Source organism: Vicugna pacos, chromosome 28 (assembly GCF_048564905.1).
Source record: "Vicugna pacos chromosome 28, VicPac4, whole genome shotgun sequence".
Lineage (NCBI taxonomy): Eukaryota > Metazoa > Chordata > Mammalia > Artiodactyla > Camelidae > Vicugna > Vicugna pacos.
The window spans coordinates 2,067,890-2,139,978 of record NC_133014.1 but is presented as its reverse complement, the minus strand read 5'-3'; the positions used below and the strand labels follow the sequence as shown (position 1 = coordinate 2,139,978).

General features: G+C 41.5%; 1 long non-coding RNA gene across 1 annotated transcript; it reads left to right on the top strand.

The window, feature by feature from the left end:
• The first annotated feature begins 50,644 nt into the window (after positions 1-50,644).
• On the top strand, positions 50,645-71,764 carry LOC102534218 (uncharacterized). Its single transcript, XR_012065110.1, has 3 exons — positions 50,645-50,742; positions 70,680-70,808; positions 71,065-71,764. It is a non-coding gene; the product is annotated as an uncharacterized lncRNA (long non-coding RNA).
• Positions 71,765-72,089: the final 325 nt, after the last annotated feature.

The following is a 72,089-nucleotide window of genomic DNA, read 5'->3' as shown; positions in this document are numbered from 1 at the left end:
ATTCTCCAGGAGCATCCATGTTGCTGCAAATGACGTTATGTTGTCGATACGCACATGAAAAAATGCTCAGTATCACTAATTATCAGAGAAATACAAATCAAAACTACAATGAGTTACCACCTCACACCAGTCAGAATGGCCATCATTCAGAAATCCACAAATGACAAATGCTGGAAAGGTTGTGGAGAAAAGGGAGCCCTCCTACACTGCTGGTGGAAATGCAGTTTGGTATAGCCACTGTAGAAAATAGTATGGAGATTCCTCAAAAGACTAGGAATAGACTTACCATATGACCCAGGAATCCTGCTCCTGGGCATATATCGAGAAGGAAGCCTACTTCAAAAAGACACCTGCACCCCAATGTTCATAGCAGCATTATTTACAATAGCCAAGACATGGAAACAGCCTAAATGTCCATCAACAGATGACTGGATAAAGAAGATGTGGCATATTTATACAATGGAATAGTATTCAGCCATAAAAATGGACAACACGTCTCCCATCATTCTTAATCCTATTCATATAGTAAAAAGTAGAAGCTGGTGCCAGCACTTGTTTAACCATACATGCATTCACCTCTAGGTGGCAATCTGGCCACGTAGAAGCCTCTGCCAACCTAGACATGTCCTCCATGTATTTAGTAGGTATCTCTTTCATTCTTGGTGATATTAATTTTTTAAACTACAATCAGTAATATAAAAGCATCAGCCATATCACAATTTATGTAATTTGAGTTAATTGTATATATGGTGAGAGGTAAAGGTCCAGTTTTATTCGCCTGCATGTGGATAGCCAGTTACCCAGCACCATTTGTGGAAAAGACAAAAACATATTTGTGTTTGTCAAAAATTTATTGATCCTAGGTGAATGGGATTATGTTTCGGCTTCTTGAGGATTGTCATTTATCTATATTTATATTTTTATGGCAATATCATCTTTTTATATTGCTTTGTATTAACATGGAATTTGAAAACACGAATGTCTATCTTTGGTTTTCTTTTTTCAAGTGTGTTTTGTCTTTTTGGGGTTCAACTTCTGTGTTTATTCCAAAATTGTCATAGAAATTATATTGACTCCCTAAATCGCTTTGGACACTCCTACCATATTTAGTTTTGTTATCAACATGCAATGTCTTCTTTTTCTTTTTTAAGGTTTTATTTCATTTCTTTTAGTGATGTCTTTTCCATTTCTCATCAGTAACTGGATCTTGGATGGTGGCCATGCTGCTGAAGCTGCGTATGACCTTGCTCATGACCACTGTTGCCAGACCAAGTTACCACTTACGTGGATGGTAGTAACCAGCCACTATTCTATGGTGCTTCACAGTTTGCAAAGGACTTCATATGTTTAATTTAATTTAATCTTTATAATAATCATTCGATGCAGGTAAGGGTAGTTTTTTTTTTTAAATGAGTAAGATCATTGAGTCTCATTGAAGTGGATTATTCCAAGGTTAACCAGCAAGAAAGTGAGAGAGTTGCTCTTTTTTCTTGGCTAGAGTTTTGTTTGTTTGTTTTTATTTGCACCTTTTAATTCATCCAGTCATCCATCAAACAGTTGTTGAACATCTATTATATTCTGGACATGATGGCTGACACAGGTGTGGCAAGAATAAGACACGGTCCTTGTCCTTGAATAGGGTGGTCTAGGGAAAGAGAGCCATAAGTGAGAAGTGTGATGGATGTATGAATCACAGTCCCAATAAGGAATTCCATCAGTCTACATCAAGATTTACAGAGGCATTTCTATTTTGATCTTGTGCAAGCACATTTTCTGTAGGTGACTCTTAACAGGCTTTCCTAACATGGCTGAAGTTGTTCTGGGAGGAACTGAGCTGGTGGCAGATGGGAAAGCGCTTTTTTGGAGTCTGTTCCTTACATGCAGAGACAAGGCAGAGCAGGGCCTGCGCAGACGCCCCCAGCTGGATGCCCACGAGGCGCGGCTCGTCCAGACTTCTGTCCGCTGCCGCGATCCTGGTCTTCTCCCTGTCTACGTGCTGAATTATAGTACCTTACCTGCCTGCTCTCCCTCCCCAGGGGATGCTTTAAGTGCTTTGAGGGGCCTTGTCCCAGGCGCTTGCAGAATTCCTGGCTTGCCCCGTGCAACCTGGGTCCACTTGAGGAGTGCATTTTACCCTCTCTACTCAGCCCTCACCTCTCTTCCTCCGTTTTTGATGACAAGACCACACATTTCTGTAGTATTTTAGAGAGCACAGGTGTTCTCTCATTTAGCTGTGCATCATCTAACGTTGAGGACTCTGATCTCCAGGGGGTCCTGGCAGCCCTCCTGCATCTCCTCAGGCATTCCTCAGACTCGCTCTTCCATCTCACACCCAGCTGCTGCCGACCTCACTTGTCTTCTCCCTGAGAGACAGGAGCTGCTGGACGAGAACTCATGCAATCGGCCGGCTCACCGGGAGCGCCACCTTTGCTCCTGCGAGAGGCCACTGCCTCTCCCTGTGCCCTCCAGCCCAGGTGGAGATGCCCCTACCCCATCTCTCCCTGAATCACAAGACTTTTTTTGGGGGGGGGGTCTTTTCAGGACTGTTCCTATCAGTCTGTCAACATGTGACAATATACTTTTCAAACGTATCAGGAAAACCTTTCCTCTCTTAGGTCCCTTCATGGCTTGCTTCCTTCATTCAGACAAATGGCATTGCATAGGAGGGCCTCCCTGCAGGGCCGTTTAAATATCCACTCTCATCATCTCTTTGTCCTAGCTGCTCTATTTATTCATATAGTTTCCCAATTGTGTGTGTGTGTGTGTGTATTTTATCATCTGTTTCTCCTACGACACCACCCCAGGGGAGCAGTTTTGTCTGTTCTGATCACCTTTCTCCATAGTTCCCAGAATACCTGAAATAGTACAGAACCCCCCCACCACAACCCCGTATTTCCTTCCTTAACTCCATGTCCCCCTCCAGCTCCTGGAGCATTTCTCTGCTCCTCCCCATAGCACAGTTCAGGAGCAGTCTGTTCCTCCTCTCCCCTCATGCTGTCCTGAATCCCCGCTATTCTGGATCTGATACCCACGACTCCCCTGGAAGGACGTCCCACAAGACCACCAGTGCCACCACATTGCCAACTGTAGCGCTGCTTCTAAGCCTCCTCGCTCAGCTTGTGCACCGATTCCCCACGGTTGACTGTTCTTCCCTTTGTAACCTGTTTATCTCACTTGGCCCTTGATCCCCATCCCCCAAGCCCACTCACTATAATTCACGCTGGTTCTCCTTTGTCGAATTCACTCTTGGGACCTCCAGTGTTGGTGCGCACCACGTTCAGGGCTCCCTTTTAGATTATTTAGCTGTAATTTACCCGTTCATCCTCTCCAGTAGTCGTCTTTAAATTCACCTTCATACTGGTGACTCCTACGTGTTTGTCTTCAGCCGTGGCATTTTCCCTGAATTCCAGAGTTAACAGCTCTGGCTGCCTACTTGAGGTCTCCTTTGGATGAAAGTTGTCACAAACCTCACGTGTACAAACTTGCCTTCCCACCCCCTCCCCCACTGCAAACTGCTTTCCCTCCGTGTTCCGTCTCAGGGCATGGTACCAGCATGTAACTGGGTGTTCAGGCCCGAAAACTTAAAATCATTCTTTCTCCATCTCCATCCTGTATCCTGTCAACTCTGCTTTTAAATTATAGCCAGACTCTGACACTTCCCAGCACTGCCGAGACAATGCCCCTAATGGAAACCACCATCATCTTTTGCTTTGGCAAAAGTGATAACCTTTCCAACAGTATTTGCACTCCCAACATGGCAGAGTGATTCTTTTCACGTGGAAATGTCACAACACTTCTCTGCCCACAACCCCCCATGGTTCCCATCTTACTTACTTACTTAATGTGTTTATTACTGAAGTATAGTTGATTTACAATATAGTATTAGTTTCAGGTGTATAGCATAGTGAATTTTTTTTCAGATTATATTCTATTGGTTGTTACAAGACGTTGGGTATAATTCTCTGTGCGAACAATGCATCTTTATTGCTTATCTATTTGTGTATGGTAGTTTGTATCCGTTAATCCCATACTCCTAATTTATCCCTTCCCTACTCTCTCTCCCCTTTGTAACCGTAAGTTTGTTTTCTATGCCTCTGAGTATGTTTTATATATAGATTCATTTGTGTTATTTTTGATTCCATATATAAGTGCTATCATATAGTATTTGACTCTCTGTCTGTCTTAATCTCACTAAACATAATAGTACCTAGGTCCATTCTTGTTGCTGCAAATGGCATTGTTTTCCTCTTTTTTATAGGTGAGTAGTATTCCATTGTATATATACACCACAACTTCTTTATCCAGTCATCTGTCGGTGGACATTTAGGTTGTTTCCTTGTCTTGGCTGTTGTAAATAGTGCTGCTATGAACATTGGGGTGCATGTATCTTTTTGAATTAGAGTTTTTGTTTTTCCAGAGATACACCCAAGAGTGGAATTGCTGGATCATATGGTAATTCTGTTTTTAGTTTTTTAAGGAACCTCCATCGTGTTTTCCATAGTGACTGAACCAAGTTAGAGTCCCACAACAGTGAATGAGGGTTCCCTGTCCTCCACATCATTTCCAGCTTTTATTATTTGTAGACTTTTTGAGGATAGCCATTCTGACAGGTGTGAGGCAAAATCTCATTGTGGTTTTGATTTACATTTCTCTAATACGTAGCAATGCTGAGAGCATCTTTTTATGTACCTGTGAGCATGGAGTCTTCTTTGGAAAATGTCTATTTAGGTCTTCTGCTCACTTCTTAATTGGGTTGTTTGTTTTTTGATACCGAGTTGTAGAAGCTGTTTGTATACTTTGAATGTTAACAGCTTGTCGGTCACATCGTTTGCAAATGTTTTCGCCCATTGTCTTTTTGTTCTCTTGATGATTTCCTTTGCTGTGCAAAAGCTTTTAAGTTTGATTGCGTCCCTTGTGCTTATTTTTGCTTTTATTTCTTTGTCTTGGGAGACCAATCTAAGAAAACATTGTACAATTTATGTCAGAGAATGTTTTGCCTCTGTTTTCTTCTAGAAGCTTTATGATGTCCTGTCTTGTGTTTAAGTCTTTAGGCCATTTTAAGTTTATTTCTGTGTATGGTGTGAGGGAATGTTCTAACTTCATTGATTTACATGCTGCTGTCCAGCTTTCCCAACACCACTTGCTAAAGAGGCTGTCTTTTCTCCATTGTATATTCTAGCCTTTTTTGGTCATAGATTAATTGACCATAGGTGAGAGGGTTTATCTCTGGGCTCTCTATTCTGTTCCATTGATCCGTATGCCTGTTTTTGTGCCAATACCGTGCTGTTTTGATGACTGTAGCTCTGTAGTAGTGTCTGAAGTCTAGGAGGGTTATGCCTCCAGCTTTATTCTTTTTCCTCAGGTTTGTTTTGGCTATCCTGCGTCTTTTGTGGTTCCATATAAATTTTAGGATTATCTGTTCTAGTATGGTGAAAAATGTCCTGGGTGTTTTGATGGGGATTGCACTGAATCTGTAGATTGCTACCATCATACTGGAGTCAACTCCATAGTCTTTCCCATGGCCTACAAGGCCCTCTGAATCCAGTCTCGCTAAGTCCCTGCCCTCCTTTCTTCCACTCACCCCCACCCCAGCCCCTTGCTCTTCCTGGAGCTCACCAGGCCTTTTTGTAGTGTGGGGCTCTGCTGGGATATCCCATAGGCTCACTCCCAAGTTTATCCTGATCTTTGTTCAGTGTCCTCTCCTCGGAGAGGCTGATTCTGACCCGCCCCTTCATTAGAAGCCCCTTCATTACTTTTCATTACTTTTGATACCCTCCACCCTGTCCTTCTGTAGACCTGGCTCTTCCCACTACCTAATACGAAGCTTTATAACTATTCATGTGCTTGTTATTTACCTCTGCCTTGAGTATAAGCTCCATGGGTGCAGGAACTTGGTGATGGTCGTGTCTGGAATGAGTGAATTTAATCCTTACAAAAATGGGAATGATGAAGTAACAATTATAAATAATATTTTATATCCTGGGCACCCTTTCCCAGCAACTTTGTAGATATTATATTCCTGATTAATTTAATCCCTGGCAATAATCCTGTGAGATTGGCAACAATCACAGTGACTAGTAAAAGGAGAACTGGGGAACTGGGATTCAGACTCTAAGTGAGTCTAGCCTCATAGTAATGCTTTCCACTTAATTCATACGATTTAGTGTTACACATTATTAAATGATAGTTATGTACCCTGGATAAGTTATTCTTAATTATTATTACATAACTTATTATTATGTTACTTCTTATTACATAACTTACCGTATTAATTACTATATAACATTGTCACATAACTCCCGTCTGATAGATGAAAATTCTGGGGACAAGGTGATTAGTGAAGTGCCCAGGACTACAGTGTTGCACACGAGCTTCGGACCTGGCTTTCTGATTGGGCTCCAGGGGGCTCCTTCTGCACAAGCACAAGACTTCTGTATCAGATATGCTGTGTGTCTCACTTTATCTGGGTAACTTTTATGTTTTCCACCTGTGATGTTTGACCACTTGTAACCTGGCATTTGTGAGGTCAACTCTAAGCTTTTCAAAAGCTGGTCCTAATACTGGTGTCATGATTTTATTTCTTGCACAAAGTAACCTTTTGCTGACCTTTAGCACACTTGTGTTAAGCTGAGTGAAAACAGACAAGCTGAAGTTCACTATTTCGCTTGTACTTAACTTTCTGTAGCGCACTGTACAACCTGACTCTTCTGAGAAATAGTTTAATGCTTAGGTACAGTTTGCTGGCTTGTTGATTCATTCCCAGGTCAGAGAAAAGCTCTCAGCTGAAATATTTATGGATTGCAAGAAAAGTGAGGTAATTTCCTGAAAGCCTATAGAAATATGGAGGTTTTGGTGTCTGGTGCACTGGATGGTAATCTCCATTCTAATTAAAGAATTATGTTTATGATTAGCAAGAACAGACTTTAATAGTCTGTCAATTACAGAAATAAATTGGAGACTAAAATTGCAAACTCATATTTCACTGTGTTTTGCAAAAGCGGATCTGTGGATTTATAGATCAATGTTACGTCCATACATTTTGAGCTGTGAAACCCTTGCATAAACATGGGAGATAATGCATCAAAACATCCCAGAAACAAGATTAAAATAGTTTCTATGAATGACATCCTTCCATGGTCCTTGTTTTTGCTAAAAACTCCTTGAGTTTTATTCTCTTATGGGTGGTATACTATTTGTCTGTCCCAATGGCTGTTATTTATCAAGTTTTTGGTTAGTCTTAAAAGTTTATCCTTGTATTGTGCAGAGACAGGAAAAATACACTAACTGGAGGTCATAGACTCCTATGTATAAGAGAGAGAAAGGGGGGGTCCTATATGTATGTAATACAAGACAGCATAGTGCCCTCAAGAGTCTGAAATTCCCTTCTCTTGAAATAAAGAGATTTTTATACATAGATTCAGATCTTGAGGTTGCCTCTAAAATTACTTCTTTTATTATGTTGTTATTTTTATCAATAAACATTATTTTATAAATCATATAATTATATATTAAGTATATAATTCATAATAATTATAATTTATAAATAATTAATTATTTTATATCAATAATTACTGTTTTGTAAAAAATTTAAGATATAACAATTCACTAAAATTAATAATAAAAATTTATAAGCAATGAATTATATTAATAAACATATTTATTATTTTATTATTAAATATTTCATAATTAATTTATAATAATATATAATATATAGTAACATATATTATAATTCATAAGTATAATGTATAAATAATACATATATTTATATTTATATATTGTTATATTTATTATTTTAAAATTCCATCCCTTCCTGTCTTTTCATCATCCTTCAGTAACATATAATCTTTTCATTTGCCTTCCTTAAAATGTTGTGATAATTCATACACAGTTGCTTTGTCTTCAGGCCTTTCAGGTGTCCCGTGCTGTCTGAGGGTGGCGTGGACCTTGGGGAATCTACCACTTCCTCCCCATGGTCTCCGTCATTGTGCAGAGAGGAGGAGGACTTTGAACGTTCTAGAATAGGCATGCAGTCTCAACCAAAAGATTGTGTATAATACATACGTATATTTATGCTCAATTTGGGTCTCGTCTGCTCTGCCTAGCTGCTAAAGATTTCCAAGTAACAGGAATAAGTACATCTCATTTTGAATAAGGTTAATATCTCGAAACAGTTTGTAGAGAAGATGGTGCTGGTGTAACGGCAGAATGTCTCCTAAGGGGCCTGCTCATCCCACCCTCCCCTTGGCCTCTCAATCCTTTGTGCTTGAGCATCAACCAGGCGGCAGGGAGACGCTGCTGAGTGCTGGCCTCCAAGCCTGGCGGTAACGCTTCCTGAGCTCTCATCTCCTTTAGCAGCTGTTTCAGTGTCTGTACTCCACGCATAGGCGTGAGAGAGTCAGAATAACAGCCTCATACTCAGCATGTGTATTAAGATGAATTTTAACAAGTTTGTCTTTCATGCATGAAGCGATCTTCGGTGCCAAGTGGGAAGTTCAGATCGTTTCCGGGCTGGGAGCATAGCCATAAGTGCTACGCGTGTTACTTTCTAAGTAGTGGAAAAGAGAAAAAGATGCATTTCTGGTGAGGTTGTTGTTGGTGACTGTATCTGTCAGCCTTAATCTCTGTCTCATAAGACAGACACTGAGTTAGACTGTGTGAAATATGTTCAGTCTTTCTAGGTCTGATTTTGTGCTTGCATGTCAGTTCTCTTACGACAAAGTCCAAACTGAATGCTTGATTTTTGTAAGCTGCTTTCCTCGGTACGATTCTACGTATGTGACCTCATGTATTCTCCAAGCCATTTTAGGCTGTTCACATTTCTGTATCTTTTTAAAATTTCAATTTAAAAAAGTCACAGCTATTAAAATTGTTCAGAAACTTACTTATTTTCAAGGATTTACAACATAAGAGTAAAGAAATTTTCTTCATGTCTTGATTCATGGGAAACTTTTTTCTTCCTCACTTACTAAGAAATATAGAAGGGAGGGTGTAGCTCAGTGGTAGAGTATGTGTGTAGCATGCACAAGGTCTTGGGTTCAATCCCCAGTGCTTCCATTAAAAAAAAGTTACAAACAAACAAACAAACAAACCTAATTGCCTCCCCCCAAAAAAATTAAAAAAAAAAGAAAAGAAAAGAAATACAGCTTTCCATCATGAAACCTTAAGTGCTATTCCTGAGGGCAGCTTCAGTGTGTTTTTCACACATTTTGAAATAAAACTTTGGTAGAGAATAGATGGGACACATCACCTGTCATGAGATCCCTTGTACCGTGTTCTGAAGTGGCTTTTGCACGTAGTTGTGTGGGTGCATCAGTCCTGACCTGCCTCAGTCCTTCTGTAGCTGGGATGGGATCCCAGGGTTGTATCTGCACCTGTAAATTATTTGTGTGATATCTAGTTGTACTGTTAATACACCAGCCTCTGGGGGTGTGTGTGTGTGTGTGTGTGTGTGTGGCTCTCCTGTGGTGCCCTGGCGGGAGATGTGTGGCCTGTCGTGTGGTCTTCGTGCAGAGGAACGGGTGTGGTGAAGGGGAGTCGTCCCTCACAGTCTGTAGGCTTGCTTGTACAAGGTGATGATAAAAAGAAGGCCACCATTTTGTGGGTCTCACTATAGTTTTGAAGCTCCTTGCAGAGAGGGCCGCCTTCCTGCCTGCCCCTGGGGCCGTGCCCCTCCTCATCTTGGCTCACGGCCACTCCTGTTTCCCAGTTGTAGGAGAACAAGGAAATGTGGGGAGGCAGTCATTGAAGAGGAATGTGGTCTGCTGAGTTCTAAGCCAACAACGTGATTTTATCAAGGTTTTTAACGAGTTCTGAGGGATATGGAGGTTAATACCGTCATTCTGTCTGTAACAGCCCAGAAAGATAGGTTTAAATTAGCATGTTTCCATCTCTCAAATGAAAGTTAGAAAGGTCCCTGTTGACTGCGTGTTGATTTCCTGCTGTGGACATAGCCAGCCTTCCGTCTCTCGTCTCACCATTGCCTGCTGCTCCTCCATTCAAGGAAACGAGCTTATTTTGTGTCAGTTTGTTTTTCGTGATGGGTTTTTCATCTGATTTCCATTTTAACACAGTTCAACCTGCATACCACACTGTATTGACTTTACCTGTAGCCATGTCATTAAAACATATTTGGTGAAAGGAGATCCGAGGTTATTCTCGGGGTGGTGCCTGGGCAGGGTCCTCAGTTTCCCTAGCCAGACTGTTCATGCAGTGACTCTTCTAACGTTGCAGGAGGCAGGACAGCACAGAGGTTAGGAATCTGGTTGTCGAGTCAGGTGGACCCAGATCTGAGTCCTGTTCAACCGCTTATCGGCTGGGTAACCAAGAGTAAATGGTTTACTCTCACGATGCCTTTTTGTCCTCTGTAAGGGAGCCGTCATAGCAGCCCTTCTTCATCCTCACAGCACAACGGTAGTATTTAGCTCATGGATTTCTTCATCTGCTCGTGCCCTGACTGTCTGCTGTGCCAGATGCTGCGCTCTTGTGTTGGGTAGAAGTTGATAAACAAAACTGTTGTGGACCTTCCCTTCAGGGCCATTGAGAAAATGCACAGTACATGGGACACAGGTGCCTAGTGGCTGTTAGCTGCCCCGAGGGAGGAGGTAGTTCTACCGAGAATAGACGGCCACTCCCTTCCCATTGAAAGGCAAGGAAAGAATTCCCTTATTCTTTTCCCCTTCAGATTCCTTTACGGATGCCTCCTCTGCGCGGGGACTAGGGATGCAGTATGAACAAGGTAGGCACGGTCCCCTTGTTAAGGAACATACATCCTTAACGGGGAAGACAGCGGGTCAGAAGACAGTTAAATAAGGCAGTTACGCGTGTGATTCGTGTTACAAAGGAGCGAGAGAGAGAGGCAAGGCGGGTATAAGCCGAGGAGAGGACTGCAAGGTACCACCTGGAGAACAGAACGAGGGGCTTTGCAGAGGTCCCAGGGAGGAACATTCTGGCCAAGGGGAAAACGAGCAAAGGCCTAGGACAGAAAAGGGCTTTCTGCATTGGAGGACCTGAGGGGTGCCGTAAAGCTGGACTGTGACAAGCAAAGTGAGAAAGGTGTGAGAAGTCACTGTAGAGGTCGGAGGAAGCAGATGGTACAGGGCCTGAAGGACCATGAGAAGGCTGAGTGTCACGTGGCCTGGATGATGGACGGGGAAGAAGGAATACGGGCAGTTTGTAGGCGATGTTAAAGATGGAGCCCAAGTGTCTGGTGTTCGCTACTTTAACTGGCGGTGCTGCTTATGGAGAGAAGGAACCACGGGGGGCGGCAGAATCTGGAGGAATTACAGGATGATTTACATTTTGGGCATGTTAAATTCCAAGGAGAAGGCAGACCTATTCAAATGTGATCATCATTTGTGGCTCTTTGTAAGAAAAAGGCTTATTTACATTTTGTTTTATGTTTCTGTTTGTTTCTGTGATAGTTAAGAAAGGCATTTAAGACTTCTGTAGAAGTTTCTAGCCGCTATTCTTGCTAAGTTGTAGTTGGCAGGAAGCTAAAAACTCAAGTCACTAAAGCCTGAGACCAGCAGAGTCTGACTTTGGATCCGGTGGGTGGCGCTGGTGGAACTCTTAGGGAGCACGGGAAGTTCTCCTTAGAGCTCACGGGTACAGGAAATTGCTCCACACTGATGGACTTCCCGAGTTAGTGTGTTAAAGGTGAAAAGGTCAAGTCCCCTTCTTCTAGAAGGATCGTTTCTGCTAAACGGGACATAGAAAGGCCCTGATGAAGGGTTTGCATGTTCTGAGGTGGCACTTACGCCTTCCCCCTGCTGTTCGGATAGCTGCCTCTTGTGACCGTGGGAAATGAAGTGAGAGGGCTGATGCTTTCATCATCGTTGAGCTTCAAGTGTGTCTGTCTGGCGCCCCTTCAGCTGGCCTTCCCCGGGCACACGGCTAATGCTGTCCTTTTGTCCGCTTTGATTATGTGCTTCTGCTTGGCAGTCATCGGCACAGGGCAACAGATCACTTCTGTAGCTATGTCACTTGATGGCATAAAAAAGACATTGCTATGATCTTGTGTAAAACCACATACACAATGTGAAAACTTAAGGATACTAGAGAAATAGCCTCTAGCTCCTTCTACCAAAAAAGGGTGGTGGCTAGAGATAGACTTATACAGTAGAAGTGGGAAAGGTGCATTTAATTTCTCTCTTTGAACTTGTACAAGAGAGAGAGTTTCTTCTCACCTTTTGACTTTTCCCACAGAACCATAAAATGTGAGTTCTGCGACCCTGAAGAACGTTCGGTTCATTTGATGGTGAGGAACTGAGGGCTGGACCGTCACACTGTAGACCGCATGGGATCATGCGACTGCGCGTAAAAATAAAACTGTGACTCCGAGTATGGGAGGGCATAGCTCAGTGGTGGAGTGTGTGGCTTCAATCCCCAGTACCTCCAATATAAATAAATAAGTAAATAAACCTAATTACCCCCCCAAAAACCCCAAAACAAAAGCAAACAAATAAAAATAAGACTCAAAAGAATACATCTTTCCAGAAGCTCCTGTAGCGTCATTGCACGGGGCTCTCCCATGTTCAGCAGGCTCTCACGTTCCTCCTCGTTACTCCTGAGTGAGATTCTGCAAGTCTTTCTTTTTGCCTTCAGTGCCTTTCGTTTCATTGCAAAGCTATGTCTTCTGGCCAGGAGTTCTAACTAATCACTTGTGGAATCTGGCGTGCTACAGGAGAACTTGATGTCATGGTTCTTGTCTTTTTCCAAGACTTGTGACCATTTTTACTGATGCCCAGCTCTGCTTGGGTCCTTGAGGTGGGCCATGTCTGCCCCTTACATCACACCTAGGCACCACCAATGAGAGCTCTTCCCGTCGGTGCACACGGACCATGGCCTCAGCTCTGAAGGGCTCACCCCAGCCCGTTCCTTGCAGCTGTGATCAGCCTTATCGCTGATTTTCTTCTTCTTCTTGCCCTTTCTGCTGAATTTGCTGGTTAGCACCATTGTCTCATTTGTGGTTTCGGTGCCATAATGAACATTCTTACACGTGCTTTTCATACAAGTGAGCAAGATTTTCTCAGTGAATCTGTCTAGGAATGGAACTGCCAGGTTAAGGGGCATGAACATTTTCAACTTCCATGTCAGATTGTTTTCTAAAGTTATTTCTTTGACAATTTACTCTCCCATCAGCAGTCCAAAAGCATTCCCATTTTTCCTCATTCTTGTCCACCCTAGGTACTGCCAGTCTTTTTTTTTTTTTTTTGCCAATCTAGAGAGTCCAAAATGGATATTATTTTGATTTTAGTTTTTATTTCTCTAATTATTAATACCTATATTACTTTAATTACTGCTACTCTAATTCCTAATAACCTCTTCGCATGTGATAATTCGCCATTTATATTTCTCCTACTGTGAAATGCCATTTATGCATATTATAAATGCCTTTTGCCTATTATTTTATTTTTTCTCAATGATTTCTATAATTTTTTAATGCAATCATTTGTCTAGTATATGCATTTCAAATATCTTCTCATAGTTTTCTGGTTTGTCAGTTTACTTCATGGGGGCTTTTATTGAACAGAGGTTCTTAATTTTAATGAAGTTTAATTTATCAATCTTTTCTTTGTGTTGAGTCTTGGTTGAGAAATCCTTTTTCTTATAAGCTCATACTGATGTCCATTCATATTCTAGAAGTCTGTAAGTTTGCCTTTCACATTTAAATCTTTAAACCTTAGAGTTGATTTTTTGTGTATGATATGATAAAAGAATTAATTTCATTTATTTATTAACAAAATTATGTATTTATTTATCTGTGATTCCAGTCATTCTTGTTATGTGTGTACATATTTTATCACTTACATAGTAGTTAAGGTGCACTGTTTTGTATTCTACATTTTCTGTTGCTTTCAAAGTTCTTTTCTGATTGACCTAAGTATTTGTACTTATGTTTAGTGCTGTGTAAGTGGCAGAAGCCATCTAACTGATCAAAAAGGGGAGATTACTGATGGAAAGAAGTGGCCCGTTTTAGTCAGCCTAATTTTCATGGTTCTGTCAAGACAGATAGCAGCATTGTAGAGTTTTCAACAACTTTCCTGCAGACATTTTCACAAGAATAAATTTATTGAGGACCGCATGTCTAACTGACTATTACTTGTTACCAAATTTCTAACACAGCATTCTCAGAACACTACATTTTTATCCAACATCTTTTCCATAGTAGGTCATTCAGCAAGAGTCTGAATTGTTTGCAGAACTGGATGCCAGAGGGTTCTTTACAGAATGCCTTCCCTGCATGAGTTTTCTGACGTGAGTTGCCGCTGAAGGCTTTACACCTTGATGTGAGGATTGGTGTCTCCTTAGGTGAGATCTTTGATGTTGACCAAGGCATGGGTGGTCATTGAAGTTGTGCCTTCATTCAGGACACCAAGGTTGATCTGTGCAGTGTGAATCCACACTTGTCTTACAAGTGTTGCTTGGTGAGTGAGGATTTCAGGTGGTTACTTCATGGACATACTTTTCTAGCAGGAATTATCTGGTATCCTCCAAGAATCTTCTGCCTCCTGGTAAAGATTGTCTTGCCTTCTTTCCTAGCTTAACGATGACCGCTGTTTGCAGCTGTCTTATGCACACCAAGGCTGGGGTTCTCTGGAAGGCCCTCCACAGTGATTTCAGAGTCAGTCCTGCTCTGCAGTGCAAGTCGCTCATGTTTTTGACTTCTCAGTGAAGGTCTTTCTACACTGATGGCGGGCATAGTTTCTCTACCACACGAGTTCTTTGGCGTGAGTAACGGCTGGCACTGTGACTGAAGCCTCTCCCGACGTCGTTCCTGTGTTCGTGCCGCCTCCCCCTCTGTGTGGACTCCCTGGTGTCTGCACAGGCGTGTGCTCTGGGTGAGGGCGCTCGCGTGTGCACTGCACTCCTAGGGCTTCTCTCTAGTGTGAAGGGTCTGGTGTTGCCTAAGCACAGAACGTGCATTAAAGGCTTTTCTACAGAAAGGACATTCTTATGTTTTCTCACCAGCACGAATCTGCTCACGTACCTAAAGGGCTGCGTGATGACCGAAGGCTCTTCCGCAGAGAACACAGTCGTAGAGTGTCTCCCTTTGTGAAGCTTCAGGTGGGGGTAAAGGTTAAAGGTGTTCTTACAGGCTCTTCCCCATTCATTCCGTTCATAGTGTCTCTCTCCAGTGACAGCTGTCATTTTTTTGCGTATATATATTCCTATTGAGATAAAATCTGTTTACAGTGTTGTGACAATTGTATTTTTTTCCAGTTGAACAACTGCAATTTATTAAAGAAAACTTTCTGGTCTTTTTTACTTCCATGTAATTTGTCAGTAAATCCTGCTATCTTCTACCTTGAAGATAAATTATGTTCAAATCATTGGGTCTTTGGCAGGTTCTCAATAAATACAGGCAGCCTGTGCTTGGCATGGTTGTGATATACACAACGTCAGTGTGATTGAGTTAAAGAGCCTAAGTACCCCAACATAATGGTTCAAATTTCACTTACTGTGATTTATTCACTGTAATTACATAAAGTCCACACTTTGCTACTGGCTCTTTAATCTGTGAATTCTGACCAAATACCAGGTGCACCTTGTGATCCGTGACCAAGCACATGGCTTCTTTCAGAATCTGTGCTGATTGGTCACTTCACGTCTGTCCTTCATTTTATGCACAGACAGCAGGGGTGGCACTGTGTTTCCTCTCTGTTCCCGCCCCCACCCCTGTGATCAAGACATGTGACATTTTACACAAATAGATAAATGGGAATTGGTGCTAAAGAAACAAAAAGTGATGATGCTGGAAATGAAATTTCAACTGAACATAAATGGAGTTGTAGAAGCAATTTCTGAGTGTGGGAACATGGACACTGTGGCTGCCTGAGAAAATGTAGACATGCACCCAGAGGACAGAGTGAGGTGAGCTTCCAGACATAAATGAGGAAAGCAGTAGTGACAAAAGGAGGAAGACATCCCAGAGGAAGTGACAGTGGCAAAGAACTAATGATAAAGAACTCTTGGAGATACTTCGTGACATTGACAATGCTGGAAAATTATCCAAATGTAAGAGGATCACAGTTTGCCAAGGCATTTGAAGAGATGCTCTTTGCTCACGGAGGGTTATACTGAGAAGGATAAGGCATGTGCTGTTCAAACTACTCTATTTTATTGAGGTAGAGTTGATTTCCAGTGTTGTGTTAGTTGCTGGTGTGCAGCATAGTGATTCAGTTATACATATATATATATTTCTTTTCATGTTCTTTTTCCTTATAGATGGTTACAAGGTATTGAATATAGTTCCCTGTGCTGTACAGTAGGACCTTGTTGTTTATCTCTTTTATATACAGTACTGTGTATCTGCTAATCCCACACTCCCAATTTATCCCTCCCCCTCTGTCCCCTTTGGTAACCATAACAGAGAAAGACAAATATCATGTTGCTTGTATGTGGAATCTAAAAAAATGACATAAATGAACTTATTTACAGAACTGAAAGAGACTCACAGACATAGAAAACAAACTGAGGTTCAGACTACTCTTGATAAGTGTTTTGTGAAGAAACAAAACACTTTAATTCTCAGTGTTTCTAATGTACTAAATGATAGCATACTAAAGAGAGACTAGTTTCACTTATTTTCATTTCTCTCTCCTCTTATAACTGATAATAAGAAGAGTTTTTAATGTTTGAACAAGAATTTTTAAAAGTCAAGGAACAATTCATAACTGATATTCCCAAAGGCTGCTTTGCATGGTCGTTTTTATAGTTCTGTGCTCATGAGCAAACTGAGCACTGCCTGTATTTTTAAATGAATAGATATAGACTCAGTGTGAGGCCACAAATATGGGTTGCTTTCCTTTAATTGTCTCAGTTCATTTGCCCTGATTACTATATATTTACTGTAGGAAAACATAATGTTGTATAAATATACTATAGGTAACATTTTATTTGTCTGTCTTTGTCTGGCTTGCTTCACTTAGTATGATAATCTCTAGGTCTATCCATGTTGCTGCAAATGGCATTATTTCATTCTTTTTATGGCTGAATAATACTGCTTTTTTTTTTATGGGCTAGATTCCTTTATTCAATGTGAAAAGTACAATGTTATAAATGAAGGCCGAGGACCAATAAAAATCTACAAATCCAAGTAGAACTCTTATAGCTTAATAATTTTTAAAAAATTATTTGCAAGGCTAACTCAGGAACCTGAACAGATACTGTTTCATGGGGTTTATGTCACTGGAATGACAAACCACATTTACAGGGGTTTCCCTTTGAACTCCCAAATTGTCATAAGAAACCTACTCTTTCCCCTTGAGCTCAGGCACATCCAGTACCAGTGCTCTTCACTAGTGATTTCCGTTTCTTCCTCTTCCAGTTGTTTCTTGGTCTCTGAGTCCAGCCCTCTCTGCATGACTTTCATGTGTGGTAGGTCCTCGGACAACTTAGTTCTATGCTTGGCGGCCACACTGAGTCCCCACTGGCGCTGCCACCAGGCCCATTGCGTGTGTGTCTTCAGTTTATACACACGCCGCATCTTCTTTATCCAGTCAACTGTCCATTGACATTTCAGACAAATGTCATAGGATATCACTTACATGTGGAATCTAAAAAAAGATACAAATTTTATTTGCAAACCTGAGATAGACTCATGGACAGAGAAAACAAACTTGTGGTTACCAAAGGGGAAAAGGGGGAAGGGATAAATAAGGAGTTTGGGATAAACAGATACAAACTACTATATGTAAGATAGATAAACAACAAGACCCTACTGTACAGCACAAGGAACTATATTCAGTTCCTTGTAATAAACTATAATGAAAAAGAATATGAAAATACGTGTGTGTATATATATGTATGTATGTGTGCAACTGAATCGCTTTGCTGTACACCTGGAACTAACCTTACAAATCAACTACACTTCAGTAAAATAAAATAAAATAAAACGTTTTATTTGGCCATATGCCCAAAGAGTTAGACGCATTGGTGGAATCAGTGAGATAAACGTGTGAGCACGTGTCACAGTTTCTGGAACGTAGCAGGCTCTCGATAAATGCAAAGTAAATCCAGGATTGTATATGGTCTGAGTCCCCATCACGTCCCCTGAATGGTTGCCGTGGCCCCCATGAGGTCCCCTGCTTCTTCCTTGCCTCCTCACAGCTGCATTTGATACCTGAGTCAGTGGCTCCCCACTTCCCCAGGTGGGGCCTTCCCCTGGGTTCTCTCTGACCTCCTCTCCCACCATCCTTCCCCTGGCTTCTCCCCTCCAGCTGCCATGACATCCTTTGTGTTTCTCAATCAGACAGGAACACTTCTGCCCGAGCGACTTCTCTGGCCTGCTTTCTGCCTGGAGTGTCCCTTCTGCAGATACTCACGGGGCTAATTCCCTTCCCTGCTTCAGGCCTTTGCTCAGAAAGCATTCCCTCCATGAGGCCTGGCAATTCCAGCCACAATTCCAGCCTCCCCGACCACGGCAGTACTACTGATCTTCCTTGTCCTGTTCCCTTTTTAATATGTAAAACTTCTCACCTTTCACATAATTTACACATTGATCGGGTTTTTATTTATTTAGAGTAAGCCTAGTGAGGTCAGGGACCTTTGGCTTATTCAGCAACGCATCTCAAAGGCTTAGGACACTTCCTAGCACATACGTCCTCAGGAAATATTTGTGATACGTGAATGTGGGGAAGAAACTGTTGCTGCTGTTGTGTGAAAATTCTTTCCTACCTTGTACTATTCCAGCGGACTTGGCAGCATTTGTTATGGAAACCAGGCCTTATTGACTCAGCACAAAATCGTGTGGATTGCAGCATGGTGGTTCAGGCTTTCCCCACGTAAATAATTGACCTCTGTGCTAAAGAGCTGGAAAGTCACAGGAGAAGTACAGGAGCATTTAAGAAAAGGAATTCAATCCAATATGTACTTATGGGGCGTTTACTACGTGCAGTGGCCTAAATTGAACAGGGGTATGATTCCCTCCGGCTTTAACTAAAATGTCTATTTTCATTGAACACCTGGTTTCCGGGGACTCTAATCTGATCAGCTTGACGGATAGCGTCGGATACAGCTCAGACGGTGAACTTCTTGAGTTGAAGCTAGCTGTAGAAAATTATCAGGATGTTGCTGAGGGAGAGGACCAGTTACAGAAAGTCTAACCTGGAGAAATATTTTGAAAGACAAGCCTAATAAGAGTCTAAGTGACACAACATTGTAAAATGATTATAAATCAATAAAAGAAGTTTAAAAAAAAGTTTAAGGGAGGTAACTGGTGTGATGGGAGGAGCTTTTTAATGACCAGTTATGAAGAGCATTTTTTGACTTTTCAAGAGTACAGTATGCTTGAATAGCTTAGATTGTATGTGGGAAGGTTTGTAATCCAAGTTTTATTATGTTTATGTGAAAATAGGAGAAAAATGGACTAGATTGCTTTTTTCTCCAGTGTTCCAATTGAGTTTTTTTAATTGAAGTATAGTTGGTTTACAATGTTGTGTTAATTTCTGATGTACAGCATAGTGATTCAGTTATACACATACATATATATTCTTTTCATATTCTTTTTCATTATGGGCTATTACAAGGTATTGAATATAGTTCCCAGTACTATACAGTAGGACCTTGCTCTTTATCTATTTTATATATAGTGGTTAGCATCCGCAAATCCTGAAAAAGTTGGAATTCGGGATTTCCAATTGAATTTTATAATGATGCTACGGATACTCAATGATTCACTAAAATTTGTCATGGATGTAATAGATAGGATTGGTGATTTCCTCCAGTATTGCTCTATTTCCTGGCGCACATAACCATGAAATCACTTAATGGGATTGTACAATAGTCGCTTCAGTTGGAAATTAAATAGGGTCTTGCCTTGGCAATTCTAAGAAGCAACTCCATTTGTCAGCATGGCAGTGCATGTTTACAAATAATCATAAAGTGGATTACGATAAATGATCAATTATTGCATGTGTTGTACTTGCCGGGCACAGTGTTAGACACTGCACACTCTTGTAATTACTTAAATGAATGCATAGTGACAACTGAGGAAACTGAAGGAAGGAAAAATAGTGCTCTAGGAACACAAAACAAAGAAACTGCCACACCCTGGGGGGTAGGGAAGGCTCCCCCCTGGAAAGGATGCTTGAATTGAGATTTGAAAGATGATAATGTCTCAGCTAGAGGTTGGAGAATTGGTTCAATGCCATGTGCAAAAGTCCTGTAGAAGCAAAGGAATGGAGGAAGGTTGGTTGGAGGAAATGTTGGGCTGGCAAAGACCATGCAATGCAGGGTTTTGTAGGCTAGAGGATTTTTTGGGTCTTATTCCTTAGAGCAATGAGAAGCCAGTAGAAGGTTGTAAGCCAGGAAACGATAGAGTCAGGCTGATGGTGTGATCTCAAGGTGAAGCACTGTTGGAAAGGAGTTTGCAGTGGAAAACTACTCATTGTATTTTGAAGATGTCTAAATGAGAGATGATGGTAGCTAGGGTAATGAAAAATGGATGGATTTAAAAGGTACTGATGGAGTAGATGTCATAGGATTCGGTGACTCTAAGCTGGACATCACTCTTTTAACTTAAGTATCGCCATTTATCTAATTGTTCATGAAATTTCTTCTAAAATATTTCCTTTTTATAATTTATTATTTTCAGAATTTTATAAAGAAAGATGAGTAATTTTATTTCCTCAAGTGTGTTTTTATACAATAGGGATTGGTGTGGGTTCAGGGTTTTCCAGAAACAGCAAGATATTAGTATCTTTATCATCATGCTGGTCATTCATGGTTAATTAATTAACAGACTTTGAAAATTAAAAAATGAAAGAACAGAACATAAGCACATTCCATCTTTGTATGTGAGTTGCATCAAAATTTGTTGCCCTAGGTACTAGATAGAAGACATAGGAGCTCAAAAAAAACAAAGTATACCAAAAGCTGCTGAATATTGAAAGGTGATTTTCTGTCTTTGGGCTATGGTGCACTGATGGCATATGCAACCAAAACACAAAGGCAAGAAGTGAGAGTTAGGAGCCTCGACCTCAGGGCCTGGGAGGCAAAGACTAATTCAGAGGAAGCTGTAGGACCCCAAAAGTCATACTTCAATGTGTCCTTATTGTTCTGTTACCCGAGCACTGCTCACTCACTCTCTGGGTCCCATCAGTATTAGGCAGTGTTTAGTCTTTCTTTTTGGAATAGAAGATAGATTTCATGGTGTGTGTGTGTGTGTGTGTGTATTCAGATATCCTTATGCACATGTGTATATGTTGACAATAACCAGAGTTACTGCACATGGGTTATAATAACTAAAAAATAAAGCTACTTATCAAAACTTTTTCAATGTGTAGTCAGTAGGCTCTGAAGCCACAGTGGTTCTGGTGAAAAATTGTGCTTTGAGATGAATGATGGGTTAATTAAAGGGAACTGGCAGGTGGTTGTGAATTGGTGTTTAGTCCATGAATGCTCATCGTGTTTTACTTTGTCAGAAAGGAACCCTTGGCTTACTGGAATGTTAAAAAAGAAATAGCTCCCAGATAAACTGGAAAAAGCCTTAAAGTATGTCAGGCGAGGTTCTCTCCATCAGAGTTGGATCATGACTGAAAGTTGTCGTCATAGCCTCTCTTGTGGGTGGTGTGGCTGGGCTGCCTGAACTTCATGTTGCTCCATTGCCGGGCCAAGCCCTCCATCACCCAGTGCTGAGGCACCAGATTGGAGGGAACCTGCATAAGCGAGGTGGTTTTCTTAATTTTATAGAGCAGTTCAGTACATTATTTGTTCCCTTCCCTTAGACAGCTGGCTTGTACCACGTGCTACTGAGCATCTCTGCGTGTGCTCTCATTTCTGGCTCTGTCCAAAGTACACAGACTTCTTTTAAATTCAGCTGTTATCGATGGCCTCCAAACTCTTTTAAAAACTTCTCACCTCTTTTTCTGGGATCCCCATCCTTTCTGGGACCTGCTGTGGATGCCCCCTCACATGTGAGCACTTGTTAGAGATGCAGAATCCGCCCAAGACCGTGCATCTCAGCAAGACCCACAGGGGATAGGATGCACGTTAAAGACTGGGAAATACTCCACTAGGTAACAGATGTAGTAAAGGCCAGCTGAGCCTCTGCAAGCTGTGTTGGCTGAGGACTTTGACATGCAGATAAATTAGGTGTAATGATTGGTTCCTGGAAATAAGTATAATCAGCCCTCTCTGAGTCACAAGTTCCTTAGAGCCTCATTGCCTCATCTATATCCATGTGGATAATCTTTCTATTACCGGGGTATTGTGAGGATTAGGCACATTAATACCAGGACAAGTGTACACTGTATTTTTGGTAAATCTGGTGCCCCTTCTCTTCTTTGGGGGCTTCCTGTGTAGCACCGTTATCCTCACCTGCCCTATACCTTGCTGAGTTCTCTTATTCTCATTCCTAAAATGTCTTTAATTAGTACCTTAAAGTTATCATTGACTTACTGAAATTTAGATAGCCTCCAGCATCCAGAGGAGCCTGTCTTACCCAAGCGTGCAGTGTACATGCTAGAGTGAGTTCCATAGGGTAGGTGAGACCAGATGGTGAGAGACTGGGAAGTCTGGTAGGGTGCCGAGCACATCAGCACAGTTCAGTTCTTTGTTATTTCACCACCTATCTGGAAAACAGGATATATCTTTGACCTTGCAGATTATATAAACAACAGAGGAGCTTCATTATTTATTATAGCCATGCTGTACATGTACTCGTTACGTGAAAATAATGCTATTTTTTTTTTTTAGCAATTGACTTTTAAAATGTAGCAACTGAGTGCTCACTGGAAATTAATGAGGACCTGAGGGGATAGTTGGGAGGTAATTATTAAGACCCTGGACTTGGCCGTGACTGGTGCTACAAGCCAGCTACTGTGTATTGCTACTACCACATAGGAAATCAAGCAAATGCATAGCATGATCAGCATTTTCAATGTAAACTAGAGCTGCACCTTTCTGGGTGATACAGCATAGTCTTCAGCTTGACCCAAGAGGCTTGTTTTCTGCTTTTGAATGTTTGTCACCTCTCATCACCTCCACTCATCAATACTCCCAGGGGGAGGGTCTTCTAGGATACCCTCATATTCCCTTTTCACTCTGATTTGAATCAAAAGGGTCAATGAGTATTTTTTTTTACTACTCTGTTAAGTGTCCTGTGTCTTTGAGGTTGAAATGTCAAAATATAAATGATTAGACTTTTTATTAGGCATTTGCCAACAAAAATCAGTGACAGCGAGTTGCTTTGTTGAAGGATCATGCCATCTCCATTTATCGTTGGTTTAGTGCCTGTGCACATCAGCCGCAGTGGAAGTCACCTGCCCGCACTTGCTTGGTCACGTGGTCCGCGGCAGAACCGGCTGGCTTGCTCCTGAAGCAGGGTGGAGAGGGGACTGAGGGCCGCTCTGATGGCTGCCCCGTGCCCCTCACTGCCCAGGTACACACCACAGCCCGAGTCCCCTGGGCACTCCAGCCCCTCTCACTCACAGCAAGTCCCCGCCGGGCGAGGGGCAGCAGACTGGGTGACTTGAAGGGGCGTCTGCGGGGCAGCCATCACGGAGCTCACACCGGTGGTTCATCAGAAGCAGCCCACCTTGAAGGCGGCCAGACTGCCACAGCCTGTGCTCTGACACAGGCCCAAAACACAGGAGGGCCGCCTTGCAGTGCAGCTCGCACTGGCACGGGGCCTGCGAGGTGAAGGGCGAGGTCAGCAGTGAGGGATGGAGGCGGCTCGGACACAGAGTGCTGTCCGCGCAGAGCGGGGGCGGCTGCTACTGGCAAGTCCCCACCCGAAGCTTCAGAAGCAGCCCAGAACTCATCACAAGCTGAGAGCCTGCACGGGCCCCTCTTGCTCCAGTGCTGCTCCCTCCAGGGTGAGAGCGCCGGCGTTGGAGGAGAGGGAGCACACATTATAGGGAACAGAGCCAGCTTGGACCCGACCCTCAGGACTTCTGCTCCAGCAACTAGGGACCGGACCCCAACCTTATAGGGTGGTGACAGCGATGAGCGGAGGGGCAGCCCCGCCTCACACCTGGTCCTGGAACTAGCCCTGCCATCTACAGCCTCACCTCCTACCAGGGTGACAGCTGCCAGCACACCCTGTGGAAGGACATGACTTATGTGCATGTCAAATCCAGCACTCCCACCAAAGCAGCTGGGTGCACGCAGTCTGTAGAGGGATGCTTTCACATAAGGGCCCCTGCTTGAGACCACAATTAGTAACTTGTTTCACCTAACTTCGTAGAGACAGAGAAAGTTAAGGAAAATGAGAAGATAGAGGAACTGGTCTCAGCTGAAAGAGCAAGAGAATAACCTGAGAAATGAAGTCAAAATAAACAACTTACCAGATAAAGAACTCAAAACATTACTAATAATGCTAACTGGATCAGGGAAAAGAATAGATGAACACAGTGAGAATTTTAACATGAAACTAGAAAATTAAAAAAAAGAACCAGTTAGAACAGAAGAATACAATAAATAAAGTGAAAAACACACTAGAAGGAATTAATAGACTAGATGATACACAAGAATCCGTAAGTGATCTGGAAGATAGAATAATGGAAATTATTCAATCAGAACATTAAAAAGAAGAACAAATTTAAAAATTAGAACAGTTTAAGAAATCTCTAATGTAACATCAAGCAAATATATACCTGGGCATATAGCTGGAGGGAACTCTAATTTGGAAAGACGCATGCACCCCTGTGTTCATAGCAGCACTATATACAATAGCCAAGACATGGAAACAACCCAAGTGTCCATGACTGGATAAAGAAGTCATGGTATATTTATACAAAGGAACACTACTCAGCCATAAAAAGGAATGAAATAATGTCATTTGCAGCAACATGGATGGACCTGGAGATTACCATATTAATTGAAGTAAATCAGGAAAAGAAAGACAAAGATCATATGATACCGCTTATATGTGGAATCTAAAAAGAAATACAGAAATGAATTTATGTACAAAACAGAAACAGACTCACAGACATAGAATACAAACTTATGGTTACCAGGGGAAGGAAGGGGTGGTCAGGGATAAACTGGGAGATTTGCAGATACTAACTACTATATGTAAGATAGATAAACAACAAGTTTCTACTGTATGGCACAGGGAACTATGTTCAATATCTTGTAGTAACCTATAATGAAAAAATATGAAATGGAATATTTGTATGAATATGTGTGACTGAAACATTATGCTGTATACCAGAAATTGACACAACATTGTAAACTGACTAATTTTATAAAATGGTCCAAAAAAATGAAAAAACAGCATGGTATTGGCACAAAAACAAACATATGGATAAATGGAACAGAATAGAGAGCCCAGAAATGAACCCAGGCATCTTTGGTCCATTAATCTGTGATAAATGAGACAAGAATATACAATGGAGAAAAGACAGTCTCTTCAGTAAGTGGTGCTGGGAATATGAGACAGCTGCCTATAGAAGAATGAGATTAAAACATTTCCTCACACTATACACAAAAATAAACTCGAAGTGGATTAGAGACCTAAATGTCAGACCTGAAACTGAAATCCTAGTTGTGAACGTCAGCAGAACACTCAGTACCATCTATGGTAGTACACCTGAAACTTACATAGTAATATTGTGCATCGACTATACTTCAATCAAAAACGTGGACAGTGCGATATGTCAATTACATATTTCAAAACTGAAAAAAAAATGGAAAAAATCTGATTAGCTCTTCACAGGGATTCTTGACTATCTAGCTGACTGATGACATAGTGAACTGACTATTTTAACCATTTTTGTTCTTGTCATGCTCCCTTATTCTTTGTTGGTTTATCTGAAAAATTTGTATTTAGGATGAGATACTGAAATTATTCATCGAGTGTAGAATAAAATAGCAGTTGAAGTCTAGCAAATCAATCTGAACTGTTTTTTTTTTAAGTTCTCTTATTTTTCCCTACTCAGATTACTTGACGATTTCCTACTATGTCAGTTTTTGTTTGTTTGTTTTGTTTTGTTTTGTTTTTAATATCTCTGTTTGCCTTGGTTCTCCCTGACTTTCAGGTCCTTCCTTTACTTTTCTGCCTGGTGAAATGCTGCTTGTTCTTCAAAGCCTGTCTCAAACAGTCCCTCTTCTGGGTTGTTTTTTCCTAATGCCTTGATGTTTTCCTCTCTGTTTTTCTTAAGTGATTTCTTCACACTTCTGTTATACTGCCCTTTGGGCTTAATTCTGTGTAATACCCACACCAGCCCTCCCTGAGTATGTCAGTATGTATGCTCCTGGATGCACACGCCTGCTTCTGAATTCCCTGAGGGACAGGGTACATCTCCTTTATTTTCTTATCTCTTAGTACCAAGCACTAGAAAGTGAATCATAAAATTTAATAGATTATTAAATTTGAAAGGGAACTGTTAGTCTTAGGGCAATTATAGTTTTTATAATATAGACTTAATTTTCTGTAACAACAAAGAGTCAAAACTATAGATCTCAGTTTATGTTTAAAATCTCTAAGCCTGGGTACAGATGTATTTCATGCAGATATATCTGGACTTGACATTCATTGTTAGAAAATGGGAGATGGACTTTTTTTACCCCCCTCAAATTGGTGTCTCCTGCATTTATTATAAAGTTGGGAGAACAGAATTGTTGGCAGCGAATAGTCAGTCACTGTAAATTACGTATGTGTTCCTGGAAATGATCCCAGAAGTATCTTAAGCTATAGAATCTTTTAATCAAATGCAAGGCTTACTTTCTCAGAAGACTGTTTCATCCTCCTTGGGTGTTTATTCAGGCTGATTTCTGCCTGAAAGAGAATGTTTCATAATTCCAGCATAGATTTTCTTGCAGAAAATGTAAACATTAAATCTGGTGATATGTTTAATTAGTTACTCATAATTCATAATTATGGATATTTAGTGTGTACTCCTTACATGAATAACTTATCATTTTTGTTTCTATATTTTATAATTGAAAAGTTGGGCTTTGGCTGTTTGGAACTAGGCACTTCCAGAGAGACCCACCTTGTTATTATTAAAGGTTTAAGGAGAAATGAGAAGTTATTGGAGAGGCAGTTTTTAGTCTCTTTGAATCTCTGCATAAAAACAGCTACAACCATGGCAAAACCCAAAACCCACAGACAACCTAGTACCTAAAACAAACTAGGTGACAAGTTACCCCACGTCTGGTGTCAGCAGGTGTATAGGAGGAAGTGAAGGGATGGCAGTGTGATTCCTGTTGTGTCTGAAATGGGTACCAGGCTCTCCCTAGAAAGCATGGTGGGCTCACATGAAAGCAGCAGCCACCGGCAGGGGGAGCAAAGGCACGGTGATGAGGATGGACGTTTCTGGAGCCATGTGAGCCTATGGATTTTTGAAACTAACCAAATAAGGCTCTTTTTTTCGACAAAGCCTCTCTTTGAGGAGAACTGCTGGGAGCCAAGTGGACTGAGCCGGGCTGATGCCGCAAAGGACGGAGCAGGACCAGGTAAAAGTTGGGGAGGAAAGCAGCCTGCAGGTGCCAGTCAGAAACGCCTTGATTTGAGCAGAGCAAGTTGCTCTAGAGCCATGAAACTGCAAAAGCTGTGCTGACACCCTCCCTTCCTGAGGGCACAGGAAAGCTCACCTCAGTTTCCATCTGTTTATCTGGTGTGTCTTTATTGCCTGTGGACAGAATTCTGCTCCTTATTTGTCTCTCTGTCTCTCTTTTTATTATATATATACAAAATAGTGATATATATATATATATATAATTACATATGATATATAATTTATATATAATCATGTATAACTTATAATCATGTACAATTTATATATACAAGTGGAGTAATCTAATTTACATTTATTTACATAATTATGTAGTTTTCCTTTATGTACAATTTATGTATTTGTATGCCATTTTCTGTGTCAAAGAGAGAATAAGAAGCAGAATCATAGGCATTACAGGCCCACCAGACTCACAACTGTTCAACCAGGGATTCAGAGCAACTGTGATTAAAATGGTAAAGGTTCCAATGCATAAACCTGCAAGGACAGATGGGCAATGTAAGCAGAGAGATGAAGACTTTAAGAAAGGACGAGAAAAGAATGCTGGAGATCAAAAACACTGTAACAGGAATTATGAATACCTTTGATGGGCTCATTAGTAAATGGGGCTTGGCTGAGCAAACAATTTCTGAGCTTGAGAGTATCTCAAAAGAAACCTGCAAAACCGAAAAGCCAAGAGAAAAATGACTGAAAAAGAAACCAAAACAGAATAGAATATCCAAGAACTATAGGACACATAGAGCCATGAAGACAGGAATATAAGAAATATTTGAAACAGTAAAGACTGAGAATTTCTGCAAATGAATGTCAGACACTTAGCCACAAGTCCAGGAAGTTCAGAGAACACTGAGCAGAATTAATGCAAGAAGGAAGGAAGGAAAGAAAGGAAGGAAGGAATAGAAAGAAAGAAAGAAAAAGAAAGAGAAAGAAAGAAAGAAAATTCTACACCTGGGCATATCATTTTCAAGGTACAGAAAATGAAAGAAAAAGTCGTAAGAGAAGCTTGAGGGACAAAAACCTTACCTACGAAGGAGCGAAGATAAAAATTACATCCAACTTCTGAAGACACTATTGCAAGCAAGCTAAGAGGCTGGAGTGAAATGTTTAGCGTTAAGATAGGGAAAAAAAAAACCTACCAACCTAGAATTTTGTACCCTGCAAAATTATCCTTCTGAAGTGAAGGAGAAATAAAGACTTTCTCAGACAAGCAAGAATTCAGGGAATTTTTTTGCTAGTTGAGTTGTCTTCAAGAAATGTTAAAATAAGTTCTTCAGCAAGAAGGAAAATACATAGGTCAAAAATTCTAATCTTTATTAAGGAAGGAAGAGCATTAGAGAGGGAATAAGTGAAAATTAAATAACTTTGTTGAAAGTAATAATAGCAATGCAGTATTCAAGTATATATATTTATATAAATATTCATCTAATAATTTTCTAAACAGAAAGCACAAGGCCCAGATGAATTCACTGGTGAATTCTACCAAACATTTAAGGAAGACACCACACCAATTCTTTATAATCTTTTTCAGATGATAGAAGCAGAAAGAATACTTCCTAACTCATTTGTAAGACCAACATTACCATTATATGAAAACATTGCAAGAAGAAAAAAAGCTACAATCTCTCTTTAAACATAGATATAAAAATCCTCAAGAAAATATTAGTAACTAGAATCTAACTATGTATAAGAAGAATTATATGCTATGACCACATAGGATTTATTCCAGATATACAGGCTGGTTCAGCGTTTGAAAATCAATCAATGTATCCATCACATAAATAGACAGAAAAAGAAAAATCCTATTAATAGATGCAGAAATTGTGTTTGACAAAATCCAACACTCATTCATGATTTAAAAACTTAGTAAACTAAGAATAGATGGGAACTTTCTCAACTTGATAAAGATTATCTATAGAAAACCTACAACTAACATACTAACATACTTAATGGTAAGAAGCTTGAAACTTTCCTGCAAAGATCAGGAGCAAGCCAAGAATATCCCCTCTCACCACTGCTTTTCAACATTAACTGGAAGTCCTAGCTAATGCAATGAGACAAGAAAAGGAATCAAAAGGTATACAGAGGGGAAGGGAGAAACTGTCTTTGTTCCCAGTTGACATGATCATTTACATAGAAAATCTGAAAGAATCAACCAAAAAACTCCTAAAACTAATAAGCAATTATTGCAAGATTTTAAGATACAAATTTAATAAATAGAAGTTAGTTGTTTCCCTCCATATCAGCAATAAAGAAGTGGAATTTGAAATGAAAAACACAATACCATTTATTTTAACATGGGAAAGTGAAATACTTAGGTATAAATCTAATAAAATATTACAAGAGCTCTATGAGAAAAAGTGTAAAATTTTGTTGAAAGATATCAGAGAAAAATTAAACAGAGAGTTATGCCATGTCCACAGGTAGGAAGACTCAATACTGTCAAAATGTCAGTTCTTCCTGACTTGATCTGTAAACTCAGTGCAGTCCTATCAAAATCCCAGCTAGTTGTTTTGTGGATATTGACAAACATATTCTAAAGTTTACTTGGAGAGGGAAAATACCCAGAATAGCTAACACTATTGATGGAGAAGAACGAAGTTGGAAGACTGACTATTTGACTTAAAGATTTGCTATAAATCTACAGTAATCAAGACAGCGTAGTATTGATGAAAGATTAGACCAACAGACTGATGAAACAGAACAGGGAGCTGAGATATAGACCCACAAATGATCTTTGATAAAGGAGCAAATGAAACACAATGGAGCCAAGAGAGTCTTTTCAACAAGTAGTGTTGGAACAACTGGGTATCCACATTGCAAACTAATGAATCTAGGCCAGAAACTACACCCTTGACAAAAATTAACTCAAAATGGATCAGAGATGTAACTGTGAAATGTGAAACTGCAAAATCCCAGAAGATATCAGAGCAGAAAATGTAGATGATCTTCAGTAGGTGGATGAGTTTTTCATTACAGCAGCAAAGAATGGATGGATAAGCCGGACTTCATTAAAATTAAAGCTTCTGCTCTAGAAAGACACTGTCTAAGGAATGAGAAGATAAGTTTTAGACTGAGAGAAAATACAGGCAAACGGCTGTCTGATAAAGGACTGTTCCTAAAATATAGAAAGAACTCTTAAAACTCAAATGTAAGAAAGCAACTTAGTTAAAAAACTCACCAGAGACCTTAATAGACACCACAGGCTATAGGTTTTCCCTGCTGTCTGAAAGCAGACCATCCTTGTGCAACCTTTTGTAAGGCAAGATGCCTTAAAGAGAAGAAGCAATTACCTTTGGAAGCATCTTGCTAACAGATGCACAAATTAAATTGAGAGAAAGCACAGATGCTCACAGAGACAGTTCAGAGCTATGGCTACTTGATGCTGGGATGTTGAGTACAGTGTCTGGGGAAGGAGATTGGTGGGGCCCCTGTTGTTTCTCAGGGGGTGGGCTGGATCTGTAATGGCTTGTTGCAGAACAAAAGCTGAATGCTTTTTCCTCTTTTTGCTTTTTTTATAAAAGTAAAAATCCTCTTCTGATTTTTTTTTGTATTCATGATTATTATTTAATATCTTTTTTTTAATTGAAGTATAGTCAGTCACAATGTGTGCATTTCTGGTGTACAGTGTAGTGTCCCAGTCATGTGTATATATATGTATATTTGTTTTCATATCCTTTTTCATTAAAGGTTATTACAAAATATTGAATATAGTTCCCTGTGCTATACAGAAGAAATCTGTTTTTTATCTATTTTTATATATAGTGGTTAACATTTGCAAATCTCAAACTCCCAATTTATCCCTTCCCACTCCCTTTTCCTGGTAACCATAAGATTGTTTACTATGTCTGCAAGTCTGTTTCTGTTTTGTAGAGAAGTTCATTAGTGTCCTGTTTTCTCTTCTGATTTCTTGTGATTAGCAAACAGGTACTAATGTAGCTCTTCTCTAAAAGCAAAGTGGCATAAAGCAGACTTTTGGAAAGCAGGGGATGCCTGTATACAGATCACAGATAAGCATACAAAAATTTGCTCCATATCATATGTCATTAGGGAAGTACAAATTAAAACAGTAAGATATCATTGCACCTATTAGAGTGGCCAAAATCCAGAAAACTGACAACACCAAATGCTGGCAAAGTTGTGAAGCAACAGGAATTCTTACTCATCATTGATGGGAATGCAAAATAGTTCAGCCACTTTGGAAGACAGTTTAGAGACTTATGAAACTCAGCATACTCTTACCATACGATTCAAACATCATGCTTCTTGGTATTTACCTAAAGAAGTTGAAAATTTAAATGTCCACACAAAAAGTTGTAGTTGGATATTATAGCAGCTTTATTAATAATTGTCAGAACTTGGAAGCAATCAGCATGTCCTTCAGTAGGGGAATCGATAAGAAAACTGTGGTATATATAGATAGTGGAATATTATTCAGTAGTCAAAAGAAGTGAACTATCGACCCATGGAAAGACATAGAAGAGACTGCAATGCTTATTGCTGAGTGAAAGAAGCCAATCTGAAAAGTCTGCATACTGTAGGATTCCACTATATGACATTCTGGAAAAGGCAAAACTAGGAAGGCAGCAGAAAATCAGTGGTTGCCAGAGATTAGGGAGGATGGATGAGTAGGGGGAGCATGAAGGATTTTTAGGGCAGAGAAACTATTCTGTATGATATCCTAATGATGGATGCATGATGTTATACATTTGTTACAACCCACAGAATGTAAAGTACCAAGAGTGAAAACTTTGGGTGGTTACATTTGTCAGTGTAGTTTCATCTCGAATAACAAATATACAGGCTGCTGGGAGATTTCATAGTGGGAGAGGTTTAGGATGTGTGAGGGCAGAGAGTATATGGGAAAATCTCTGTGCTGCCTATTCAAATTTGCTGTGAACCTAACTATGCCATAAAAATAGTGTATTTAAATAAGAAGGCTAACAGAAGATCGTAGGCATAGGAGAATGTACTTAAAAAAACGGCCCCGGGAAGGAAACCGAAGCTGAAGAGTGCTTGCCTAAAGCTACACAGTGAAAATGCACAGTGCACACCAGGCAAACCAACTTCTTGGTTGGCTGACACAGATACTGTGTAAAGTTATTGGATTTCAAAGGTAAAGAAAAAAAAATCTTTTGAATACAGGTGAAAAGACCCAGTTGCTTTTAAAGGAAAGAAAGTTGGATTGTCATGAGACTTACTTATTTTTAATTAAAAATTGCTTTTTAATCGAAGGAGAGTTATTTTACAGTGTTGCGTCAATTTCTGGTGCACACAGCATCATGTTTCAGTCATCCATGTAGACTTATTTTTAGCACCACTGCTTTATGGCAAGTGATTGAGTAATATATTAAGAAACTTAAGAAAAGAAAATATGGGTCAAAATTCTAGGCAAAGTGACTTTTCATATAAAGGCCATGAACAAACTAGTATGAACATGGAAAAATCTAGAGCTTTTGTCCCCATGAGCCCTTCTTTGGGAATTTATTGGAGACATCCAAAGTCCAGGGAAGACTGGACAAGGAACGGTGGTGAGTACGCACTACACATTTGTCTGAGATGCTGGCACTCAGGATGGTTCTGAAGGAGAATGTATCACATGTGATGGCTTTATGCTCCGACAACTACCCGAAAATGGGAGAAGAATGGTATTAAGCTTTCTGATTGCCTTGTGGGTATTACCTGAAATTGAAAGGTCTAACTTCAAGTTAATGCTGGGAGAGAAGGACAAAAGAAGACATTTTTTGCTGTTCTTAGTGCTGCTTATAGAACACATGGTAATCAAGACCAGTGGGACTTAAAGGTATTATTTAAAGATATTAGTATAAGGGTAGACAAAATATCCTAAGCAAAAGATACCTATATCTGTATCTTTAGTGTGGATATGATGTAAAGATAAGAGAGTGCGGTGTTTCACAAATAAAATAGACCACATGGTGGAGGGTAGATACATGTAGATTCCACAAGTGATACACACACCCACTGTTTTAAATATATGAAAAAATCCACTGTAAATAAAAGTGAAATTATGTATTCATACTCATTTTAAACAAAAATACATATTTTAACAATATAAGAGAATTGAGCCCCAAGCATATTAATCATAAATAATTGTAAATGGACTTGACTTACCTATCAAAATAAGAAGAACTTGAGATTTTAAGATTGACTAACAAAGCCAAATTTGACACCATTTATACTAGAGCTGAGAGGTTTGGAAAAATAAAAATAAAAGGATGGATAAGGTTATACAGAAAAGTGCAAATCAAAAAGAGAGCAGGTGTCTCAGCCTTATTGCTGGACACAGTGTAATTCAGACCACAAAACTTGAAAAGAGATAAAAGAGGATGCTCAGTAATGGTAAAGGGTGCACCTCACAAAGAAGTTAAAATAGCTGTATGCACCCAATAACAGAAACAGCTTTCACAAACTATTGGAGATACAAAGAGAAAAGAGAAACAGATGCCTAGTACAGAGGTCAGTGAGCTTGACCACGTATAGATATGTCAAAATCTGAACACCAGAAATAGTATACATTTTTAAATGCAACATTAAAGAGTATTGACCATGTTTTAGACCATAAAGTTAAGCTCAGTAAATCCCAAAGAATAGCAATAATTCAAACATGACTATAAAAGAATAAAACTAAAAATTAATTTTTCAAAAAAGGCCCCAAACCCATAAAAATCCCTTCTACCTGAAAATTAAAAAGCACACTATTAAATAAATGTCAAGTCAAAGGGGTGAATTTCTTGAACATAGTGAAAATGAATACATGGTGTTTTAGACTATGTGGATACAACGAAAAAAGTTATTGGGGGAAATTTTTAGTATTAAACGCATGTATTAAGGAAAATGAATGAATTGAACAAGCAGGTAAGAAACTATAACAATAACAAAGTAAACAAAAGAAAGCAGCAGGGTGGAATTAATAAAGATACAAAGGAGACTGATGAGTTAATTTAAAAAGTGTTTCTTTGAAACACATCAATAGACAAACTAATTAATCAAGAAAAAGGGAGAAAGAATAGCAGCACTATTTACAATAGCCAAAACATGGAAACAAGCTAAATGTCCATCAACAGGTGACTGGATAAAGAAGATGTGGTATATTTATACAATGGAATACTACTCAGCCATAAAAACTGACAACATAATGCCATTTGTAGCAACATGGATGCTCCTGGAGAATGTCATTCTAAGTGAAGTAAGCCAGAAGGAGAAAGAAAAATACCATATGAGATTGCTCATATGTGGCATCTAAAAAACAAAAACAAAAACAAACAAACAAACAAAAAGCATAAATACAGGACAGAAATAGACTCATACACAGAGAATACAGACTTGTGGTTGCCAGGGGGGTGGAGGGTAGGAAGGGATAGACTGGGATTTCAAAATTGTAGAATAGATGAACAAGATTACACTGTATAGCACAGGAACATATACACAAAATGTTATGATAACTCACAGAGAAAAAAATGTGACAATGAGTGTGTATATGTTCATGAATGACTGAAAAATTGTGCTGAACACTGGAATTTGACACAACATTGTAAAATGATTATAAATCAATAAAAAAAGTTAAAAAGAGAAAAAGGGAGAAAAAATATTCAAATATTAGAAGTTACATAAGAAGGAAAATGGTCAAAACAGTAAATTAAAGTCTTGAAAGACCATTAGTTCACTTACATGCAAGTACATTTAGAAATCTTCATGAAATGAATCATTTTGTAGAAAAAGTAAATGCACTGCAGAAAGTCTAAACAGACTAATTATCATAAAATAAATAAAGTAAGAAAAGAATTTCCTGACAAGAAATGCACCAGGGTCAGATAAACCCCTACTTAACTATGCAGCTTGAATTATTCCAAAGATACAAAAAGAAGGAAAACTTCCAAATTTATTTCACTAAGTAAGTATAACATGTATTCCAAAATCTTAAAAAGCTATTTTGGAAAATTATAAAATAATTTTCCTTATGAATATTGATACAGAAGTCCAAAATAAAGTATGCTTTAACAGAAAACATTGTTGCATTAAAACATACATTGTGACCAAGCGGGATTTATCCCAGGAATCCGGGATTGGCTCAATACCCAAAAAACCATTACAGTAAGTCTTCCTATCAGTAGAGCTAAGGAGGAAAAGCCTTTGGACATCTCTTAAGATAGCAGAAAATCTATGTTTTGAAAAATAATAAAATAGGAATTGGTGGATAGCTCCTTAACACTTATTTTACAAACACACACACACTCACACACTTCAGTTCAGCACCTCAGTTACAGGGAGATACTAGTGGTCAGAATCAGGTGTAAGTGAAAGATGGATGTTCAGTATCTCTGTGCTGTGCCTGTGTGCATTGGAGGTATCAGCCTGTGTTATTAGACATAGAGACTTAAGTGTGGATACGAAGAGGTAAAGCAATCTCTAGTTGCAGATGATTTGACTGTATATCTAAGAATCGTAAATGAGTCAATGGAAAAGCTGCTGCCAAAGATGGGCTTAGGAGAGACAGCTATAAAATAGCTGGTTATAAGATCAATGTGTCCACAGCCTTCTTAGCTACACTGAAACATGCACACACATGGAATGATTCTTGTGCACACACATACACACACATCCAAACTCAAGTTTACATTAAGTTCAAAAGGATACCAGTCTTAGGCCATTTATCAATAGTCATGAAGAGTCCCTGAAAAAAATCATAAAAAATAGGATTCTCATTTAATGATCTTATTGCTATAAGCATGATTTTCTGGTGTTATTCTTTGTGGACTCAGGAGAGTTACAGTAAGAGGATCTTTAAGATTTGTTTCAGTCCAACACTTCAATGATTCTGTTTCTAAGACTGGTCCAAACCTACCATGCCTATAAAACAACACTGCTGATTTTTATCAGGCCTCCAAAAAGGTAGTTGAGCCTTGTAGATAGAATAATATCAAGAATTCTCTCTGTTTCTTATAATTTCTATGGCATCATTTTAATTAGAAGTCTTTCTTCCCATAATGGAACATGATAGAGCAATATTTTATCTTCAGTGACTTCTCATTTCAGGATATCATTCACCATGATAAATAATGCATTAGCATATTAATGATGCATAATCGTTGTGATATTCTAGATGAAGCGCTCTTCTTCTTCAAGTGAGAATTTTTTAATAATAAAAATGTCAGTATGAGATAAATGCGGGATGATGTAAGAGTCACTTTGAAAATACAACTTACGAATAGATAAACAAGATTACACTGTATAGCACAGGGAAATATACACAAAATGTTACGATAATTCACAGAGGAAAAAATGAGACAATGAGTGTGTGTATGTCCATGAATGACTGAAAAATTGTGCTGAACACTGGAATTTGACACAACATTGTAAAATGATTATAAATCAATAAAAAATGTTAAAAAAAGAAAATACAATTTATGAAACCTTTTAAATATCAGGTACTTTTTCAGTGTTTTTCCTAAAAATTAATTGAAGTAATAAAGCATAATTATAAGCAAATAAATATTAACATTATTGCTGTTCTGTTGTTCTATTTACTTTATTCACTGTGACTTTCACAGAACTTTGGACCAAAGGGAGGTAAAAGGAAGCCAGTGTGTTTGGAAAAGAACATAAATTATTAATAGCCATATTTGTTTCTCAAAATCCTCGTGTTTTAGTTGTGTAAGTCTTTTTTCCCCAAAACCTTAAGAGGAAAATGTAGTACATGTCAGGTGTGGCAGAAAGGAAATAGCCTAATGATGTATGAATATCCAGTCTATAAAGAATAATTGATTGCATATGTAAAGTTCTGATAGAACAGAAGAGTTATGGGAAAATGTCTTAACAATTTTTGGCATATTATTATATTGGCCAGAATGGAACTGTTTGTTAAATTATAACTTATAAGTTGTATGGAAATAATTCTTGGTGTTTTCAACACACATTGATGCTGCTACCCAGTTAGGACAGGGTGGTGATTCAAAAAGACAAAGATGATATAATTGAAATCCCCAAAGTAGGAAGCATTTTATGGAATAGTTTAATAACACAGCATCAATAAATTGTCTTATGAGCTAAAGACTCATTCTATGTTAAAGATTTTAAAGAATTCTCATTGTAGTTAAAGATGAGCTTCTGATCAGTATTTCTTGAAATGAAATGAAAACTTAAGAAAACACTGAACTCTTAGACTGAAAAACATTTGAATCTAATATCTGGGAGAGATATCCACTAATTCTAAGGTGGATGGAACCAGTTGGAGAAAAACTTACATGGAGTTGACCTCTGACGCACATCAGTTTCCCTCAAACACTGTGGAAAGATTGGCAGACACTTTAATCCACCCAACCTCTCTGCCTCTGTTGCATGCATGGGCTGTGCTAATAAGCCTTGTACCCTCTGCCATCCTGTGACATCTAAGACTCCCACCAAATGGTGTGGGGTGCTGGTAGGGAGGGAGGGAGCTGGGGAGGACCCACTGCATTCTGGATGCAGGTGAAGTAGTAAAGGCTTATGCACAGACAGGAACAGCATTGCAGAAGGAGAAGCTGCCAAGTTAGAAGATCAGAGCTGAATTAAATGAATACCTGTAAAAAACTGAAAACTGAACACCACTTTCCTTTCTAGATCTGAGACTGTGATTTTTTTTTATTGAAGATAGTCAGTTACAGTGTGTCAGTCTCTGGTGTACAGCTTAATGTCCCAGTCATGCATATATGTACATATATTCATTTTCATATTCTTCTTCATTCAAGGTTATTACAGGATATTGAATATAGTTCCATGTGCTATCCAGAAGAAATTTGGGGTTTTTTAATATCTTTTTCTAAATTAATAAACTTAATTTTTTTAGAGCAGTTTCAGGTTCACAGCAGAATTGAGCAGAAAATACAGAGTTCACACAACCCTCTCCACCCACACATACATACTCCCCTACCCTCAACATCCCTCATCCGTGTGGCGTATTTGGTACAAGCGATGAACCAACATGGACACACTATTATCAACCAAAGTCCATAGTTTACACTAAGGCTCACTCTTGATGTTGTACATTTGACAATGTACATGCATGATGACATGTAGCCACTATAGTATCACATAGAATAGTTTAATCGCCCTAAAAATCCCTTGTGCTCCATCTGTTCATTCCTTCCTCCCTCCCTCTCCCTAAACTCCTGGAAACCACAATTTTTTTATTGTTTCTGTAGCTGTGCCTTTTCTAGAATGTCATTTGGTTGGACTCGTACAGTTTGTAGCCTTTGCAGACTCACTTTTTTCATTTAGTAATAGATTTTTTAAGTTTCTTCCATGTCTTTCATGGCTTGATAGCTCATTTCTTTTTTTTTTTACTGCACATATATTTTTTAAATTTACATATATGTGCTGTTCATTATTTCTAAGGATGTTTAGAGCTTTAGCTTTTTAAATTTATATAGTTATCAAAGGAATAAAGCCAACGACAAAATAAGAATTAATTAAAAAAGATACACACACCTTGCTATTAGCAGCAACATTATTTATGATTGCCAAGATATGGATGCATCGTAAGTGCACATCAATAGTTGAATTGATAATGAAGATGCAGCATATATATCTATATCTATATCTGTATGATGAATGTAATGTAAGAAATACGTATATATATGTATGTATGTATGTATGTATGTAATGGAATACAACTCACCCATAGAAAAGAAGGATATTTATTTTGTCATTTGCAGCCCTTCATTCACCTTTTTTTTTTTTCACTTCAAAAACCAGAATTTTATAACTGGCATGAACATTTCCATTACATCAAAAACATCAAAATACCTAGAAATAAACTTAAAGAAGGAAGTTCCCTATACTCCAAACACCAAAATGGCACAAAGAAATGAAAATATTTCTTGTGCTCCTGGATTGGAGGAATCAACACTATCAAAATGGCCACACTACCCAAAACAATCCATAGATCCAATGCAACCCCCATCAGAATACTCACAACATTCCTCACAGAACTAGAACAAACAATTCCAGAATTTATAAGGAACCACAAAAGACCCTGAACAATCAAGGCAATTTTTTGTAGGTCTTTTTTTTATTCCTCTTTCTTCTTTTTGTTCTCTTTTCTTATGGTTTGATGATGAGAGAAGGTCTAACATCTGTTGTAAAGCTGGTTTTGTGGTGCTGAATTCTTGTAGCTTTTGTTTATCTGTGAACCTTTTGATTTCTCCATCAAGTCTGAACCAGAGCCTTGCTGGATAGAGTGTTCTTGGTTGTAAGTTTTCTCCTTTCATCACGATAAATATATCATGCCACTTCTTTCTGTCCTGTAGAGTTTCTGCTGAAAAATCAGCTGGTAAAGTTATGGGAGTTCCCTTGTATGTTATTTGTTGCTTTTCTCTTGCTGATTTTAATATTTTCTCCTTATCCTTAATTGTTGTCAATTTGATGACTATGTGCCTTGCTGTGTTCCTCTTTGTGTTGACCCTGTGTGGTCCTCTCTGTGCTTCCTGGACTTGGGTGACTGTTTCCTTTCCCAGGTTGGGGAAGTTTTCAGTGATTATCTCTCCAAAAATTTTCTCAGGTCCTTTCTCTCTCTCTTCTCTTTCTGGGACCCCTGTAATGCAAATATTAGAGCACTTCATGTTGTCCCAGAGTTCTCTTAAACTATCCTCATTTCTTTTCATTCTTTTTTCTTTTTTCTGTTCTGAAGTAGTGATTTCCACTAATCTGTCTTCTAGCTCACTGATCCGTTCTTCTGCTTCCTTTAGTCTATTCTTGGTTCCTTCTAGTATATTGTTCATTTCAGTGATTTTATTCTTCAACTCTGTTTGGGTATTCTTTATCTTTTCCAACTCTGCTAAAAACTTTGCTCTGTGCATCTGTACTCCTCTTGAGTTCTCTGAACATCTTGGCCATCATTACTTTAAACTCTTTCTCAGATAAATTGCCTATCTCCTCATCACTTATTTCTCCTCCTGGGGTTTTATCTTGTGCCTTGGCCTGGGAGATGTTCCTCTGCCACCCCATCATCTATTTTCCTATGTGTTTGTGGGCTCCTTCCACAGGCTTTGGGATTGTTGTTTTCTTATTTTTAGTATCTGCCCCTGGTGGGTGATGCTGGACTAGAGGCTTATGCAGGTTTCCTGGCAGGAGGAGCTGGTGCCTGCCCACTGCTGAGTGAAGCCTCGTCCTGGGCCTTTGGTGGGTAGGGCTATGTCTAGAGGCCTTTGTGGCTCAGGAAGTCTGCTGATGGGTGGGCCTGTGTTCCCACCCTGTATGTTGCTTGGCCTGAGGCTTCCCTCCAGGCTGTTGAGTGGGGCCAGCTCTTGGTGCTAATGATCCGATCAAGATGTCAGCCTCCAGGAAAGCTCATGTAGATGAACACTCCCATAATGTCCATCACCAGCTTTTATGTCCTCTGGGTGAGCCACAGCCATTCCCCACATCCCCAGGAGACCCTCCAAATCCAGCAGGCAGGCCTGGCCCAGGTTCTTACAAAATCATTGCCACTGCCCTTGGACCTGGCACATGTGAGTTTTCGTGTACACTTCCTAAGTGAATGGAGTTTCCATTTTCCTGAGTCTCGTGGGGCTCCTGGAGCCAAGCCCCACTGGCCTTCGAAACCAGATGTTCTGGGCTCTCCTCCTCTTCCCAATAGAAGACCCAGACTGGGGCGCTTGTCGTGGGGCTTAGAGCTCTCCCTCCTGTGGGAGGGCCTCTGGGACTTTACAAATCTTCAGCTTGTGGGTCACCTTCCCAGGGGGCATGGAGCCTGATTATATGGTGAGCACACCCCTCCTACCTTCCTGCTGTGGTTCCCTCTTTATGTTTCCAGTTGCAGAAGATCTTTTTTGCTAGGTTCCAGTGGTTTTTTTTTTTTTTTTTTTGATGGTTGTTTAGCATTCCATCGTGGATTCATTGTAGTCACGAGGAGAGGCGAGCTCGTGGTCCTACCACTCTACCATCTTGACTGGAAATCTTTTTTATCTCTTTTTATATATAGTGGTTAACATTTGCAAATCTCAAACTCCCAAATTATCTTTTCTGCCCCCTTTCCCCCGGTAACCGTAAGATTGTTTACCTGTGTGCAAATCTATTTCTGTTTTATAGATGAGTTCAATAGTGTCTTCTTTTTCCTTTCTTTCTTTCTTTTTTTTTTGGATTACACATATGAGTGATATCATATGATACTTTTCTTATTTAACCATCACTGGAATGAACACACTGCAGCAAATAGTTATCTAATACAGGGGTTGTCATGCTTTTTCTGTATAGAGCCGAATAGCAAATACTTTCAGCTTTGTGGGTAATACATTTTTTTGTTAGAGCTAGTTACTCTTGAAACATTGTAGCATGAAAACAGCTATAGCTAGTATGTAAACGAATGAGCATGGCTGTGTTCCAAAAAAAGTGTATTTATGGACACTGAAATTTGAATTTCTTGATTTTTATGTTTATAAAATATTCTTCTTATGATTTTTTCAACCATTAAAATATGTTAAAGACACTCTTAGTTCATGCTGTACAGAAACAGGCAGTGGGCCAGATTTGGCCTGTGGACTATCATGTGGCCTATCCATAATATAATATATGGAAAATATGTTCCTGATGAAATTGCTAGAATGCATACTATAGGAGCAATAGTCAAAGATATAATAGGAGAAAAAAATTCTGCCTGTAGGTTAAATGTACTTACCCTATCCTCAGTTGGGAAAGAAGATACTCTGGCTGGATCTATTAGTGAAGATTTATGAAAGTAGAGGCATGGGCTTTGAGTGGGAAGTCTTGACAGATGGTAGTTAATCAGTTAATGAATGTGTTTGACATATGAATGAAGGGGAGAATAAATGAGTTCAGTATAAAAATAGGTGAATAGAGTGTGATGTGGAAGGATTCATGTCATAAGGAGGATGAGGACAAAGGACAGAGAAGAAGCAGCCTCTGGGAATTCCCAATTGTTCTGCTGAGCTCAGGCAGGGCTTCAAATGCCAAGCAATCAGCAGGACTATATTTGAAAGGCAAAGAGAGCTACTGAAGGCTTTAGGACTATGGATTGCATTATTTCCTGTTCTGTTACTATCAAAGGTAAGCAAAGCCAGACACTAGTTAAAATGGTCAGGACAGATTTTAATCAGTACTATATTATTGCAGTGGGGAAGAGAGCCCAGCATAAACTGAACTCAGTATCAATTGTCAGCATCCGAGAAGTGAAACATTACAAAGGGGTCCTCAGTGTAAATGCTGATGAGGCCAGCTGGGTCTGCTGGCTGGCAAGTATTGAAGGGAGTTGGAGACAGGGGCTCCATCCTTCCTGGTGATAACATTTCAAAGGCATGGCTTTCAGGTACTTAGGAAAGACACTCTTGAGTTGTAGGAGATACTAGTCTATCTGAAAGGGATAGAGGAAGGAGTCACAGTTGTCAGGCCTTTTTAGTAAATGCTAAGGCAAATGAAATTCTCTTGGCAGCCTTCAGCTTGCTCATACAGGCCCTTTCTGGTTGGGGATTGGTTAGAGTCATTCTAAGGATGTGGCCTTCAGCTATTAGAAAACATGTTAGTGTTTAAGTCTTTTAATGTGAATTGGGTAGGGGTCAGGGTTGGGCAAAATCATTTTTGTTGGAGTCTGTGGGGTTTTTTTAGACCAAGGTTGAGGCCTCATGGAGAAGAGGATTTGGAGGAGCCTGGTGAGAATTTGATCAGGGAGTGAATCTTTGTCCTCCCATGCTGGTTTGTGTATTTGGACATGCATAAACTTCCCTGGGGGTACAGTCAGTCCAGCCTGATTGAGTTTACTGAGAGATAGCTTGCTTTTGGGTGTGCACTGTTCTCTGCCTTCCTGAAACGCCCTTGCATAGTTTTTGCTCCTGAGGGAAGCCTGCTCACCCTCTAGGCAGCTGTCAAATATCTCTTCCTTTGCAAGGCCCTCCTGCATTTATTTGCATCCTCCTCCTCCCTGGAAAAATAACCCCCTTCCCCCCATTCAAGCATAATGAATTGCTTTTTCTACTGCATCTCTTGTTGCTAAATCGCATGACCCTTTAAATTTACTTTCTGAAACTATTTTGAAATAATAAGCAGGAAAGCACCTGCAGGCAGAGGCGGCATCTCATCTGTCTTGTATCTCAAGTGCATAATAACACTTTCGAGGGAAGTAGATGATTAATAAATGTTGGTTGATTTTTGACTGATTTTCCTCCTTTGGAATGATGACCTAATTAATATTGATGTGTCAGTTTTGATAGTGCACTAATTAATTTGGCTTTAAAAAAAATTCCTACTGTATCTTCCAATGAATGCACAGGCATTGTCTTCCTCCTTCAAGAAATTAATTTAATGTCTTTAATGTTACCAGAGTAAGTATTCGTATTTGTGACTGTAATAATGCTTAATCCTATACAGATTGAAGGTGGAATTGGTCCCATGCATTTTCAGTGATAGTTAATTTACTACTTTACGTTAAGAATAAAGGCAATATGAAAAGGCTACCTACTATAGAATACCAACTCTGACATTCTGGAAAAGGCAAAACTATGGAGACAGTAAAAAGATCAGTGGTTACCAGGTGTTACAGGGAAGGTGGGATGAAGAGGTGGAGCACAGAGATTTTTAGGGCAGTGAAACTATTCTGTGTAATATTATAATGGTGGATACACATCATTGTACATTTGGTGAAACCCATAGAATGGACAGCACCAAGAGTGAACTCTAACGTAAGCTATGGGCTTTGGGTGGTAATAATAATGTTTCAGTGTAGGTTCACTGATTGTAACAAATGTACCACTCTGGTGTGGAAGGCTCTGTGTATGTGTGCACATGTGCGTGCGTGTGGGTGTGAATGTGTGTGTATGTGTGTGTGGTAGGGGGTATATGGGAACTCTCTGTACTTTCCGCTTCATTTTGCTTTGAACCTAAAACTGTTCTAAAAAGCAAACTCTATTTAAAACACATACAAACAAAAAAGGATCTCAAAATTTTGTCAGTAGGGAAATTAATAATCAAATTGTACTACATTCAAACAAGGTTATACTGCACACAGTGAAAATATAAACATACATATCAACAAGAATAAATTCCAAGAACATAGTGTTGGGCAGAAATTAAAAATTACAAACATATGTATTATGATACCATTTATATCATATTACAATATGAAAAACAATTCTGTAATTAGTATTAGAATCTAGACGTGTAATATTGTTGTGAAAAAGTGCCCTTGAATGATAAATTCTACATTCAGCAGAATGGTTACTACAGCTTTGGGGAAGCAAACAGAATAAAATCAGGGCTGGGCACCCACCTGGTTGAATTCACTTATGTATGTAATTATTTTTTAGTTAAGTGTTGAAACATGGGTGTTTATTATAATACTTTCATACTATTTTGTACTTCTGAAGTTCTCCATTAGAAAAGAGTTAATGGAAAATGATACTTTATTTGTAGCCAGAACATTTAAAAAACTAATCACTAAACACTCAAGTAATTAATCTGGGAAATTCTGATGTTATGAATAATAATTTTTTGTCTTGTTAGATTTATATTTTCAAGGTCATGCCTTAAAAGCCTGCAGCAGAAATTGCTTTACTGGGAATTACTGTCATTCAGGGTTTAGTGTGGGGATAAGACAGTCACCTTGGCAGTCAGGAAGACGGGAACAGAGAGGAGCTAAGGTTAGTACCACTAGAGAACTACACTGCAACTCTGAGGGCTCACTGGGGGCGGTTTGGACTTGGTGACTGAAGTTTACCACCAGTCTTTCAGTTCATAGGCCTCGAATTGCATAAAACATACGCCCTACATTGAGTGTCAGGATTTATCCCATCTCTCATTCTCATGGAGATGCTGACATTCCGTGCGTAGCTTTCCTCTCTGATTTTTCCATAGTCTCTCCGTATTTTTTCAGTACCTTGTTCCAAGGAGCTGCTGCCAATCAAGTGCACCTGAAATGAAGCTGACTTGCTTTCCTGGGTGAGTCAGGATAAGCTGAGTCATGCTTTTGTAAGAACAAAAAAATATGAGCCCCCTCCCTCAAACCCCAGTGATTTAATTTGTGTGCATGCCGCCTGCCCAATACTGATTACTTGTTTGTCAAAGAGAATCAGTTTAACAGCATCAGAAACACCAGAATGGTATTTATACCCATTGGGGCTTACAGGGCATGTGGCCAGGGTCCATTATTGGCATAATACCTGTCTCTCAGTATCTCCAGCTTCAGAATGTGTGAGGTAATTGTACTTGCCTTACGCTATCATTATAATGACTATAGGAGATAGCGAAAACGTTCTTTGAACAGCATCCTCTGTAAGTGTACAGTAAATGTAACCAGTGGTTTTCATTGTTTATTATTATTAATTAGGATGCCATTCAGTTGATTTCCATCACTGAAGAAAATTACATGTGGTAGATTCTAAAAATGAGTTTGGATAGATTTCCAGGAGAGTTTCTTTCTCTCAAAGTTAATTATAAGTCAACATAACCTATAAACAGTGTTGTGGGTTTTATATTTTCAGAAGGGACAGAGTTTGAGTCACTTTGGAGATTTACTGGTTTTCAGTTAGAAAGGATTCTCTCTCTTTCAAATTTAATGTGTTGTGTGAATTTTTGAATAGTTGTTAATTATTCACGTAACAAGTATTAATTGAGCATCTAGTAAGTTTTAGGCTCTAGGGATTAAATGGTGAATAATACACACTCCCTACTGTTGTTGAACTTTCATGCCTGGAGTGGAGACAGAAAATCAGTCTTCATTTACATGTCATAAGTGGTATCTGGGTACAGGATGCTAATGGAACCCACAGGAAGGTCACCTTACTCAGTCTCAGGGTTTTGGGTTCAGTGATGCCTAAGTCAAGCCCTGAGGAATAAGTGCAGTTATCTACAGGAAGAGCATAGGGATTAGCAGACCATGGCTATACAAAAAACATGGTTATTAGGTTGCCCCGATCTTACAAGTTAAGTATGTTTGAGTTACCTTTGGGTGTGCTCTTTGTACAAACACATTTAGTAATAGAGTCATTTCTCATAAATACAGAGCTTACCTATTATGTGAGATGTATTTTTAGGGTTCAGGTCAGTTTTCTAAGGGTAATTGAACACATTTGGAATGATTTTTGAATGGAATCAACTTTTGACACATGGTTTTTAAAATATTGACATCTTATATCCATCGAATACATTACTTTTCATTATTACTTACTCAAGGAGTTGACTGCTTGCATTGAATGTCTCCCATTTTTACTTTTGATGAATAAAGTGAAATAGGTAGTATTAATAAGCAATAAATTAAATAGACAAAAATCAATAAGGTTGTAAATTTACTAGTACAGTGTGAAATAATGGCTCTCCTTACATATCTAAACATAAGAAATGGTGAGCCCTGTGTTCTAAACATTTGTTTCAATTCATGTTTAAATTTTTTTATTGTTCATTTTTGGTTTAGAGATGCTCTCAAGTAATTTTCCACCAGTGCTAATGAGTGTACTGTTAGCAACTTCCAGATCTATCAGAGTTAAGTAACAGGCTTTTAGGAATAACTTTAATACTTTTTTCTTACTTGCTTAATATTTGATGAATAAAAAGTGAGTTGAATTAAAATATAAATATTACTGACCTTAGGTGGACGAAACTGATGACCCATTAATGTTTAAAGTATGGGTTGATGGTCAGGAAATCTTACTTTATTAACACAGTATATGTTGATATTGCTTTGGTGTGGGAGGTACCTGGATTGGCAGCATAGTATTTGTATTGTGTATTGTGAGGTCAATTGATGAAATAGAATGTAATAGAACTTAAACTATTGAGCCTCCTTTAAATTTCAAAGAACTTTAACATCATAGTAGCTGTATATTTATTTGGTGTCTACTGAGAAAATGAAACATGACTAAAAATACTATTGTGAATTCAGAAACACTATTATATATTTAAATAAAATGTTTTATTTGATTAGTCAAATAAATTTAAACATAATATATGCAATTGCTTATGCATACACAGACATATATATGGATAGACAGACATTTTCAGTGTGTAAATCATTCAGTATAAGACAGTGCTTCTGGAATGTATGGTGGTTTCACTTATTCTTTCTTATAATCTATAATCCCAGGCTCACAGGTTGGCAACTTCTGAATTATAAGTTGAAGATTTCAAGAAGAGTTGATTAACCTGGGGCACAAAGTCTTTGTGAGAAGAGTTAGTGAAATAGTATTAGAGTATAGTTTTTTTTTTTTTGGACAAAGAAATGACTTAAGTAAAATTTTCTTTTAGAAATTATATTTACAATGTTTGAAACAAAAATGGAGGGGGAAAGCCAGAAGAATGGAGGGAGGATTACTTCCTATAAGTACTACTTCATATAAGTATAATGTGATGAAAAATGTGACGTGTCTTAGTGCGAGAGGGATGGGATCTAGAAAATTTGGAGACTAAACCATAGGAGCAGACCTTGGTGATATATTTCACATTGCCAGCAAAATTCACATAAAGTTGAGATTAAATTGCTTAAATCAGAGAAACATAAAATATGTTTTAGATAAGGTAAAGAGACATTGAGGTATGTGTTATCTGCATTTTAATTATTGGCAATGCAATAATTTATATATAATTAATATCATGTAGGGTTTGATGGTACTATAACTTCTGGAATAGTTTATGCATTGTAATGTAACGTTTTAATATTCTTTACTGCCTCAGATTTCCATGAAAGTTGTCTAAAATAAATGTTTACTTGAGATCTTTTAGTAAATGTGACAACTTTCCGTGAAAAGGAAAAAAAATCAGTGCCATGAAATTCATGGTTTTGTTACGTTTAAAGTCACTTCTTTAAATTCATTCATTTAATAAAAGCTTTATTGAGTGCCTACTATGTGCTAAGCAATGTCCCAAATTGTGGTGATAGAGCAGTGGTTGAGACAGAGTTCATCTAGTGGAGGAAGACAGAAAAGAATTTAGTTAACAGTTAGTGATCATACTGTGGAGGATAAGGTGGTGGTACATGGCAGGATGAGTCCATTAGATTGGTTTGGTCATAGAAGGCCTCTCTGACTATTGAATAGACAGAAGGAAGCAGCCATTGGATGTATGGAGGAAGGAACATTGTAGATAGAAGAGATGGTGCAACGACTCTAAACTGAGAATGAGATTGGATTGTTCCCAGGTAAGAAAGAGTCTGGTTGGAATCTAGCAGGTGAAGTGGGCAAGTGACATGAGATGAGGACAGAGAGATCGACAAGGGCCAAGTCATTAAGGGCTTTGCAGGCCAGGATAAAAGATTTGGGTCTTATTTTAAGTTCAGTAGAGAGCTATTGGGCAGTTGTAAGCAAGTGTGTTACACAATTTATGTTTCTAGTTTTTGTACTGGGAGAGAGGGATGGAGAAGATGAGAAATGACAGAGCTTCAACTGGGTGGTAGTCAAGGCAGTAGAAGGACTCGGGTTCAGAATCGTTATTGCATTGGGTTTGAGAGGTAAGGGAAAAAGGAATCAAAGATTTATGGATTTGAGTGTGTTGTTGAGATGAAGAAGATGGTTGAAAGGCATAGAGAAAGGAAGACATTAATATTAAGTGTACTCTTTTGACTGTGCTGGGTTTATGACGTCAAGTGGCGATGTCAAATAAGCAGCTTAGTCTCAAGCACTAAGGAGAGGTCAAGTCTGATGATGGAGATTTGAGAATCACTGGGTTATATTATGGCATTAAAAACTGGTTTCATTCAGAGTTAAGTTTGAAGCCGTGTAGCCTCCACCTGAAATATCAACAGTAAGTTCAGTTTTGAAGTTTATTTTTTTTTAATACGTAATGACTTTTTAAATTTAAAATTAAAAGAATTTTTTTTATAACTTTTAACATTTTTTATTGATTATAATCATTTTACAATGTTGTGTCAAATTCCAGTGTTCAGCACAATTTTTCAGTCATTCATGGACATATACACACTCATTGTCACATTTTTTCCTGTGTGATTTATCCTAACATTTTGTGTGTATTTCCCTGTGCTATATACAGTGTAATCTTGTTTATCTATTCTACAATTTTGAAATCCCAGTCTATCCCTTCCCATCCTCTACCCCCCTGGTAACCACAAGTCTGTATTCTCTGTCCATGAGTCTATTTCTGTCCTGTATTTATGCTTTGTTTTTGTTTGTTTTTGGTTTTAATTAAAAGAATTTTAATTAAAGTATAGTCAGATTACAATGCTGTGTTAGTTTCTGGTGTACAGCACAGTGATTCGGTTTTTATATATATTCCTTTTCACATTCTAATTTTTAAGTTTCTTAGTTTAAAAAAAGTATTCTGGAACTCCTATTGAGAATTTCACTGTGAGAGAGTATTCATAATACCTTGGAAGCCCTCAAGTATTAACTTTGTAGTTGGCTTCCTTTAAAAGGCCAGAAAAGAAACCATTTTTCTTTACAGGTTTTAACACAAGAACAGAGCTACTTCTGACACATTTGAGTCCTCCCGCTCCTTCAGAAGAAAGGCGGCCCTTCCCTTAACCGATCAGATGAGTCTTTGCGGTGACCTGACAGCGGACACGCGTTCTCATTGGCGGACTCTGCCGCCGTCTGGCCGCCGGCGCGGTGCTCGTCTCAGATGTGGAAAGACCGAGAAGGCGCGTCCCGACCTGGGGAGCGTGCGGGTTCTGACAGGACTGTCGCCCGCGCTGGAGGTGTTGCCGCAGTCGTGGATATGTGGATACGCGTTTCCCTCAGGCTAACGGTAAGGGCGGTGCCGGGGGCAGAGGCGAGGAGCGGTGTTCTGGGCTCTACAGATGTGGTGAGCGGAAGCGCCGTGGGGCTGCTGTGGCTCCGGCTTCCATCCTCCTCCCCCGTCTTCGGTCCTCCTCCCCCGTCTTCGGTCCTCCTCCCCCGTCTTCGGGTCCCCTCCCCCGTCTTCGGTCCTTCTCCCCCGTCTTCGGGTCCCCTCCCCCGTCTTTGGTCCTCCTCCCCCGTCTTTGGTCCTCCTCCCCCGTCTTCGGGTCCCCTCACCCGTCTTCAGGTCCCTTCCCCGTCTTCGGTCCTCCTCCCCCGGATTCGGGTCCCTCCCCCGTCTTCGGTCCTCCTCCCCCGTCTTCGGGTCCCCTCCCCCGTCTTTGGTCCTCCTCCCGCATCTTCGGCGACCCCCACCCCGGTCTTGGGACCTCCTCTCCAGTCTTAGGGTCTCAGAGGGCTCGCGGCCTTCCTGACCCGGGCCTGGCCGGCTTCGTTCCGCTGGCGCCCCGGGCCTGCGTTGGCCCCGGAGGAGGTGCCGCCGGCGCGCTCGGGGTGAGCGGGGCCAGCTTTCTGTTCGGAGGACGGAGGACGGTTTGGTAAGAGCGCTGCGAGTTCGTTTTGTGTCATGTGTGCGACTGACAGACTGGTCAGTACGGGTATGAGTGCCTCGGAGACGCTTCTCGTGGGCGAAATGGGCAACATTTAAACAAGTGTTCCCTTAGAGTTCTTAGAGTTCTGATTTTGGTTGCCTGGATCTACATAGGTTTTGCTCTCAGCTCGCGGAGTTCGTCGTAAATTCTGACGTTCTTTTTTTTTTTTACTTTTGTATTTCCTCCTCTTTATTCTGCTGGTGGAATTGAGTTATCGTTGACCAGATAGTTTTTGCCCGCATGTGGCTTTCAGCAGGTGACCTGCTGGAGGGAAGAAGCTGAAGAGGGGAACAAAGTTACTATATTTCAGGAGAGAAGAGGAAACATAGGATTTGAGTCTTAAAAGGTCAACAATAAGGACAAGGCATGCAAAATAAGATTATTAGGTTGGGGGCGGGGGCTTTGAACATGCAGCTTCTCTCAGAATTCTGCAGTAGAAAATTCTCAGGGCTGGAATGGCACTTTTGGGGTGATGGACTTCTGAGCCAGAGGAGATTTTCTGATGCACCCTAGATACTTTCCTCACCTCTAAGAATTCCAAGTCATAAAGCAGTAGGGGCTGAATCTAAGGACAGTATTCGTGAATGGTGAGTTACAACGTCTGCTAAGAAAAAGTTTTACCATTTGACATGTTCTGCCAAGTTTTATCGTGGCTTGTGAATGTTTAGTGGGGCTTTTAGGTGAATATGTTCTCATAGCACACGTGGTGCCATTATACAGTGAGCCAACCTAGTGGGTTTTAATTATGCTAAGGGTGGTGGGCCTTGGTGCTGCTGACAAATTCATAATGTGTTTTAAATTGCTGGGATGGAGAGCACAAACCAAAGGTTTCACTTGGAATCGTGTGGAAAGTAATTTCCTTTGCTAAGATGCCACCTCTCAGTTTTGTTTCTCAAGTTGAAGAGTACAGTTGACTGGTGGCATTCACATACACGTGGTAGAAACAGAGGAAGTGTTGCTCTTGACTTTGGGTGACCCAGATTCTAGGTGAGGGTTTTCACTTCCTCTGTTGGGATTTGAACAAGTCACCTGACAAGAAGCACTTCATTTGCCTTGGCTGTAAAGTAGGGGAGAGCCATCCCATACGGGAGGCCTCCTGAGGATTACTGAGAGGTCGTAATAAGATGGTATACGGGCAGTGAATATTTGAGCGATCTCTTCCCTGCAGTAGGAGCTCTCTGCCCAGTTGGCAGTCTGGTTACTTTAGCTAATGTTTTTCCCCTCTGGTTACTGTCATACTCATTTAATTTTCTGCAGTCCCTTAGTCTGTTAAGCATGGTTACCTGGGGTTCAGCTGTACTTCCTTTTGTTTCCCAGTTGACATGTAGGTATATGTTCATTTTGGTATTTGATCTGTTCTAAAAATGGGATAGGCTTGAAGGATACTCTTGTTGCTGACATATTGAGTGTGGCCTGATCCACTGTAAACTTTTAAGTGATCCTGTGTGTTCACTGACTGCCATGAGTTGCTCGAAATTCACAAAACAAAATGAGATCTTCAGTGCTGAGGTGGGCAAAGCACTTCTCTCCTAATTTTCCTGATAATGCTCCTACAGTTTGTTATTAGATAGTAGTTACAGTGATGGTAGAGAGTGACTTGATGCTAGCAGGGATACATGTGACTTCCACATTTTTGATAAATACTCATGCAGTTGCTAGAGAGACCCAGTTTTTGGAGAGATTCCTTCCATGCTGAAGACATAATGGCACCAGTGAAATCTGTTGAGTTTCCTGCCAATCTGTCCGAGGTGTAACCAGGTCTTTGTTTTATAATAATTGCAGTAAATTTAGTGGAAAAGTAGAGCTTCTGGCACCGAGTAGTTACTCACTAACTTTGTAATAACCAGCCAGTTGCATCTGTTCTTAAAACACCAGTAAATTGAAATAAATATTTAATTAGCAGGTTTAAAAAATTATAATATAATATTGTTTTATAGTTATAAAATTAAAATTTTTTAAATATATAATTAAAATTCTGCTTGGAGACTGAAGAAATACCTATTCTCCACCTTAGCCTCACTCAAGATCTTCCTCATTGAATCACTTCTCATCTCTGTAAGATACACGGTTGCAAAAGCTAGAATACGTAGTTTCTTGTGTTTTCGTGAAAGCTGTAAATACTGTTTGTAGCATACTGCCTGTTGAAGAAGACAAAAAAGTTGTGAGGCACAGAGTGCAGAAACTCCATTTAATAAAGATGGTAGAAGGGGTTTTAATTCACTGAAAGACTTGGTAATCCAGTTAATTCCAGAGCTCTCCAAGTCAACGTGTTTTAAAATGTTAAATAGTCCTCTTTACTAAAAACAGAACTTCCAGTACAACTAGAAATTTTATTTAGGTTTTTTCTGTCTTGGTATTAATAAATTTCTTAGTAATGAAGTTCATAAAACGTAAGCTAGTCTAATGACTTTTGTATCTTTCCAATGACAAAAGACAAAAGCAATCTAATTATTACCTTAGAGAAAGAGTTTCTCAAGAGATAAGATGCTCCTGATAAAACCAGTAACCTCACCTGTTAAGGCCTATCCATCTAAAGAATGTCTTAAGCTAGAGTGGGATTTTCTAGTTTTTGGTAATGTTGTTATTCCATCCTTTGAAGCTACTTTCTGAAAAACAAATTGTGACTCATACCATTGTAGCCCAGGCTTAATTTAATGGAAATATAAATGTATTATTGCTTTATGTTTTTACTTGATTCATGAAATTTTTAGAGATAATTGGTAAAGCTTCTGCTCAAAAGCTTTTCCCTTATTTTACCAACTGATAAGTTTATCTGCTGTCAAGCTAGTAAATACAGAATTAAGAATCAGAAACTTTCATATATTTGACTTTCCTTTATCACCAATTTAATAGCTTAACATAACTTTTTGATGTGACAGAGAATGTGTCAGTGTGACTCGCAGTTATGGTAAGAAATACATAAAGCATATCCTTTAACAGAAATTTGGATCCAGGTGCATTTATTACACTAACAGATTCTAAGTCTTGCTTAGAATCATGAACATTAGTTGTGTTGGTTAACTGGTGTCCTTTGGTTGTGCAGCTTGTTTCCTGCTACAAGGTGGTCAGCTCAAGTCTCCCTCAGAATGTACTTGCATCGTACATTGGTTGCTGCAGGGTTAGGAAGTTAACAGGAAGACTGTTAGACTAAGAACTTTCACTCTAGATTCATCAGGGGCACAGACACTGAAGGCAGAAAGGCCTGCAGTTAAAATCCCAGCTCTGTTATTTATGTGTTTGTTAGTTTGCAGTAACTTTTTCTGTTATAAGCAGCACTGGAGTGAACATCTACGTGCAGCTCTTTCTGAGCAGTGTTCAATTATTTCCTTAGAATAAACTACTACAAATGGAACTTCTAAGCTAAAGGCATATAATTTTTAGGGCTTTTGATATTTACTGCCGTATTACCCTCTAGAATAGTTTACAATCCCTTGAGCTATGTTTTTGAGAGTCATTTTCCCATTCTCTCATCCACACCAGGCATTTTTATTTAAAATAAGAATCCTGCTATTCTGAAAGGCAAAGTTCTTTGTTTTGGAAAAATTGTAGTTCTTTGATTACTGATCAGGATGACCATTTCTCATGTTTACTGTGTTTGTGTGAATTCCTTGTTTATGTCCGTGGCCCTCTTTTCTATTAGAATATTTGTCTTTTTTGACATATAGCTGTCATTTAAACACACATACACAAACATACACTATCATGTATATATTACAATTTTTTTTTTATAGCTCAAGTGATAGAGTGCATGCTTAGCATGCACAAGGCTCTGGGTTCAATCCCCAGTACCTCCTCTAAATGTAAATAAATGAATAAGCCTAGTTACCTCCCTCCTCAAAAAATAAGTAAAATAAGAAATAAATTAAAAAAAATAAATAAAATTCCCAGTTTTCTTGTTAACATCTGCTTTGGTTATAGTGTTTTTGTTATGTTGAAGCTTAAAAAATGTATTTAGTAAGCTATCTATTTTTGTTCTTTGTATTTCTGCCTTTAGGAATGTCTTTAGAAAATCCTACCACATAATTGTAAAAATATCTATTGATGTTTTCTTCTAGTACTTTCATAGTTTTCTTGTGTTCTTAATCTTTATGGAGTTAATTTTGATATAAAACATAGGGGTTTTGAATTATATATATATTTTGAATAGGTGATACATTTACCTGTGGCAAAATTCAAAAGATACAGTTAGAGTCTTCCTCCTAACCCTGACTAATACGAATATAGCTATATTAAAGTTCCAAAGAGTTTACTTCATTAATAATTAAACATTTTCTTGTATGTAGTAGTACCAAAATAGCCCTGTGATTGTCCTTTTAAATTTTATTTTTAAATAATAAAAGCTATTGTTTATATTACCTGAAAGCCTTATGCATTAGTGATATTAAATACATATGTATCTACTTCTTACGTTTTCCTGCCCATCATGTAAATTATGATAGTTTTTGCAACCATATCAAGTATAAAGATTTTCTCGTTTGTCAACTGAAAAAAAATGCACAATCTGAAATTGAGAATTATGTTTTATTCAGCTGACCTGCTGAGGACTTAAGCCTGGGAGACAGCTTCTCAGATAGCTCTGAGGGAAGAGGTAGGGGAGGAGCCAGGATATGTAGGAGTTTTGGCAACAAAAATCAGGTAGTTGGAACAACAGAAGATTACTGTTAATTAAAAACCAGACATCTCAAGTTATGGGATTTAGTGCTTTACAAACCTAGGTATGGGAAGATGCAAGAGTCTGGGCTCATTGAAGTCATTCCTTTGATGTGCACGTTAGCTGTCTAGGGCCAGTATCTTGTTTTCTCCATCCTCAGGGTGCACCATCAGAGTTAGTGGGTGGCTGCAGTGGCTGAGGGCTTGATGACTACAACAACCTTTGTCTATTGATGTGTCAGGTGACATTCTTTGTCACAAGTTTTAAGAACTGTCTTGGCGGTGATTCAGATACACTTGAGTGTACTCTACTTTATATGGTTATCGTATGGCTTGGGAATATCGATTTACGAGCCCAAATCTAAGCATCTTTTACCTGAGTAGATATTCCTCGTTATCAGGTAATCCAGTAATTCCCATCACTATAGCCATGCTTTTCTCTTTTGTGCAAGTCTTCTATGAGGGTAAGAGATCTGTGCTTAGGGAAAATCTTGACTTAGAAGAAAATGAGTAGTGTGGGGGGGGACGCAGATTACTGTACTCTAGTTCTGTCTCTGTGCCTGTCATGGCCCTCACTCTTCAATAGAATTCTTCCTGAATATAATACAGTTCTTTAATAAGCAGTAAGTACATGACTACATCCGTGAGTCACAGTTTTAAAAAATGCCGTCTTCTCAGTTTTGGCAGTGTTTATTCCTTATCTTTGAAAGTAGTGTGATGTTGAGGAAGGCGTCCCAAACTAGAAGGCAGGAGACCTGGGCTTGCCTCCAAGCTTTTCTCAATTTAGGCAAATCTTGCACCTCCTATATTTTTTTAGTTCTGAAGTGACAATAATATTTTCTTTTCCCTGTTCATTATAGTTGTGTTGAGCATCATATAAAGTGTGTAAAGTACAGTGAAAATATCTAATATGCTACACAAATGTAAGTTGCTGTTAAGAAAAGAGAAAAATCTCCGCTCTGATTATTCTTAACCTCTGTGCATAACTCAGTGTCCAGAAGAATGTATATGTGCTCTGCCACTTGGGCTTCCTGTTTCAAAGGCTACTTATTAATAGACGTTTCTATGCACCCTTAAGTTTACCTGGCTGTTATCTTATGCCATCTTCCACTTCTAGATGTGGGGAACTTGGGATCAAGTTTCAAAATAAAAGCGTTGAAGAGTTTCTCTTGGTGTTTACTTATAATTGTATTATTCTGCCTAAGTGCAGAAGTGCTGACACCAAAAAGGGGAATAATGTCATTAAAGAGCCATGTACTTTATGAAAATGTATTTTAACAACAAATTAAAAACTATAGACCATCAAAGGAAAACCAAATTTTATTACTTGGATTATTGCACACCAAAACATATAATTTAAGACCTAGAAGTATCCTGAATACATAGTGTATTCCTATCAATCAATATGAGAATGACAACCAAAGAGAAAAAAGAGAGATACCCAAGAATAGGCTTTTCACAAAAGAGGAAATACAAATGGGCCGTTATAGAAGTAAAACATTGTCAACCCTCATTATTAATTGAGGAAATGAAAACTAAAAGCACAGTGAAATTATTATTTCACAGATTGGGAGTATTATAATTGGTAAGAGTGTGGAACAATAAGAATTTCCACTCTTTTCTTTCCTCTAATGCTTTGGCTTTTCTGTGTGGGTTTTTCTTTCCATGACTTAAATTGTTTTTGTTGCATTAAAAACTGCAGAAACACATGTTACGGATGTGATCAAAGCAAGCAAGGTGGTCACCATGGATACTGTTTAGAAAATGAACTTGGAGACACTTTAGAAGTGATTTTACCCCTTCTGCTTGGTTTCTCTTGAGGAATTTGGGGCATTCGGGTTCAGTAACTTAACAAAAGTTGGTCCTTTTATTGATGAAGTCAAGACTGAAATTTGGCTATCATTTCTTTTGTATCCATTCTGCCTTAAATATGATAACTCATTACAATAGAAATAATAGTTTTATCACCTAACCCTTACGAGATGCACTTAAATCCCAACACTTTCAGTAACCTCTAGCTAAGAAAATAGCAATACTGTGAGTCACATTCAGTCTCTTTCCTTTACTGTATGTTCCCCATCATAAGATACCATTTTGTCTACTGTACTTGAATCCAGCCAGTATTTTCTTTTCTACCTTAAAGCTTTAGAATAGTAACATCACTACCACTTTTTAATATTCACATAGTGTATCAGAGATGCTGCTAGATATCACACACGCTTTCTTTCACTTACTCTTTTCATCCTTAGGAGGATCTAAAGTTCAGAGAGTTTAGGTGATTTACCCAAGATCACACAACAGCTGAGTAAACAGGGCCAGGATTCTACCCAGTTCTTTCTAAAGATGTGATTAAACCATCCTTAGCATGAACTAAGCATTTGACTGTAGCGAATTTTTAGGTGTTCTTAAACTGAAAGGCATCAGAAAATGCTGGTCCAGATTTTCATAGTACTCTAGTGAGAATGTTTTAAAGAACAGAAGTAGAACTTCTACAATAATTCTGAAATCACTATCATGAATATATTTAGTATGATTTTAGCTTTTATGAATATTTGTTGGTTTATTTCCTTATTGAGCTTTGCCACTTATCTTATTTGTTAAACTCATTTGAACTTTGTTCTTGTTTTCCATATTTACTAATATACTGTCGAATTTCATGGCTCCTGAAATACTCAGTACTTTAACCCTGGAGTCTGTTCTATTTCTTATATTTATCCAAATCTTGATAAGTATTCCTCCAAGTGCTAAATATGGCTTAATACCATATGTATTATTATTATTACTACTACTATAAATACTCTAGCTCTATCTAAATTAGCTCAAAAGGTGAACAGCTGGCATTAAGATGTTCTTCAGAGACACGCAGATCAGAAACTGTGCTAGTAATGTAAGTACAAATGAAAAAAAGAAGAAATTAAAATAGCTGATATTTTTATTTCCCCAAACTATTTGCCAGCTGCATATGAGGTCAAAACAATGACAGTAATGAGATCTGATAAGAAAAGGGCCATAACCATTCAAATCTATCAGGATGCCTTATAGGGATTTACAATATGATTAATTACAAATCTTATCCTGTAGGTCAGTTGTTCCTTAAGATATAAGCTAATATCCTTAAGATATGATAAGTGTAATGTATAATATATGATGAGAGTATGTAGTCATCACGTTAGTAAGACATTCAAGAACTAAACATTTAGAACATGAAGTTTGAGTATCATGATTTGCAACATCCCTGAAAAATACATAGCAGCTTCTTATTGTGTCTACTTTAATAGTGGAAGGCAAAATGTCACATTTTGGGGGGAAAACACACTTAGTCTTATTATCTTAAAGCTGGCTGAAATAATACTAAGAAACGATGTTGTCACACACTAAGGTGCATTCCTCTGCTAGGAAGTATTGTTGGAAGACATGTGGAACGCATTGCTGAGTAAAAAGTGACAGGAGTATTAGGAATATTACTCAGCATGGGAGATTAATTATAGAATTACACTATTTTGTTTCAATAATGAAAATCATGAAGAACTATTTTTAAAAGACATTTTGAAACATTATGGAGATTATATTATCAATAGTGAAAAAGTCTCTTGTAAAAGCAAGGATTTGGTGAGGATGAGGATGGTGTTCTTGAAGGAAGATGGGCGAATATAACCACTGATGGAGTGGCTGCTTGACTGGAAATAAAATAAGAATGTTAAGTAATTTCACAGAATTAGCTCCTTACATGGAATTCATACTTTCTTAGGCAGGCTATTGCAGCAAAGAAGTTGGAACCAGAGTATAAAATCTTAATAGTACTTTATGAGATATGCAGTGACTGCAACATGGACAATCTTCTTGTAATTTTGTGGCAAAATACTTAATCCTGCTCCAGTCAGAATACAGGCTCCTTTTATACAAAAAAAAAAAAAAAAAAAAGAGAGAGAGAGTGGGTGGGGTTCATTGTTGCAAACTTCTTGCTGTAGGAATGCTTTGTTCTTGCAACCCTCCATGTGGGTCAGGTGGTGGTGTTCCTGTAAAACTCCAACAAAGCAAAGGTTATTCTGTTTTGCAACTTGCCAGCTCTGCCTAAGTGCAGAAGTGCTGACATCCTTAAAGGTCAGCCCCCCACCCCCCAGTAGGCTCTCCTGTCTATTTCAGGCTAAAGGCAACATTGTTTCCCAAAAGGTGCAGAGCTGGCAAGACTGAGCCTGGAAAACAGGGCACAGTGGTTAAAAGTACAAGGAGTAGATCCAATGTGGAGGCAGATTTGTTCTCCTCTGTTACAATATTAAGCCCCCCTCATGGGAGCCAGGACACACCTGCGCTGCAGTTAATTAGGCCGAGTAGATGAGGGGGCTGGGTGGGAGGGCAGAGGGGAGCACTCATGGGGCCACCAGTCTGGGAAGATGTCTTGGAGGAGACAAGACCTGAGCTGGGAGGGATAGGAAGGTTTGGGGTCTACTGGTGCCCAGCGCCCAGCACACAGCCTGACCAGGCTGGCCAGGGACACACTTGCTGAGTGAGTGACTGATCGGCTTGAGGTCGAGCTGCGCCAGTGGTTGGAGCATGATGGGGTGTGGGTGTCAAGGCCCCACAGCTGGCATGAGTAGATGGCAGGCCCGAGAGAGATGGGCCAGACGTGCACCAGGTGAAGGTCTGAGTGAGGGGGTCAGGCAAGGGTGCAGGCCTCTGAGCTGGGCGGAGTCAGCACATGGCCTGCGGTTGTCAGGACCCTGGCTCCCCCAGTGCAGCTCACTTCCTTGCAGGGCTGGGGAGCTGAGGGGCCCCCCTTCTGGAGGGGCCCTGTTCTACCTGGCAGGCTGCCTTGGGCCTTTCTGGCCCTCTCCAAGTGGTTGGGGTGGGTCAGGTGAAGAGCCACAAGACCCCGAGGATGGCCAGGTTTCCAGCCTTGGGGCAGGCCTGCAGCTGGACGCTCTGACTCAGAGTATGGCCGGCGCCACGTGGGAGCCAGGAGATTGGCATCCTGGGCTTCGTGAGAAACTTTCGAGGCCCTGGTCACAGACCCATGGATGCTAAGTGAGCCTTAGACATTGCCAGTGCCTGGAGAGCCCACCCCAATGGGCTAGGACACGGGCCTGAGGGTGCATGGCTCTCACCCAGCAGCTCACTCAGCAAGACCGAAGTCAGGCAGATCTCCACCCCCCAGGGTCCCCTCGGGTCGCAAGCATTGCCCCCAGACCCCCAACAGAGAGGACATGACACTGACCTGGGGAAGCAGACATGGGCCTGCCCGGGGAGGGGGGTTCTCACAGGCTAGTGGTCAGATGGGAGCTGGGCACAGAGTGGGAGATTGGGGAGGCTTCCAGGAAATGGCAGGGCCTCGGGAGAGCCCTGAAGGATGGAGCTGAGTCAGCCAGCGGACAGGAGGGGATGTGGTCAGAGGGAATGGCCAAGGTGAAAGCCTGGAGGCAGGAGAGGGCGCTGTGTCCTGAGTCCCCAGCGGCTCCATCCCAGCTGGCTTGTGGGGGTGGGGCTGCTGGGGCTGTAGGGGGACCTGAGAGCCCTGATGAGCTCCAGCTGCTGCGGGAGGTGGGCCCTAGGCAGGGAGCCCCAGCCCAGCAGCCGGGTCGGACCTGTAGGAGGAGCCAGGTGCAGTGCTCAGGAACTCCCAGCTCATCCAGGTGTGTTTCCTGGAGGTGGCAACCCAGCACAAGCCTTGGTTTGTGGGTTGGAAGGTGATAGGCAGAGGTTGAGGTTGGCACTCTGGACGTGTGAAGCGTGATTTAGCAGCGCTTGTACCTGGCATGAGTGGTTTCGGGAGCACAAAGACCCAGCTGAGGAATTTTGAGGGGCTCCTACAAGCCCCTGCTTACAGAGACACCTTGCCCACTCCCTGTTCCTTCACTGGGGCTGGCTGCGCCCATCTTGGCTTCTTTGTGCTGTGTGGGAGGACAGGTATGAGTCCTTCCCACTCCAGTGTGAATTAGCCCATCAGACCCTAGGGGACCCTGATGCCCACAGTCCTATAATAACACCTGCTTCATGGGTCTGCAGGAGGCATCATGAATGCCAAGAAGACCCAGGCTCAGTGGGCAGGCAGGTAGGCTGCGCTCCCAACGCACAGTCTGTGTTACTTTCCCCTGGTATCCCATGAGCATGCCGGGCCCTGTGCTGAGTCCTGTATCCTGTTGTTTCCTTGAACAGCACGCGGGGCCAAGATGTGTGCCTACTTCACAGGGGAGGTGCTTCAGCCCTGAGTGGCCAGCAGTGGCCTCGGCTGTCTAGTTCCCCCTCATGGGGCTGGGCTGAACCAGCAGGGAGCTCTGCAGGGAGCCGGATGGCAGAGGAGCCGCAGGCTGAGCCTCCTCCCAGGCTCTGACATAGCGGGCCCCGAGAGGAGGTCTCCTGGGGGGCGTTCTGAGTTGGGTCAGGGGAGGCTTCTCCCCTCTGGCAGCTGGTGACAGGAGCCAGGCTGTCTTCTCTGAACGACCTCACCTGGGACACCAGGATAAGGTTGTGGGCCCTGCACAGGGGCTGAAATCGGAATGAGGCAGGTCTCCGAGGGCGGGGTTTCAGGGAGCTGGGGTTCCCCGTCTGAGTGTGGCTGGACAGGTGTACTCGAGGGGGGAAGTGGGGAGGATCAGGGAAGGTGGGCCGGTCCCTGGGGCCTGTGGGGTCCCTGAGAGCAGCATGACTTTGCTCTGAATGAGGAGCGAGCAGCAGGAGGTTTTGAGAGAGCATGTGTCCTGACATATTTCCAATGATGGCAGTGTGCTGGGGACAGGCAGAGGCAGGCAGGGCGGAGGCCGGCAGTGGGACCCACCAGGGAGGTGGCCACGGAGTGGAAAACAGCAGTGAGAGTTGTAGTGCATTTTGGCAGGACGGCTGGTTGCTGATGGATCTGTGGGTATGAGAGGGAGGGAGGAGGGAGGGGTCTTGGAGGTTGCCGCTAGGTTACAGCGGCAGAGGTGCCATGCTGCCTGGCCACGGGGCCTCACTTTTCCCCCCATAGCAAGTGTTGGCTGGGCACTCTGCCCCTACTGAGGTTCAGGCAGCAGGGTGTGCAAGCCAGATCCCGGTCCCCCACTCCCACAGGAGGGTGCCAGCAGGAACATAAGGCCATCACGTAGTGGGAGAACTGGGCAGAGGTGGGAGGACCCACAGGTGGTATGCAGCTGGTGGGTGTGCAGGCCTCAGACAGTGACCAGAGGGGCAGCTTACCATGGCAGTGACTGGCCTAACACGCTTCTAAGGACAACTTGGCACGGGGGGATGTGGGATCGGGAGGTCAGCGGTCCAGGGAGCGCAGTGGGTGGATGGGGGTGGCATGGGGGTGGAAGGAGGTTGCTTGCTGCATTCAGGACTGACCAAGGGATCTGAGGGCTGGGGCAGCAGAGGAAATTCGGGTCTCAGCCCAGGGTCAGGCCCTGGGGTGCTGACTGAGGGCAGAAGAAGAGCTCAGAAGTGGAGCGAAAGGGGCAGGTGGTTGTCCCTGAGGTTCTGTGAAATGGGGGGTTTGGTGACATGGGGGCTTTGGCCAGAGCAGGGTTGGAGGAGCCTGTGGTGAGGAACTGGTGGCCTGCAGACGGGTAGGCACTGGCTGGGCCTCCCTGGAACCCTTGGTCTGATGGGGAAAGCACAGCCTCTTCTCTGGGAGCTCTGATTTAAGGGTCCAAGGCCTCCTGCAACCTCCCCTCAACTCAGGCAGGGAGGGGCTCCCTGCTTCTGGCACTGAGAGGGGCCCCTGCCCCAGCTCCTTCTGTCACCCTGGACCTGGGGAGTAGGGAAGAGCAGATATCACTGACCTAGATTCCTCAGGTCTGAGCCCAGGAGTAGGGGCCTGGATCCATGTCCCAGGTATTCCAAGTTTCTGAAGTTCAGACAAGAGGCAGCAAGTGGTCTCCCACATGTGAGAATGGTCACTCTGTGCTCAAGAAAGGAAGGACCTGCTTGTGTTGCAGAGATGGTCATAGGTGTCCCCTGCAGCAGGAAGGATTGCAGTCAGACATGGGGAAGGACTTCCAGATGTTGTGGGCATTAGATGATGTGTCCTAGAGGTCTAACTGAAAGGAGGAGGGCCAAGGGACCCTGAACTTTGCCAGGTCAGGGTGTGCCTAAGATACAAGTGAGAGTCCTCCGATCAGAGACCACAACCCACATGTTCTGCTTGGGGCCAGTCCTTGGCTGATGCCCAGGGCAGCCTGGAAGGCTCTGCAAATGGCATGGGAAACCTCCATTGATGGGGCTCTGCCCTGGTGTGGAATTGGCCTTAGGGAGGCCCCCCTCCACCTGGTCTCGGTATTAGGCCATCCTTGAGGGTCCCTTTTGGGTCTGTGTTTCCCAGTCCTGATTTCACAGCTCAGATGTTGTAGGCTTTGGTGGGGTGGAGGGAATGTGAGTTGGTGAGACAGATGAAAACTGGAATCCTTACCCTCCTACTGTCTTGCTGTGTGTTGTCCAGCAATCCTACCACCTCTCTGAGCCTCAGTTTCTATATCTACACAGCTGAGCTGTGGATTATTTCCAAGATTAAATAATAAAACGCACACAAAGGTGTTAATGAGATGGGGGAGGGGGCAAGGAGAAGCTTCCTGTCGATGTGCTGGAGATCAGGAGTTCGTGCGTGCTCCTGATTCCGGTCGCCAGGGCCTGCGGAACCAGGGGACACTGGATGGGGGAGAGGCCTAGGCCAGGGGGACTGCGTTGCCGTCCTGTAGGTTCTGATAGAGCCCAGCAGCTGCCCGCCTCCTGGGCTGCTAGCCCAAGCAGCTGGTTCTTGGGGCACCAGGGGCAGAGGCCTCCTGCTGCCCTCTGTGGCTTGAGGCTGCAGGGGGTAGATCCTGGCTGAACCCCTCAGCAGAGTGGGCAGCAATTTTCGCCCTCCCCTCCTCTGCGAGACTGATAAGCTAATTAGTCCCCAGAGCAAGAGCCCTGTGGGGCAGCCAGTAGTGTGGGCTCGTGTGCTCCCAGGAGGTGGCCGGCAGCGGACAGCCTGGTACCCTGCAGACCTGCCAGTGCTGTCTGGGAACCTGCCAGGCTGCAGGCCCCAGCCAGCCCGGCTGCCCTCCCCCCAGGTCTCAGGGTGCTGTCCCCCTCCTGACCCTCCCAGTAGCCTTCAGCTGACAGAAAAGGTGGGTTCCGGGCCCCCCCCTCCACACAGAGGAGGAAGGTAAGACAGTGTCCAGGCTTGGACCATGAGAAGTTGAGCTGGGATTTGACGCCAGGGCTGGCCAGCTGCAGACTCCTGCTCTGCAGACAGGAGGATGGTGGCCTCCAGGCCGGCTTGCTGGACTGTGGTCTGCTGGTTGATGACTTGGCCTGGCTACTGGCTCCCGGAGGGTAGAACCTCCGGTCAGGACCAGTCTCCAGAGCAGGCCCACTGAGCGAGAGGACGCAGATGCCACCACGGCCTAAGCAGCCTGTGCCCCGTGGCCGCCCCGGGCATCAGGTCTCCGGATGGCCAAGGACATGCTTGTCGTGGTGGGATGCCAGGGGGACCTGTGCTGTGAGTTGACAAAGCCCTGGTCCTCCAGGGTCTCTGAGCAGCTGGTCCTGGGAGGGCCTGCTCTCGAGGGGCCGGGGCTGCAAGGCTGCGGGACCACGGGAGACAGCGATGCAGACCCAGCCCCGCAGAGGGCAGGGAGGGCCACAGCTCCTAGGGGACCAGATCCTGTGGGGGACAGCATCCCAAGGGGACCCCCATTTGTATGGACCACAGCCCACAGGGGTAACGGTAGTGTCCTGTAGGCAGGATGGAAACCCAGGGCATCCACCCCGAGCCTGGGAAGTGGTCAACAGGTGCAAGTGCAAGGTCACTTATCTTCCGCCGTGGTGCCAGGCCAGGAGTGGTCCTTCCTGGGGTCGGCCATACAAACGTGGAAACGAGTGAGAGTGGAGGTCGGGGGAGGACGGCGCCTTGTCCCTTGCTGGGCGGGGACCAGTCTTGTCTGGGACGTGCCTTGGTGCAGGTGGGGAAGGGGCACCTGTGAGAAAGCATCACTGCTGCCCTCACCTGCTCCCTCCAATGCCCAGGATGATGTCAGCCTCATGCAGGCACTGGCCTCCCTAAGGACTCGGAGCCGAATGTCCCCCAAGCAGGGGGTGGACTGTTGCTTGATTGTAGGGGACTAGATCAAATGTGACAGCAGTGTGGCCTGTAGAGTTGGTTTTCCCAGGAGAGGAGGTGCCGGCCATGTGCAGCCTACAGCTATGTGTCTCCTGACACATAACCTTTGCCATTGCACTCCTGGGTCCTGTCCTACCACCTACAGGTCACCCCTCTGCAAGGACCTGCCCTGTGGCCCTCTACCCAGTGTCCGTCAGCCCCAGCTTATGTGGTTTGGAAATATGTGTTACTAACTCACTTGTCCTTGTCCCAGTGGCCTCTGTGAAGGATCCCGGGGACCATTTGTTGGGTGGGTGGGCTAGCGGCATTTTGGGGGGCAGACCATGCTCAGGGTACTGTGGTTGTGTGAGGGGTAGCGGGGCTGGGAGTCGGGACTGTGGTATCAAGCAGGTAGGGCAGGGGGTCGGCGGGCATTGAAGGGCCTCAGAGAGCGAGGGCAGCAGACCTCGAAGGAGTCTACATGTCCTCTGCTCCCGCTTCCACCGAACTCACCCCCTGCCCACATTGCTGACCCTCCACCACCACGGGGGCCAGTCCTGCCTGATCAGGGAACCCCTTCTGGGGAGCACCCCGTCCCCCGCCCCACCTTCCTCTGGTGTCTCCTGGGCTGGGCGCCATAAGCCTGTGGAGCCCCATGGCCCCACCGCTGAGTCTATTTAGGGGCTGTCAACTAAAATAACACCACACAACGTGAGAGTTGTGGGCTAGATTTTATTTGGGGCAAAATGAGGACTATAGCCCAGGAGACACCGTCCCAGAGAGCTGTGAGAAGCTGTTCTGAGGAGGCAAGGGAGAGCTCAGTATTACATGTGGTTTCAGTGAAGAGGGGGTTGTGTGCATGGTCAAGCACACACTAGGCAGAAGCTAGCTGCTGGTCAGGGGGAACGGTTGTCACCGTTGATGAATTTAGTGTTTTTCCAAATTGGAGGAGACACAAGAATTTGGGCTCATAAAGTCTCCTGAAAACATCTAACTATTTGAAGGCCTGTTCCACCAGTTTTCCCAGAGCAGAGAGCACCTCATTCCTGAACTCCTTTCAGGGTGTGTCGGAGGTCAGAGGCTGCAGTGGCTCACAGTTGAATCCAAGCAGAGTTAGATGGCAGGTGGCAACGTGATCCAGTCCTTGTCGAGGCAGATGGCGAGTGCCAGTGTTTAGTTAGCAAGATGCTCTGTCCATCAGCAAGCCTGGGGCTGCCCCTCCCAAATTCCGTTGCCCTCCCCCACTCTCCGCAAGGCAGCCAGGTGTGCAGGCAGGTGAGGTCTGAGCTCCTCTCAAGCCCTCGCAGGTACCCTTCTGGCTGAGGAAACCTGGAAGCCCTCAGCTTCTGCTGCCCGTGTCTGTGCCTCCAACACAGCCAAAGCCTGGAGGACCTGGCCTTGAGATCCGTGCCTTCCGTGTCCCCGTTGCAGTGACAAGCCTTGTCCTGATGGTTGTTAAGGATGGTCCGTCGCTCATCAAATGTCTGTCTGTGTCCCCAAGTCCCCAGGCTCTGCCCTCTCCCTGCCTGAACGCCGAGTTAGACTCCTTTGCACCCCAGACTGATGCCACCATTCCCCCACTCCCCACAGGCCCTCCCCCTGCCCTGGGGCAGGTCCACCTGCAGTCATGCTCCTCTCGGCTGAGCTCAGTGGCTTTGGTTGAAGGAGTGAGCAGGTGAGGGAACAGCAGGTGTGGAGGGGGAGGTGCCGGAGAGGGTGGTGAGGACCCTGGTTGCTGATCGCCCCCGCCCCGGGGGCTGACCTCGTGGCCTGGCGGGATTGGGCTGGTGCTGACATCCCCCACCACCCCACAACTAGTCTTATTCCTTTAGGTTTTGGAAAAACCCCCATCGTTACAAAGTAGTTTCTTTTTCCATTTTAGGGAATTGTATCTCTCTTTTGACAGTTTTGTTTGCTAGTGTTTCTTTCACGTGACAAAGGAATGGTTTTGTTCTTTGGAAAGGCAAGCCAGCCGAATGAATACTGATACTTAGGTCTAGGGCCAAAGAGAAATCAGTTTCTTCTACCACCAATTATGCTGTCGGCATGAAAAGCGTAAAAGGGGAAAACAGTCACCATTCATTACAGATCTTGAGACTCCTTAGTGGCTCATTGGCCAGAATAGAAGGAGTTACAGAGAATAGGAAAGACATCACCTAATGTTTTCTTGAAAAGGATGGCTTTTTGTACAACTACATACTCTATCCCCCAAATTCTTACATGTTGCTTTTATGGAATAAAAAGTTGAGTGTGTGAATATATATATACATACTTAAGTGTAATATATATTTTATAACATGTGAATACATGAATGGAACATATATACATATACACACATATATATGTGTGTGTATGTGTGTGTTGTATATATATGTACCCATACCATTGAATATCTCACAGTAATTAATGACCATGGAGAAAATTTTAATTTTCTCAGATAAAGATATCCTATAAATAGCTTTCTTTCTGGAATACAATTTTCAGAATGTTTAACATTAATTACACTAAGTGCAGGTTGATGGATGATTACACAGATCTTAGGAGCAATGATGAAGACGACTATCAGAAAAATCTAATTGCCTTATATTCATCCTAAATTAGACAGTTTGGTCATTTTACAGTTTATTAGTATGTAGCATCTTTCATAAAATTAGTAAATTGACTTTTCCAAGGATGTGTTGTGCTTGAATATCCTGAGGGTGAAAGGAACATTTGTTAACTATTTTCCCATGGCAAGAATATCCTGTAGGAGTTGCATTGGACAAATTAGTTGAATTTCAGCTTTTCTTTATCTACTGTGATTTTTATCTCCTTTTCAGATTTGAGGGACTTTTGCATATCTTTCTTGGCTCAACAACTGACAGGTGCATTGTCCAGCCATGGTTTTTATCCCTTTAATTATGGAATTGTTGCTATTTAAAAGAAGTCTCACACACGCGTACAATTCTTCCCAAACACATCACAGCAATACCTCATTTTTTACATGATGAATAGGAATAGTATGTCCCAGGACTTGTGAATAGTGAACACTGTGATGTGCTCTCTAAGTCAAACTGATGTCTCATTGCCACCCACTGAAATTCTATGTGTGCTGTGTTCTGCCTCTTTAGTTTTAAAATTTGCAGTCATTCCCAATGTATGAAAAGTTTCTACTCTCAGAAAAGTGTACATGTTCATTCATTTTTAGGGGTAGACATTTCACCAGCCACTGAAAGTAATATAAAACTAACGGAAAATGCAATCATTTCCCACAGGAGTTTGGATTTGTTGAATGATGTGTAAACATGCTGGCATGATTCCTGCCAGGGCAAAGCACCACAGAAGCCAACTTGTAACAGGGTGACATGCTCGTGCATTACCAGAGAACAGCTAGTTGGAGCTGGAATGGTCAGGGGCAGCTCTGTGACATTTCTGGGAGAGTAGAACCCAAATGGCCACCTAGTTTGTGGGCGTGTACAGACCATGGGGACTTGAGAATTATACTTAGCAACACGAATGTATCTTGTTTAGGAAAGTGAAGAGTTTGACGTAGATGAAGGAAAGGAGCTACACAGGAAAACGATGACAACTGATGACTAGGGCAGATTGCATTGCGGAGGCTCTTCAAAAAGAAATGTTTCTGAAAACCAAATCTAAAGATCCATTGAAACTCAGTGAAGGTTTTTTTTTTCTTTTCTTTTTTTAAATTTGTTTTATTGAGTTATAGTCAGTTTACAATGTTATGTCAATTTCCAGTGTATAGCACAATTTCTAAGTTATACATGAACATACATATATTCTTTGTCGCATTCTTTTTCACCGTGAGCTACCACAAGATCTCGTATATATTTCCCTGTGCTATACAGTATAATCTTGTTTATCTATTCTATATAGATACCTGGCAGTATCTACAAATTTTTTTTTTACATTTTTATTGATTCATAATCATTTTACAGTGTTGTGTTCAGTGAAGGTTTTTTGAGTAGGTGAGTGAAAGAGTAAAATTATGATTTAAGATAAATTGAGAGCAATGCTTACTAATATGTCTGCCCAGGATCGTTGATCAGCAGTTTCTCCAAAAATCTCTCCCAGGTCAAATCAATGGGGAAATACCGGGTGTCTTTACTCTGGGTTTTCTCTAAGACATTAATATGTTAATGGGCACGTTGATGTCCTAAAGGAAAAGATAGCATTTCCCAAACGTATTTGACCACGGAACACTGTCTAGGAAAACAATGCGGGGACCACGTATCCCATATACTACTGCCAGTGTGTCTACGAACTGATTTATGTAAGATGGGGACTGATGTATAATTTTAAGTCACTCACTTGATTTACAGCTTAATTCTTTGTTCCCAAATTGGTAGCAATGCAAGACCTCTCCATTTTCTCCATGAGTGTATGTGTGTTTTGGAGTCTTCTACTGCCAAGAAGTTAGGAGGTGGTGGGATGTGGAATGACGCTTACCTGGCCCTCTGTGTTGTCTGAGTACCCTGGGTGCCTGCTGAGCTGTCCTAGTTGCTGCCTGGTCCTGGGGAGCCGGCCTGCACACTGTTGCTGAGACCTGTCTCATCACATCCAGTGATGTTATTCCTTCCCTTCCATTGTGAGACTGATGGGAACAGTTTTCCCTGATCTGTTCCGTGTTGAGTTGCAAGAAGTTCTGTGTGACTCTCCCAGGCTCTGTCTTAGAGATGCGAGTTTGCTGTTCTGTGAGGGCTTCCTGATTCCTCTTGTTTTCTATGCAGGAAGTGGTGCACATGTCCTGTACACCTCATTGTTCTGGGCTTTCCCCATGAGATGCCCACCAGAATCTTCATGCATGAATTGTTTTTGTTTCTTATGAAACTGAATGTTAAAACTCATAGGCAACAAACAGCTCTGTTATTCCTCATATTCTTGTGTAACTTCTGTTCTCTGAGGAATGATCTGTCTCTTAAGACAGCTTAAGACGGAGTAAGATAGAGGCAAGAAATATGTGGGGGGAAAAAATCAATGATTATTTTATAGATACTCCCTACCAGATTTCTTAATACCCTGTAGAAAATGCTGCTCTAAAGAACGGAGGGTTAACAACTCATGAAGAAGAGTGGGTGCATGGTAGGAATGCTGTCTCGAGTCTTGAGTATCGTGTGTGGTCGATGACAGTCACAGCCCTCAGTGAGTGATGAGTAACTCATTGTCTTTGTGGTCCTTCGTGCAGCCCTCCCCTACATGGACTCATGAAAAGCATCTTGCTGTTGGGAACTCTTCCTCCACCGTATGAAGGCAGCCAGGCTCGCTTGCTGAAGAGATGGGGATCCGCCTAGAGCCAGCGCCAAGCAGCAGACACGTGAGTCAGCCCCAGCTGCGCCGCCCGCTGGCTGCAGGTGCAGAAGTGACCTTAGTTGAGATGCAGACTGCCCCGATGCGCCTCCACCAAGGGGTTAATATGGGCCATAAGCAGATAAAGTGGTTCTCTAACCCACTTTTATTAAATGAATATAAACATGGAGAATAGAGGAGGAAGAAAAGTGAAACAATATGTGCGGAATAAAGATAGAAGAGAAGAAGGGTCAAAGGTGATCATGGCCATTTTTGTTCTTCAGGGACTTCGAGAATCGTGGACAGGCATGTGTGCAGACCTGTGGTAGATGGGCACTTGGCCTCGTGCTGTCCTTGTGGGTTTGTGTAAATGACTGCCACTGTCATTCGTGTTGATTCCAGGAGTTCTGTTGTCACTGATGAATTCAAAAACAGTTATCTGGACTCCTCCCCCAGCCACAGCATCCTCACAGCAACTGCCCAGAATCCTCCCCTCCTTCCTGCCCTTCTCACTCACAGTCAACCGCTTTTCCCGCTCCCTTCCTGCCACCTTCTTTCTTCCTTCCAGGAGTTTCTAAAGTCAGTCACCTTTGTTCCTTCTGTTCCAGCATTCTCCAGTTACGCTGCACCAGTCCCATACAAGACCCTCCCTCTCTGCCCCCTCTCTCTCCCCCATCTCTCTCTCAAATGCAGACTCTTCACCCTGGAGTGTAGAGTGGAGTGTAGAGTGACTTGCCCAAGGCCACAGACCCAGTAAGAGGTGGAGTTGCCACCCAGCTCCCAGGAGAGCACAGCCTCTGGGTGGGATGCCCCATTGCAGATTCCAGGCAGCCGCGATCAGAAGAGAGAGCTCAGCCCTCCTCCCACATTAATGGGGGAGCTGGACAGATTCTTTCCATTCCCTTTGTGATGTAAAATCTGAAACCATTTCCTGTTTTTGGCTTGAATCTCAGACCATCGGTGCTGTCTGAGAGAGAGTACAGAGAACACTGGGGGAGGCCCTGCTCCCTGCCCCCTTCTCCCTGGTAATGAAGTGCTTGATTCAGTAGGTGGCACTGTGGTGCATGCGCTGAGCTTGAGGGATGAGGAAAATGCCCTCTCTCCTCCATTCTAGTGTTTTCCTTCACTAATAAGTTAGGAGACTTTGGGTGGGTCTTTGAACCCCTGGGTGCTTTCAGCTTCCTTTTGTGTAAAACAGAGATAAGCATATCTGCCTTTCTGGCTCTGCAGGATTCTGCTAAGGATCAAATCGTGTAACCCACACGATGATGCTCTGGAGTACACAGAAGCTCTTCATTTTGTATTTCTA